The 72,089-nt window shown below is 40.2% G+C and overlaps 3 protein-coding genes across 5 annotated transcripts; all 3 read left to right on the top strand.

Annotated features, from left to right (window-relative positions):
* Positions 1 to 22,989: 22,989 nt before the first annotated feature.
* LOC129409836 (UDP-glucuronosyltransferase 2B17-like) lies at positions 22,990 to 32,381 on the top strand. Its single transcript, XM_055156634.1, has 2 exons — positions 22,990 to 23,882; positions 30,872 to 32,381. The coding sequence occupies exons 1-2, from the start codon at positions 22,996 to 22,998 to the stop codon at positions 32,358 to 32,360; spliced, it is 2,376 nt and encodes a 791-aa protein (XP_055012609.1). The 5' UTR covers positions 22,990 to 22,995; the 3' UTR covers positions 32,361 to 32,381.
* Positions 32,382 to 43,880: 11,499 nt separating this feature from the next.
* Positions 43,881 to 49,058, top strand: LOC110168330 (UDP-glucuronosyltransferase 1-2-like). Of its 2 annotated transcripts, none has more exons than XM_020933760.2 (2): positions 43,881 to 43,991; positions 47,471 to 49,058. In XM_020933760.2, the coding sequence occupies exon 2, from the start codon at positions 47,472 to 47,474 to the stop codon at positions 49,056 to 49,058; it is 1,587 nt and encodes a 528-aa protein (XP_020789419.2). In that variant the 5' UTR covers positions 43,881 to 43,991; position 47,471. The 2 variants fall into 2 exon arrangements, with proteins under 2 accessions (XP_020789419.2, XP_020789420.2); XM_020933761.2 differs by lacking the exon at positions 43,881 to 43,991 and adding an exon at positions 47,333 to 47,346.
* Positions 49,059 to 59,938: 10,880 nt separating this feature from the next.
* LOC129407166 (UDP-glucuronosyltransferase 1-2-like) lies at positions 59,939 to 63,724 on the top strand. 2 transcript variants are annotated; one of them, XM_020933766.2, is made up of 2 exons: positions 59,939 to 60,050; positions 62,066 to 63,724. In XM_020933766.2, the coding sequence occupies exon 2, from the start codon at positions 62,067 to 62,069 to the stop codon at positions 63,651 to 63,653; it is 1,587 nt and encodes a 528-aa protein (XP_020789425.2). In that variant the 5' UTR covers positions 59,939 to 60,050; position 62,066; the 3' UTR covers positions 63,654 to 63,724. The 2 variants fall into 2 exon arrangements, with proteins under 2 accessions (XP_020789425.2, XP_020789426.2); XM_020933767.2 differs by having other exon boundaries at positions 59,945 to 60,373.
* Positions 63,725 to 72,089: the final 8,365 nt, after the last annotated feature.

Below are 72,089 nucleotides of genomic sequence, written 5' to 3'. Positions count from 1 at the left end.
TCAGACCAGGACCAGAGCGGGACTGAGACCGAGACCAGAGCGGGACCAGACTGGGACCAGAGCGGGACTGAGACCGAGACCAGAGCGGGACCAGACTGGGACCAGAGCGGGACTGAGACCGAGACCAGAGCGGGACCAGACCAGGACCAGAGCGGGACTGAGACCGAGACCAGAGCGGACCAGACCAGACCAGAGCGGGACTGAGACCGAGACCAGAGCGGGACCAGACCAGGACCAGAGCGGGACTGAGACCGAGACCAGAGCGGGACCAGACCAGAACCAGAGAGGGACTGAGACCGAGACCAGTGCGGGACCAGACCAGGACCAGAGTGGGACTGAGACCGAGACCAGAGCGGGACCAGGGGTTTGAGCCTCAGCTTCGAGCTCTGGCCCTACCATGGGCTCTGAGCCTCTGGTCTGGTTCCGGTCTGGTTCCGGTCTGGTCCCAGCCTGGTCCTGGTCTGGTCCCGGTCTCAGTCTCGGTCTCAGTCCTGGTCTGGTCCAGGCCTGGTCCTGATCCAGTCTCAGTCTCAGTCCTGGTCTGGTCCCGGTCTGGTCTCAATCTCGGTCTGTTCCCGGTCTCAGTTCTGATCTCAGTCTCAGTCCCGCTCTGGTCCTGGTCTCAGTCCCGCTCTGGTTCTGGTCTGGTCCTGGACCTGGATCAGTCCTGGTTCAAGTCTGTATGCAGTGCAGAAGTCTGACATCGCAGTCACATAAATGGTCGTTATCCATTTTTTCCATTTTTTATTTAAACACAAAATCGAAAACTGAAAAAACTAATCATTATCTTTTTTCGTTTTGGTTTTGGAGACAAATAATGAATAACAAACAATCATTTTCTTATTTTTGGTTTTATATTGAAAAACGAATGAACGAATGATACATGGATTATCAGAGTATCAGTGTTTTCAGGCGTCCACACGGTGCCGGATCAGATCTGTACTCAGATGAATTCGTGGGAGCTGGAGGCACCAGATCGTTCCGTCTCTGGAGCCGTTTTCCATCGGATTAATGTGAACGAACACTGCACCCACAACTAAAACAACTCCAATATGTACAAGTGTTGTCGGGGCCTAAGACTTCTGCAATAAAATGCCTGTACTGAAGAATAACATCTCCATGGAAACAAGCAGAGGGCCAGAAACTTACCTCTGTGCATCTTTAAATGTAAAATGTACCAAAAATATCCTTTCCACTCAAAATTCAAGCAAATCTTTCTATTTCTCTGTATTTTATGATATTCCTCAGTGCTGTTGTAAAGTCTTGTGTGATTGTAATAAACCTAAATAACCACTAGGCGGCAGCAACACCAAAGCCTTATCATAGACTGTTTAGAGAGACCGTATAAAGGCTTCAGTTGTTTTTTGTATTGTAAAGTATAATGTGTACTTTTGTTGTAGACTTTTTATGGTTTGTGATATTTGTCGTTCTGTAATAAAGAGCAAAAAGAAAATGAAAATGCAGTTTAAGTGCACTGATTTAGTTTTTGTATTGTGAATGTGTCAGAATGTTCATCTCCCTGCGTCTTTTATTTAGTCTCAGTTTTAGTCCAATTTATTGAAAGAACAGTGAGTAACTTTATGGAGGAGGCTTGTCACCTGCATGATTCCATAAAAATACAAAGTTAAAACTACACTTCTCCATGGAGATAAATATGTCTGTAGAAAATTACAGCCAAAGGTTGTATAAATATTTACACGGAAAGCAGCAGGAGGAGGCAACACAACAACCAAACCATAAAGTTACATTAGTGAGTTTAAGATATGGTACAAAATGGGATTAAAAAAAGAAAGAAAGGAGAAGAAAGAAAAAGTATTGGGGTTAAAATTATATTTTGTTTGTATAATACATAATTTATTTTGCTAGATGTAAATATTTGTTAAGTTCCATGATCAATATACAGAAGCAACCACTTCAATTTTGAAACTATGTCATGAATAGGGGTGGGTTCATATCAGTTTTTCTTCTCCCCACTCCTTTTCAAGAAATGTGCTTTTCTGTTGTTTACAATGTTTATCATCATCATCATCATCTTTATTCTGGACTCATGGTCCATTTAAAAAACAGACAAGGACAGTGACAATACAAAACAATAAACATTCATGTTTTTAAAAGACAACCACACCAGCGTCTCCACATGATGGACTGATATCTTATTTGTGAGTGACGTTATTATTTCATTGTCTGATTTGTTCAGTAAATCCTTAGTGCAGTTTGCAAAGTGTTCACTCAAGCAGTAACAAACATTTGAGTCGCACTCGTCCATCGTGGCTCCTCAAAAGCACCGTAAAGCATCATTGTAGACACCTGCACTCTTTGCAAACTGGCTTTTTTATAATTAGTCCAGAGGTGAGCTGTGTACAACGGTGAACAATATGAGTTAAACAATAACAACTTTACATCATTTGTACAAGAACCAAACTTACACATAAGAACATTTGCCTGAGCATAGATCGTCCTACACTGTCTGTACATCTCACCATCATCTGTCATGTCTGCAGTGATGATCTGCCCCACATATTTAATTTTTGTTGTAACAGACAACACAACATTTGACAGGCAAAAGTCAGGAAATCTCATATACTTATCTTCTTTGGTCCTACAGATCATGACCAGACTCTTGGTTGCATCATACTTTAGCTCATGCTCCACACCATGAGATGAACAGATGTTGAGTAGCTGCTGGAGACCAGAGGTGCTCAGACTGAAAATAACCAAATCATCTGCAAACATTAAATGATTCACAACAAGATTTCCAGCCACACAACCTGTTTTACATGTTCTAAGATTTGTTGACAATTCATCTAGATACAAATTAAATAAAACTGGGGACAGAATCGTCCTCTGTCTGACCCCATTGCTGACCCTAAATGGGGCAGACACACTCTTTCCCCATTTAATCTGCATTGTCTGCTCTGCATACCAGTACATCAAAAAACACACAATGTATTTGGGTATACCCTTTTGAATCATCTTCATAAATAGGTTCCGGTGATTCACCCTATCAAATGCTTTGGAGTATACTATATGTATACTATATGTAGTATACAGGATTATTGTTTCTCTGTTGGCACAAACTCGAAATAAAAATTAATCAATCAATCAAAAAGAAGGCCAAACAGTAATGCCAGGGGGGCACACTGTGTGATATTTTCAGTCGTGTCTCAGCCCCAGCTTAAACTGTACGACCAAATCACAGGGTTTAAAAGTTCACAGCTCACGAATCATGTTCTCACACTGTACAAACCGATGCTCGGATGTGACCTGCCTGTGCACACTTTACGTTGGAGTTGTTATTCCGGAAGAAGAAAACCACGAAAAAGAAAACCACGGAATCAGAAAACCACAGACGCGCGGAGACACAGTGCTGCAGTGGTTTATGTTTGTAGGCATCTAACTGTACCCAAAGGTTCGCCCTCTTTCTTATAATCGTCTCAATTTTTTGTGACCACTAAAATGAGGAGCTCTCTGGTACTTTTGTTTAGTAAAAGAGCTCACCGGAGGGAAAAGGTTCAAGACCCCTGGCATATGTGGATGTGTCTCCCCCTGCTGGTTCCCTTTGAAGTTTTCCTCTATGACCACATCATGGCCTAGGCATCTTTTTAATACTAACTACTACTACTACTACAACTACTACTACTACTACTACTACAACTACTACTACTACTACTACCACCATCACCACCACCACCACCACTACTACTACTACTACTACTACTACCACCACCACCACCACTATCACTACTACTACTACTACTACTACTACTACTACTACTACTACTACTACTACTACTACTACCACCTACTACTACTACTACTACTACTACTACTACTACTACTACTACTACTACTACTAACTACTACTACTACTACCACCACCACACACACCACCACCACTACTACTACTACTACTACTACCACACTACTACTACTACTACTACTACTACTACTACTACTACTACTACTACTACTACTACTACTACTACTACTACTACTACTACTACTACTACTACTACTACTACTACTACTACTACTACTACTACTACTACTACTACCACTACTACTACCACCACCACCACCACCACTACTACTACTATTACTACTACTACTACTACTACCACCACCACCACTATCACCACTACTACTACTACTACTACTACTACTACTACTACCACCATCATCACCACCACCACCACCACTACTACTACTATTACTACTACTACTACCACCACCACTATCACTACTACTACTACTACTACTACTACTACTACTACTACTACTACTACTACTACTACAGATTTTGAGATTGGCCTAAAATTCTATTGAGGTTCTTGGCCTGTTGATTATCAGCTAGTCATGAAATCATCACAGGTCCATTGATTTTGGTTGGATTTTTATAATTTTTTTCTGTTGAATGACGATACTGTTTGGAGAAAAGAATGGCATATTGGCTGATGTTATAACTTGGGGGAATAGTTGATTGCCAATGAGGTAAAAATGAAAATATTGGAAAAAAAGTGAGAAAAAAAAAGGCTTTTTTTTGCGTTAAATTGAGCCAAAATCATGTAGAAATGTATTTTAAGAATTATTTTTTCACTGAATGTTGTCACCACATGTGTTCTTTATATCTGGAATGCATTTATTGACAGTTCACCCAGCCCACTGAGGATTTCAGGAAATTTTTCATTTTTCAAAATTTTCTATCAAAAAATGAAGGTTACATACACTAAAATGGCCACAATTTTATTTTATTTATTTATTTTATTTTTATTTTTTTCCCGCAATATTTCTGGAAGAGCAGATCCGCCTTAGGGTAAAAAAAAAAAAAAAAAAAAAAAAAAAAAATATATATATATATATATATATATATATATAATAAAAAAATTAAAATAAATAAATAAAAAGTATGGCCATGTCAACTCATTTTATTGAGCTTTTGAGATTTTGGCCCTCCGACTCATATGTCACCAAGAGTATTTTTTTGGTATATGTGACTAAATTACTAAATTTACTACACTCAATGTGACACATTTGACATTTTCACTTTATGTTTTTATTGAACCATATCAAATCGATTTGAAATATATCATATTGTATCGAAAGTGCACTATATCGAGATATGTATCATGTATCGTGGCCTATGTATCAAGGTATATATCGTATCGGTAAGTTCTTAATGATACCCAGCTCTATAAATTAGCTCTGTCATCATTAAAGGTACAGTATGTCACTTTTTGGTGGCGCACATCCATGGAGATAGTCAGTTAAACCCATACTTCGGAATATTCTCCATGGAGATAGATAAGTTTTATGCCATATTGTGGACTATGACTCACCTGATTCATCAGCCGGTTTCACGTGGTGGAAACTGTCTGACCTCGCAGCATTAGCATTTGTTCACTCGACAGACGTACGTTTTTTTATTTAACCAATCGCTGCTATTTGATCGTGACATATGTAATGCGCTAAATCCCATAAGAAGAAGGACAATAACATCTTTCCCCTTGATAAAATTCACCAAACATTCTCTTTGTTCCAGCTTTAAATCCACGATCTTGGGAATTGTTGCCAACACAGAATGTCTGTCAGCCCTATTTGCATGGGATAAGTACAACCTAGGGACGTGTGGTAATTTGTAAATTATCGCCCCACGTCTGTGTTACTTGCTGCACATTCACACGGGATAAACAAAGTCTGTAAATTACTCTGTTTTACTGATATTATGACCAGATATGTTGTAACAGCAGCTCTAAAAATAGGAAGGGCAGTTGGTATAAAGGCGACTGGACCAGGACTAGACCAGGACTGAACCAGGTCTAAACCAGGACTGGACCAGGACTAGACCAGTACTGAACCAGAACTAAACCAGGTCTACACAAGGACTGGACCAGGACTAGACCAGGACTGGTATAGAACTGATTCGAGACTAAACCAGGACTTAACCAGGACTAAACCACTGTAGCGGCCGAGTTGCGCGGCTCACCTTTCCCTGTTCTCAGTGTGGATCTAACGGGCACTAGATCGTCCCCGCCCCCCGATATGGAGGATATAGTCTAGTTAGTTATTCGCTAGTTATATTATTTCAAATGTCTTAGCACTTGCTGCTACACGTGTCATCCAAACCATCATCCTGCGAGAATTGTCTCTCTTCTTGGACCCCTTCCCGTTTCTGCAGATTGGTTTACATATAGTGCGACACAGGGCCGTATTAGAAAAAAGATCAAAACTGTTCATCAAAATTTCTACCGCAGCCTCCATATTCAAGGTGGAAAGATAGAAAAGACACAATTACCACAACAAACACTGAGATGCAGATTCGCACAGGACTAGTATTATCACCGGACATCTGTGTTTGTAGGTCATTTTTTACTTTACAAATTACAGACATGGTGCATTCATACTGGATTAAGATCTCAGGAATCCTCCGCAGTTATTACAGTTCACCAAAGGTCCACAGGTAAAACTAATCCCGTGCAAATAGGACTTTCGTTTACATCCATCTTGACGCTTTGTTTACTGTTGTGTTGTTCCACAAAAGGGACCCAGACAGAAGCAACAAGGTTGACGTCATGACTTCACAGCTCACAGCTGATTGGCTGGTGCGCGGTCTACAACTTCCGGGATTCTTGTAAATCGCCTAGTGTATTTTGACCTAGTCACTGTAGAGAAATTAAATTGAGCGGAGGCACTAGTTGGCGCCACCGTGGCTAGAATATTACAGCCAAAAGAACAACATTTTCAAGCAGGAGCAGCCCCTTCTTCTAAAAGGAGCTGTTCACTTGAAAACTACCACTTTATGACATCACAAGGTGGAGCAGAGCATTTTGAGCTTGGGGGATCTTGAGGAGGAAATAACATTGTAACGTAAATTAAAGGTGCATTGTGTAACTTTTCTGGTGGAAGGTCCATCAACTGCTTTTGTTCCATGGAAATGTTATTGCTTTGTCTGGAATGTTTCACAGTATGGCATTAACTCTTCCCCCGTGAAAACGACATTTGACGACCCCCCCTTATTTCCTTAATGACGTGTTTTGACTCCTCCGCTGTTTTACTAAAGACATGATTTGACGACCATTAGAAACGGTTCTGGTTTTTCACATGTAAACAGAGACTGTGATAGGGGGGGCCACTACAACCCACACTAGACTGACCAATAGGATTCCAGGATATGTTTTCACAGATTTTTTCCTAAGTTAATTGAAGTAGTGATGATTGTAGCTTCCGGAAAAAACACAACACAAAACACGTGCAATGGAAAGATTGCGGTGCACAGTTTTAGAAATAATGAGGAGCAGACGTATTTTATGGATAAGTTTAGAGAAAGTGACTTTTAGAGATTTCAAAACTGATGATGAAGTTGATTATAAAGTGGAAAACAGCGATAGCGACGGACTTTCAGAGAGTGAAACTTATGAAGGTGAGAATGCCACTGATGTGTCTGTATGAAGTCCTGTGATATTTAAAACAAATTATCTGTGACTTTATACTTGATTATGAACCAAAATTGCCCTGAAATCTGGATGTTGCTCAGGCTTGTCCTTTGAAATAGTTCAGTCTTTTCTTTCCAAAATGCGATGTATGACAGAATTTTTACAGAAATAAACGCTTTTGCAGAGCTCTGCACATGAGAAAGTAACCACCCACTGACGGAGAAGAGTTTTATTATTATATTATTATATTATAATAAGCTAAATGAGTTGAATAAGTTAAATGGGGAAAAAAATGAATCATGTGCACACAGGTGTACAACAGGTAAAGGACAGGTGTACACTTTGGTGAAATCTGTTTAAATACTTTGACAACGTGTGTGTGTGTATATGTATATATATATATTTTTTTTTTATTATTATTTTTTTTTATGAATATAGTACTCAGAACATGCAGATATCAGATGCTGAATGTAGTTTTTTGTGTTTGATTTTGCACCTGACCAGGTAAACTCTCATTTTCAGTGAGCTGTTATAAACCTGTAAATGAGCTGAATCATATTTAAACATCCATAAATGAAGAGTTCAGAGTCTACGGTTTCCAGAGATACAAATATGTCTGTGTTTCAATTAAGTTCATAAGTGTGAAAATCATTTATAATCACTTGTGGAAGTCTGTTTTCTTTTATGCAGTTATGTTCTATGGGCAGAACTAGTCATTTATGTATGGCTTGTTCCTAGTCGGCGTCCAAGGGGGAAAGAGTTAAACCTTTTGATCTCTTTGAAGTTCCAGGTCAGATCTGTGGAGAGGCGACCCCGCTCACAGTCAGAAAGTTTGTTTTTCTAGGTATTTTTGAGCTATAAAACCACCTGTAATGGAATAAATGTAAACTAGAGCTGTTTAATGTCACACTGTGGAACATTCGGGCAGAGGAATGACACATCCATAGAAACAAGCACAAATTGGAGTGCCCCAGCAAAGCCCCTTCCTGTTTTGGACGACTTGTTTTGGCGGTACCATTAGGATTCTCTCCATGCTCGATTTATTTACAAAATAAAAATCCATCTGAAGTTGTCAAACAGGAACAATGGCCCGAGGAGGAACTACTCAATGACACGACATGTTTTAGGAAAGCTCCTCTGATGCTCTCACGCGTTTTTACAAGCTCCAGCGCCGTGTGAACTACCAGCCACCGCTCTTCTGATTCATGGTAAACATCCAACATGCCAAGATTCTGAGTAATACTTGTAAACGGTGTCGGGGGGGACTTAAAGGCACCGTATCACGACCCAGACAATGGCAGGAAGGAAGGTCTGAGCGGCCGGGGGCTCTCGTCAGGTACGCGCTCGTCAAACACGCTGCGCTCGATGGAGAAAATGTGCCATGGGAGCTGTGTTCACAATAACAGTTGTTTTGAATGTTTTGAACTCCCTGGTAACCAACAAGAAGTGCAGAGCAAATGAGGTCGAGCAGCAGGGGCCGAGCGAAATAAAGGTGCCGTGGTTTATTTTTCTTAGTCAAGTCACTCTTAAAGTTCTGATTCTTGTGTGTTTTATGGTCGCTAGGTAACAGTGGAGTTACCTCTATGGATCTGTTTCAAAGGAAGTTTAATTAACTCTGGGTTTAAGAGTTAACTCAGGGTTAATCTCCACTCAGAGTTTTCAGTTTCACTAAACGGGTTTGGAGCGATCAGGGCAGGAGGTCATGTGACTGTGGGTCAGTCGGCTTTCAGAAAAAAAGGAAAGTGGAGCAGCCCATTGTTCACTCAGGCCATTCTATTTTGGATTCAGATATTACTCAAAAGGACAACATCACTGTGCTGTAGAGTACTTAGGCTGCGTTCAGACTGCAGCCTGAAGTGACCTAAATCCAATTTTGTGACCTGTATCTGATCTTTTAATGACAGTCTGAACGACACAGATCCGATTTTTTCAAATGAGACCCAGGACACTTCAATATCCATCCATCCATTTTCGTACGCTTATCCGGGGCCAGGTCGCTTCAATATGCGCTCCTGAAACCGATACATACCTGATCTTTTGACATGTGACTTCAGTCTGAATGGCCAAAGCGCATTCATCCACCTACACGTTATCAACAAGCCACAAACGTCACTATTCTGCGCTCAAGTAGGCGAAAATTGTTAATGAACTCTGTGTCACTGAAGCGAAGCACATCACCACTCACCACTCTTGGCTCCGTCTGAGCATCACTCATTCTTTTCAACAGACGTCTCTGCCGCTGTCCCACAAAACACCACGACCAAAAACCTCGTCCTTCTCCTTCACAATCTCCTCCTTAAAACAATTAAGTTGTTCATGTTCTGGCTCCGGTACGAGAGGAACTTTAAAATCTCCATGTTTGGACAACTTCAGTAAACACAGAGCACGCTCGCTGCGGTTGACGTCGTCGTGTCTCCAGTGCTCATGCGGGACACTTTCGGGCTGTTTAATGTTCACACTGGAGATCACATACAAGCAGTGTTGGGGAGTAACGGATTATTTGTACCGGAGTTACGTAATCAGAGTACAAAGTACAGTACTGTATTCAGTTACAGTTACTGTTTCAACGAGTGGTAATTGGATTGCAGTTACTTTGTTGAAATAAATGGATTACATGGCGGTATTTTCCTGTTTTCACATTTTGGGCTAAACTAGGTCTCAACCAGGTCAAAACCAGGTCTAAAACAGGATTTAAAAGAACTAAACCATGTCTCCTCCTCTTCATATCAATAATATCTTTAATTTGGTTGAGTAAAGTCTGGGTTTTTTATTGTCTTTTATCAGACAAAACATCTTATGTGAAGATATCCGAGTCTTTGCTGCTCTACAGTAAACCAAGTAATCCAAAGTATTCAGATTACGTTACTCACTTTAAGTAATTTAATGGATTACGTTACAAAGTACATTCTGGGATATGTAATCTGTAATCTGTAGTGGAATACATTTTAAAAGTAACCTTCCCAACACTGCGTACAAGCCACATTTAATTGGAAATGTGAACGACCTCGCAAAAACACGGATTTCACAAAAAAATCGGAATTGAGCGTTAAGCCCTGCAGTCTGAACGGAGCCTTAGATAAAACTCTTCAACTGAGATTTTAAATTCAGCTGTTGTGTTAATACTGAGATCAGTGTCCCTCATTGAGTTGTATTAAAAATAATAATAAAGAGACTGTATAAAGGCTTCAGTTGTTTGGAGAATATTGTTTTTTATTGTAATGTATAATGTGTACTTTTTTTGTAGATTTGTTATGGTTTGTGATATTTGTCGTGCTGTAATAAAGAGCAAAAAGAAAATGAAAATACAGTTTAAGTGCACTGATTTTGTTTTTGTATTATGAATGTGTCAGAATGTTCATCTCCCTGTATCTTTTATTTAGTCCAGTTTTAGTCCAATTTATTAAAGGAAGGAAAATCATAGCCAAAGGTTGTATACATATTTGCACGGAAAGCAGCAGGAGGAGGCAACACAACAACCAAATCATAAAGTTACATTAGTGGGTTTAAGAAGGCAACACAGTCATGTCGGGTGTACACTGTGTGATATTTTTGGTCGTGTCACTCAGCCCCAGCTTAAACTGTACGACCAGATCTCAGGGTTTAAAAATTCAGCTGTGTAAAGAAGAGGACTAAGGGTATGAGAGGTGATGTACTACCGTGTTCAGCTCCAGTCAAATGAAGCTTACTGAGGGTGGCAGTTATAGGAGTGAATTATGAGCCAGTTCCATATGAGGAATAGGACTTTATGTATGCACAAACTTCAGGATCATAGAGCAGGTTAAAGGTTGTATGGAGGATTTTTTTTTAGTTTCAAACTGTCAGTGAAAGATTAAAATACCATTACAGAGACGCAGCAGCTTTGTAATTATGATGACCAAAAACAAAAAGAACGAAAATCTATCAACTGTGGACGTAGTGAGGCCAGATAAACATCAGCCAATAGAAAACGAGGCTCCTTCGTTTTCTATTGGCTGTTAGGTTGTCAATCAAACTCCCTAGTATAACTGACTCATTGAAGCGTGGGGATTATGTGGTTTACGCAGTGGTTCTTAGAGGCATTTTCGAACTGTCGCTTCCTCGCATTTCGCACAAAGTTTGTCGCGACGGCGGACGAGAATCCACGACCGGTTCGCCGCAAAAGAAAGTCCGTTTTTGAGGTCGCTGAAAGAAGAAGAGAAGTGGAAAAGTAGCAAAGCCAAACTGAGGTGATTCTTGGAGATCTCGTCCAGCGATGGCACGACCGAAGCAGACGAAGGGTCTAAAAACTGACGCGTCGGTCGCTGAATTACTTCTAGAGAGGTCACTTCAACAGTAATTCTGAATGCACACAAGGACTGTCACTGTATTTCTCTTCCCTTAAAAAAATCCTCTATACAACCTTTAATACAAATACTTTAAAATTAAAATGACGAGGCTCACAGCAGACAGGGGTGACAGTTTTTCAGTGCAAAGAGAAGTGGAAAAAGAGTTGATGGAGCCTGAATTGGTGACTAACAGGTTATCTGTGTCATTCATAGTGTATATCCACAGTCTATGTTCTCAACTCACTCTGCAGAAGGTCAGGACAGATCAGGCTTTGAACTCATCTGAGTCAAATAAGTGTCAAGTAGAAATAAACACAAGTCACATTAAACTCTTTTAAGCCTAATCAAGTGCACAATGTCCATCTGTGACTGACCAATCACAGCTCTGCTTCAGTAGCAGACTTGGATTAAACTCAGGTTAGAGGAATAAAAGGTGCTGTGGACCAGGTTAGGTTCACAGAGTGTGTTACCATGGCAACTGACTCTGGGTTTAGGTTAACTCTGTGTGAAACAGAATACTCTGAGTTGATCTCTTTTCAGGCTTAACAAAGTCTGAGTTTGGACTAAACCTGCTTCTTGAATCAGGACCTTTGTTTTTAATCTTTTTATAGACTGAATAATCTGATCACATTTTTGATGATTCTGTTCATAGACCTCGGGTGTCTGCTTCAGTCTGTGTTTGCCTGCTTCCTCCTCAAGGCTTTTTATATTATTATTATTGTTTGGTTTTTTGTTTGTTTGTTTGTTTGTTTGTTTTTAAGTGCTCTAAAAAATGATAAAGATTGACTGATTATTATTTGTTGATCTATGTCAACCAAAAAAAGAAATGATACACAAATATTACACTGCACTGTTCTAACCGTGTGAAAATATGATATAATGACATAGATTTAAATGTAGGAGAAATAAGTTGTAGATACTTTTCTCTGTGATCTGGAATGTCCATGTTCTGTTTGTATTGTATTACTGCACTGTATTGTACTGTACTGTACTGTACTGTACTGTACTGTACTGTACTGTACTGTACTGTACTGTACTGTACTGTACTGTGTACTGTACTGTACTGTACTGTACTGTACTGTACTGTACTGTACTGTACTGTATACTGTACTGTACTGTACTGTGTACTGTACTGTACTGTACTGTACTGTACTGTACTGTACTGTACTTGTACTGTACTGTACTGTACTGTACTGTACTGTACTGTACTGTACTGTACTGTACTGTACTGTACTGTACTGTACTGTACTGTACTGTACTGTACTGTACTGTACTGTACTGTACTGTACTGTACTGTACTGTACTGTACTGTACTGTACTGTACTGTACTGTACTGTACTGTACTGTACTGTACTGTACTGTACTGTACTGTACTGTACTGTACTGTACTGTACTGTACTGTACTGTACTGTACTGTACTGTACTGTACTGTACTGTACTGTATTGTACTGTACTGTACTGTACTGTACTGTACTGTACTGTACTGTACTGTACTGTACTGTACTGTACTGTATTGTATTGTACTGTACTGTTAGTACTGTACTGTACTGTACTGTACTGTACTTACCTGTATTTCTGTACTGTACTGTACTTTGTATCTTCTCCACATTTTCCACAGACCACCTCTTAACTGATGTAAAACTATGATAAATACTGACCACAGGTACCAAACCAAGTACTTCATTAAAAATACTTGAAAATACCTCTTAAGCACCTCAAGAGCACCAGGAAGTCGACTATGAGGAGTTAAGTCCAGACTGGTGCTGTCCAAGCAGTGTGTGTACTAGTATGTCAGATGGAGAAAGTGGTAAACAGAAAGAAAAAACTTGTGGAAGAAGGCGGCGTGTCCAGGCTTGTGACTGGTTTTGTAGTGCAGACAGAGAAGGGAAGGCTGCAGCGCTCAGATACAGACCTGCTCCATTGTACTCGCAGCACAGGCTCCTCTCCCTCCTCCTCTCCCTCCTCTTCTCTCTGACCTTGGGGTTTCCTCCTTCACTCTCTCCGTCGTCCGGACACGCCCGTCTGCTACGCCCGAACCGCCGACTTCACTCACTGTCCAGTTTATTTTGTTTATTTTCTTTTGCAGGGAGCGATAATCAAAGAAACACTGACAAGATGCTTTGTACTAGTGATGTGACGTCTGTGAAAGAGTCGGATCTTCTGAACAACTCCTTTACGTGAACAGTTGGTTGAAAGAATCTTTTTTTTTCTTTTACATTTTTATGCATTTTAACAATGATTAATGCCAATTTTTTCCGCCAACGATGAAATTATGAAAAAAAAAAAAAAAAAAAAACAAGTGTAAAACTCTGGCATGATCAAGCATTATTTATTTACTTATTTTTTTAATGAAGATTCAAAAGTTAAAAAGTGCATGAAAAAGTGAGTTTTATGATCATTCACAATTCCTTCTATTGTGAATTAAAAAATGAGATTTTTAATCAATTTAATGTATAAAAAACAATACTCTCGAATTTGACTTTAATCACTGAGATAGTACATGTTTAATTTTAATGACATTTCATTATTTTAAAAAAGTATTGTTTTCAGTTCATCAGATTTAGCTCTTCATATACAAATGAGGAAGATGCTGTTTTCACAGAAGAGGTATAATTAGTATTTCTGAGAGAACCAAACTGTTTCAACTAAAGGACCTTGGATGTTCCTCAGACTTGTCCCAAAAGACCTTAGATGTTCTCCAGATTTCTCTCTATAGGTTCTGGAGGACTTTGGATGTTCCTCACACTTGTCTCTCATGAAACTACTACAAGATCTTGGATGTTCTTCAGACGTGTCCCTAAAGCAGCGAGGTCACCTTCACTTTTCAATAACTGAGGGGAATGGAGAGGGGGTGGAGCTAGTGGGGACATTATCAGTGTCCTCACTTCCTCCACCAGGTCAGTGTGGTGGACTGAACAACCTGATGAACATCTCCCCCTCACTGTCTATATCAGGCCAATCAATAATGACGAAGAACCCAAGTTCTAATTTTTAGGAACAATTTCTTAGTTCCAGGCCTGACGAGGCCATCACCTTCATGCAACATATTATAAATTTCCTTTAGATTCATAAACCTGAAATAGACCTAACACATTTATTATATATAAAGAAATGAATGTGTTCCTCCATACACGGCCCTATAGTAATAGTCATTGTAAATGCATGTATCAGAACTAGAGACGCTGAAGATGATGTGTGCCAAAATAAATCATAGTCCTGGGTTAAATTGAAATCACTTGACTACCTTTTTATTTGAGAGAATTCTGGGCGTCATCTTCCCCTCAATGTGTAACATGTACTTTTTATCACAACCCTTTATTCTTTCAGAAAATACTGAAAATACATTGAAATACACAGTAAGAAATTTTGAGTTTCAAATGTAGCAAAATTAGTTAATTAGTAGTAGAATATCATGAAAATTTTTTCATAATCTTCTAATAATTGGAGATAGACTGCATATAAAATGTAGAAAGTAGTTAAAAAAAAAAAAAAAAAAACCTGAAGGAGGGTGTGTCCAAACTCTTGACTGGTGGTGCACATTACTCCATTACACTATTATCTAGAGTTTAGAAAAGAGGCCTCACCACCCACACGGAGAGATGGCTGCAAACTGCCCCAGTGCTGCAGGTCCTGGTTTGATGAAGCCAACAGGACAACATCATCTGCAAACAGGAAATTCTGTCCAGAAATACAACAAACAGAAGCAGTCCTGGTGGAGTCCAACATGCACCGGGAACACTGCAAGGGCCTGGTGCAGTCCAGTCTTTCATACTTGAGACTCTTTCCTGAATGTCTGCCTCTGTGACGGCCTCTGTGTTCAGGGAGGTTGCTGTGGTCTTCTTTTAGATCCACCAGTCACTGTGCATATATATATATATATATATATATATATATATATATATATATATATATATATATATATATATATATATATATATGGTCACGTCTTGTGATTCATGTGTTTGTTTGTATCTAATCCGGTGCTTCTGCCCATTACTTTACATTCCAGCCCTGACGTATATTTTGGGGCGTAGGTCGGGTAGGTAGGGCATATTTATTTATTTATTTATTTATTTTATTTATTCAATATTTTACCAGGTAAGTCATTTAAGAACACCTTCTCATTTGCAATGACAACCTGGCCAAGAGGCAGAATAAAACAGTACAAACAGAACACACTCACACATCAACTATAACATGAAACAGTGAACAGAAATATAAGACAGTGAAACATTTGCAGATTAAAAAAGTATTAAAAGCATGTGCAATGAGCCTGTAAAATACTCTAGTTTTTTAAAAGTCGACAGAGGTAAAACTGAACTAAGTTTTAAAGTCTGTTGAAGGTGGATCCAGTCCCTGCTGCAGAAGCGACCCAAAGCTGTGCAGTTTTAGAACGACCAGGGTCATGTGTCTGTTGGAGCGCTGTGCGTGTCTGGAGCTGACCTCAGGTAGGACAGAGTTAAACCAGTTAAACATTTATAAATGAACAATACCCAGTGGGTTTGTGTGGGGGTGTGGAGAGAGGGACACTTCACCAGGGACTAAAGTGCACAGTGATGGTGGTAAATGATAAACACCAGTGACAAAGCAGAGGCTGTTTGATAAATCACATGGAGCTTATGGAACAGTGTTTTTGATGCAAACTAAGTCTCCACAGTCATTGATCGTGAGGACTGTAGTTTTAACCAAAAGCTCTTTTGTAGGGTGTGTGAAACTGATTTTATGTTGATATAGGAAACTTATTCTTAGTTTGGCTTTAGTGAGTAGACTGTTAATGTGTCTTTCAAAATTAAATGATGAATCGATCCATATGCGTAGGTACTTGTAATGATCAACAATTTGGATCTCTGAGCCGTCCAAGGCCAAAATATAGTGTAAGCTCTTGGTCTGTGGGAGGTTTCTGTTAAAGATCATACATGCATTCTGTCTTTTTTGTGTTCAGTGTTAAGTGGAGGTCAGAAAAGGCCTCCTGGAGCAGCGTGAAACTGTTTTGGAGCAGAGAGAATTCAGTTTTAAGAATGCCATGTGTATAAATACATATGAGATTGCCTGTATGCATTTATACACAGATAACACCACACTGATCACACTCCTGACCTATTGTGATTCACTCTCTCCCGCCCAGCCCCAACTCTACAATACTTTACAATAACAACAGAGCTTTGTGCTATAGGAGTTATGGCAAGTTCAACTTCAAGTCAAAGTGCATCTGAGGAACAGTTTTTAGGGAGAATTATGTGTCTTCTGTTCCGCGGGATTCTTCTGCCAAGCAAAAAAGAAGCATTAAGCTTGACTTACTGCATCTGCCTGTAGTCCATAGAGTGGCATCTAGTCATTTTCACCTAAACCTACACATGGGAGAGCGTGAAGAAGAGACAGTACAGCCCTGTTCACCAGAGCAGCGAGCACACAGACACAACCCCAGGGGACTTGCCAGGAAAGCGTGAGTCTGCTGTTGTCTGCTTGTTTCTGGGCGTAAAAGTTTGACCTGGCCGTAGCGCGCAGTGGTCTTAAGTCCACCTGGTGCCCTAGTCGTAATATGAAGTGGATGTAACTTTCAGATTCAGAACCAAATGTAAGAAAACGAAAAAACAACTATTTTCTTCATTATTTGTCTCCAAAACCAAAATGAAAAAACAGATAATGATTCATTTTTTTCAGTTTTCGATTATGTGTTTAAATGAAAAATGGAAAAAACGGATAACGACCATTTCCCGTTTACGGGACTTCCGTGACTGCGATGCCGGACTTTTCCACTGCATATGGACTGAACCAGGATTGATCCAGGTCCGGGACCAGACTGGAACCAGACCGGGACTGAGACCGAGACCAGATCGGGACCAGACCGAGACTGAGATCAGAACTGAAACCGGGACCAGACCGGGACTGAGACCAAAACCAGACCAGGACTGAGACCAAAACCAGACCGACAGAAAAAACAAATCGTTATCTGTTTTTTTCATTTTGGTTTAGGAGACAAATAATGAAGAAAACAGTTGTTTTTTTGTTTTCTTATTTTTGGTTTTATATTGATGATGAATGAACGAATGACACACGGATTCACTCGGCTCCCTGACCTCGCATCACGGACCTGACTGGACTTGGACCAGTTTGATCTCTTCATATTGGAGACAGAACCAACAGGACAGTGGATAGAAGATACACTCTGCATCAGTCCCCTGGAGAATTACGGTAAGAGGCTTGTTTTCTTTACTTTTGGGCAAATCTGAGGACAAAGCGTCACAGGTAAATAGTGTTATAGTTAAACAGTGTGTAAATGAGCTGCTCTGGTGTTCATTTCATATGCTGTTTGTACTGGTATTGTTATTGTAATAAGTTAATAAGTTTGTTGATGTTGTTGGTAGTGGATGTGAGCAGTGGGTCAGGCTGTTCTGTGTAAACATTGGCTGTGCTTTGTGTTCTGATTGTGAAAACCAAACACAGTGAAGCGCAGGACAGGTGACAGATGAATATAAGATCTTATTTATATTAATTCAAGATATAGTTCTGACCAAAATAACTCGTCTGTCTCTGTCTCTGATCATTTCAGCCCTGGAATTGTCCATTATTATTACTGAACAAATGGTAAAAAGTAGCTGTCAACTTGAACTCTGCCACTTCATGACATCATTTTGAGCTTTGGAGTTGTAGACAGACTAATAAACGATTACTCAAACATGTGTGAATAAAACAAAACACAACTCCAGGTCTGTTTTTGAGGAGGTAACAGTATTATAACATTATAAGAGTCCATTTTGGGTACTGTAGTGGGTAATAAGTTGTGAATATCAGGTTTCCTGACTTTATTGTGAACTGAGCTGGAGTGTTGCCAGAGTGGAGTTTGCTCATAGAGTAAAGACCATCTGAAAATAGTAACAACCTCATTCACAGAAAAAGGTTTGGGACGTGGAGTTTACAGCGCTGGATCTGAGAAAAAAATCACCAGGTACGAAACAAAAATTTGAATGTAGTCCAGTCTATGGAGAGACAGTTTTGTATCAAAGGTGGTAAGAAACTATTTACATTTACTTGAATTATGTGTACTTATATCAATGCTGTACTGAAGGGCAATTTCAGATTTATACATGTTTATACATTTGTACATATTGCTCTATTTTTCTGATCTATGTTATAATGTTGTTTATAAATATATAGGACCGGAAGCCCTGAGCAGCAAGAGAAAAAATAAAAAAATTAAAATAAAAAAAGAAGAGGTACATCATTCGGGCTCTATTTTCTAAGTGTTTTTTTTTTTTTTAATAATAGTTTTTTTGTTTAATAAGGTTAATTCATCTATAATTAATGGTTCATGTAACATGCATTACAAGTGTGAGTAAAACCTTATGTATGTACAGGTCATAAGGCCAATATATATTTTGATACAGAGTCCTGCACCGATGGATACGGGCAAATAGTTGCTGAAACGGGTGAGTTTTAACATTCTGGAATTTTACAGGTGGGTCAGGACTAAACCAGGACTAATCTTAGAGAGAGGGAGAGTGGGAGGGAGAGAGAGAGAGAGAGAGAGAGAGAGAGAACTGAACCCCGAGCCCGTGGAGCAGGTGTCTGAAAAGCACAATCGGGTGACGGCTGCACATACCTCCTTGGGGCGCTGAGATCGGCACTGGTTCTTTCGCCCACAGTCATTCAAATGTCTACATGGGCGTGTAGACAGTCCGAGCCTATTCTGACAGTAAGTCCTGGTTCTGGTTTAATCCTGGTTTAGTCCTGAGTCCTTGAATAATTGAATTGTCTGACATTGTAAATTATGTTATATTTCTCCACGTTGAGGATTAACTTTTCTTTTTGTCGTCCATCATTAACCTTTCCAGTGCACGTTGTTTACGTTGTTGTCTCAACTTTGGTTAACTTATTTTGAAAGGGCATTGGAAGTTTATTTTGGCACTGTGTGTTTATTTCCTGTCTTTCCCCTGTTAAAACCTTGGAGACGCACCGTTGACGCTGCAAAATTAGAACTCCAACCTATCTTGAGCAGCGCGTCAGCGTCAGACGCTCGTTGGACACGTGTATGACACTGTCATTTGTGGACTATAAGCCAGAGTGCAGAAACTGCTGCTGTTTGTGTGATTAACATGAAGTTGCAACATTAGCTTGTGCTGTTGTCAGCCCTAAAACAGTTTATCAGTGTGTGATAAAATAATTTATGATTCTAAATCAGGGTGGGCAAACTGTTTGACTCGGGGGCTGCAAAGGGTTCTAAAATTTGACTGAAGGGCCGGACCTGGAACAGACAGAATTTTTTGGTAATCCACCTCCTAAGAGAAAATAATAATAATAATATGTAGAAAACATATGTTGTTATTGAAATATCCCATAATTGAAAATCATTACAAAGCATTACAACAAAATATACAGTATTTTTCAGGCTATGAGTCGTTCTGGAGTATAAGTCACACCAGCCAAAAGATGCGTAATGAAGAAGAAAAAAAAAAAACATATATAAGTCGCACCGGACTGTAAGTTGCGCTTTTTGGGGGAAATTTATTTCATAAAATCAGAGACCAGGAACCGACATTTTATCTTGAAAGGCAAGTTCTTGTAATAACAACAGAACAGAGAACAACAGACTAAAGACGCGTCTGGTATGTTAACGTCACATATGAACAGTTCTTCAGATAACTATAGCATAAACAACAAAACATAAGTTTAATAAACTCTCATCTCACTCCAAATCACTAAATCCATTCAATTCTTCATCCTCGGTGTCACTTCTGAGCAACTTCGCGTCCCTCTGGAGGTAAACACAGCGCCGCTTCCTCTTCTGTGTCGCTGTCCTCAGACTCAGCATCAGTTCCAGTTAGAATTATTCTGGCCTTTCTGAATCCCGACAGGATGGTTTCAGTGTCACTGAAGTCCAGGCTTTGTCCATCCATCCAGTGACTTCAGGAAAGTTTCATGGTGCATCCTCCCGGTTCCTGTGAAGCTGTGTTCTTCATCCCCGCTTTCTGCCAGTCCTTCACACATTTCTCTCTCACTCCAAACTTTGTTTCTGTTTCTCGATTCACATTTTTGGCTGAATATTTCAAAACAGCGGCTTCTTCTGCAAGTGATACGTGCGGTACAGTGAAGTAACAGTGGTATAGGAGTACCAGGAGCAGCAGATACTCACACACAAGGCTAGAGCACACTCTTGCGGCTGTCAGTGTGAAAATTTCAATATGTAAGTAGCAGTGGAGTATAAATCGCAGGAAACAACCAAACCATGAAAAAAGTGAGATTTATAATCCAAAAACTATGGTAACATGTAAATGCATTTTTTTACGTAACAGCAGAGAAACTTACTTTTGATGATCAGTGGGAAGAGTGTTGTTGGTGCCCCATTTTAGCCAGTGCATCAAAGTCTGGAGTTAGGTTGGTTGTAGCGATTCTCAGGATGGATCTGAGGTGTTGGTCAGTCAACTTGGATCTGTGACTGGACTTGTTGATCTTCATGACACTGAACGTCTGTTTACACACACAGGTTGAGCCGAACAACGCCAGCATCTTCTGTGCCCTCCTCCAGAGGTTTGGAAACACTGCTTCATTAAGTGAAGCATAAAAGTCATTCAGTTTAAGAGCGTTGAACTTCAATTTTAAGAATAGGTCAGACTGAAGGTTGATCAGTTCCAGTTGCAGCTCCTCTGGTGCTTTTTCAGGGTCTTGTGACAGGGGACAGGCCACCAACTTAAGTAACTTGTCAATTTTTTCAAAATCAGAAAAGCGACGGCAGAATTCTCCGTGCAGCGCATCCACTGAACTTGCTGTATTTCTCCACATTTGATCTCCACATTTCATCTATCAGTTCCACACAGCGAGTCACTGTCTTGCGTGATAAACTGATTTTTTCAAATTTGTCTTTGGTCTCTGGACACAAAACACCTGCTGTCTCCACCAAACATTCTTTTAAAAACTCGCCTTCTGACAGAGGTTTGCTGGCCTTTCCTGTTTTGAATGACAACATAAAACTCACCTTGGTACTTGACTCCTGAATGGCAGTTTGACCATGAAACAAATTTTGTTGAGCCTGTAAATTAGCTACCAACCTCTGAGCAGTAGCTTCCTGTTCTTTCTCTGTCTGCTTGCCAGCATAGTTAGCATGTTTTGTGGTAAAGTGACGGTTGATATTATTTTCTTTAAAAACGCTATACTCTCTTTGCAGAGCAGGCATACAGCAGTTGATCGGTGTTCGGTAAAAAAATATTTAGCTGTCCACTCCTTATTAAACACTCGACATTCTCTGTCCACTTTTCTTTTTTTTTTAGCTCCAGAGACTCTTTCTGCAGGAGACATGCGCAGTAAAATGCAGGGAGAGACGAGGGCGATAGGCTGAGGAAGATGCTAATTTTGAACAGTTATTTTGCACTTCATACACACACTCTCCTCATGGAAAATACACAAAGAAATGCAGATGGTGCAGCTTTTAAGTTAAAGGCAAATGATGTAGCTGTTAAAGAAGGAAACAGAGCTGCTGCACGTGAGCTCGACATCAGTGATTCGATGGTGAGACAGCAGCGTGACGAACTGACTCAATGAAAAAAGACGACAAAAGCTTTCAGAGGCACTAAAAGCAAACAGTATGACCTTGAAAACATTCTTGAAGATGTGGACACCTGTGGCTTATATTCAGGTGCGGCCTACATATGTACAAGTTTAAAATTTTGTTCAAATTTAGTTAGTTTGCAGGACCTTTAAATCCAAAATAAATCCAAGTAGAAGCATCTAATGCCTTACTTTTTTATTTTCTTCTTAGAATGTGGACCCCCCTCTCCCTCACCTTGTGCGTCCTCTCTGCTGTGCTGCTCAGATGCCCCGGTGGTGACAGCAGCAGGATTCTGGTGACCCCAGTGGACGGCAGCCCTTGGCTCAACATGGAGCTCATCCTGAGACAGCTACACGCCAGAGGTCATGAAATCACTGTGCTCCGCTCTGCAAAGAGCTGGTACATCCCTGAAAACTCCACTGTGTACACCTCCATTAACATACGTATGCTGGAGGACGAGGATAACTTGGATGTTTACAACAGAATGATTTCAGATGTCATAGAATGTCGTAAGAAGTCACATTTCATGAGTTCCTTCTGTCAAAAGTACATAATCACCCAGCAGCTGAGTACAGTTCATAAGATTATTGCCAATTCCACCGCATTTCTTCTGGATGATCCTCTTTTTATGAAGAAGATGTATGACGCTAAATTTGACCTGATGTTAACAAACCCTGGCTTCCCCCTGGGCACAATCCTCGGAAGCTACCTCAAGTTACCGATGGTTTTCAATGTTCGCTGGATAAACACCGGAGACAGCCATTTCACGATGGCACCTTCACCTTCTTCTTACGTTCCGTTGATGGGAACGGAACTTACAGACAAGATGGACTTCATGGACAGAGTGAAAAATGTCTTGTTCCAGATATTCACCGAAATAGAGCTGCAGTTTTTCATCTACCCGATGTATTCCAATGTCATGGCGCGACACTTCCCTCCTGGTTCTGACTTGTTGTCTTTGCAGCTCTCTGCGGACATCTGGTTGGTAGTAGCAGATTTTGTCATTGAGTTCCCACGTCCGACTATGCCCAACGTAGTCTACATCGGTGGGTTCCAGTGCCAGGAACCCTCTCCCCTCCCAGATGAGTTGGAAAAGTTTGTTGAAAGTTCCGGCGATCACGGAGTCATCGTAATGTCCACAGGAACTTCCGTGATCGCCTTACCTCGAAACACAACCGAGGCCATCGCGGCGGCGTTTGCAGAACTCCCACAAAAAATAATATGGAAGTACACTAGACAACCACCAACCACTTTGGGTAACAACACTTTACTGGTGAAATGGTTGCCTCAAAACGATCTCCTCGGACACCCCAAAACTCGTGTGTTCGTAACCCATGGAGGCACCAACAGTATATACGAAGCCATCTACCACGGCGTTCCTGTAGTAGGTTTGCCGTTGCTTTTTGACCAGTTTGATAACGTGATCCGGCTGCAGGCGCGTGGAGCTGCCAGGATAGTTGAAGCAAAATCCATCACCAAGGAGTCCTTCCTGGAGGCGGTTAAGGACGTCGTAGAGAATCCGTCGTACCGTGAAAATATTCAGCATCTTTCAAAATTGCATCGTGACAAGCCAATGACGCCAATGGACACAGCCTTGTTTTGGATTGAGTACGTGATTAGAAATAAAGGCGTGCCCATCTTCAGGCGGTGGGCTACAGCTTGCCGTGGTATTCCTACTTTTGTTTAGACGTAGTTGCATTTTTGTTAGCCATCGTAGTTGCCGTGGTTTGGTTTTCTATGTTTTGTTGTAGATTAGTCTGCTGCAGGAGATCCAAGAGGAAGTTAAAAGGAGAATGAACAAAACTAGAATATCAGAATATGAATATGTTTATCAAATATAAAAGTGAGTGGATCTATTGTTTATTGATCTATCATAATGTTAAGGTCCTCTGAGAAATATAAATGCACTGTTATCATGCTAGTTACTCCACTGTAGCCTTGTTGTGAAAAGTGCTTATGAATTCATTGTGATCAAGAATTAGGATGCTACAAATGCAATAAAAATAAGAGGAACATATTTGGACCACTGCAAAGGGTCTATTTACACCAGGGGTCTCAAACTCAATTTACCTGGGGGCCACATTAGATAAAGTCTGAGTGAGGCTGGGCCGCATTGAGTATTCGATAAATAGCGGCTGCACGGGGAAAAAAGAGAGAGAAAGAACAACATGCAACACACTTTCTTAATCTTTAATAACAGTTCAGAACATGAAAATGTATTTAGAACGCAAGTTTAAACTAATACGTCTACTCTTCTTCTTTTACCTTCTCCTTGCTGGTTGAAACCTGGCTACGCTTCATCTTGTACAGCTGAGAGATATTTGGCTTGCAGGAGGAAGCAGATCCTCAGGATAGATTGAAGATGCTCATCAGTGAGCCTTGACCTGTATTAGGTGCTTTCACACCGACAGTATTTGACCAACTTTGGTGCGGTTCCTCTGGTGTGAACGTGAACCCGGGTCCAAACCACAGACAGCAGGTCCAAACGAACTATTCTAGATGCATCATGGGAGAAACGCGTCTCCTTTGCCTGTAATGACGCGCTGTACGACTCCAGCGCAGTAACAGATTGTTGTCCAGACGCAGCCGCGATTCATTTTCTAATTATTTTACCAACAATGGCCAATAAAGAGAATGTAACATACAAACATCAGAGCAAGAACCAATGTGCGAACGTGTGGCTCCAGAGTGAGTCAAAAATGGGGGTGTGTACTTCTGTTCAGGACCTGCACGTACAGAGAGGTCCTGGTGTTCCCCGTGATCATGTAGGAACCAGCATTTGTTATTTTAGGCTTTAATTAACCAAATAATTTTATGGCAATAGGTAATCGCCCATTCAATTGATTCACCTTTAAAAAATTTCCTGCTTTTAGCCTAGTGTGAGAAATACAGTCGGACTAGATCCAAACCAGAGTCCCGAACCAGCAGGAGCAGCTCCGGTTCTGTCCGGGCTCAGATGACGTGGAGCGGGGAGTGAAAAGCGCTTTTCCCGGGAAGAACCAAATGGACACCAACTAAACTGGATTCACGCTTCTGTCCGGATGCTTTGCACCACCTCGGAACCAGCCGCGGTTCTTGAGCGCGGAGGACAGGAGCAGCACAGACCTGTAGGTGTAGTCCACAGCGCATTCTCACTTTCCCCACAAGGAACAGGGAACCAGCGCGCAGACGGCGGAACGTACCCGCTCAGACCCAGTCATTGCGCACTGGTCTTGCTCGCCACCGTCTGGAACCAGCACATGGAGGATGGAGCCTCCGGACCATCTGACCAACGCGCTTGTAGGACGACAGAAGACCAAGAACCAGACCCCAGCGCTATCGTAAGGAGCCGCGCGCTACGGTGAGCACTGTTGGCTGCTGCTGTTTCCTGAACTCTGGGCTGATGCGGTGAGTTTGTACAAAGTTCTACATGTTGCTGTTTTATGAGTTCATGGTGATAAGATGAGGACGGCCCGCGGTATTAACAGGGAACATCAGTATTGGTTACTGGAGATATCACTGTTCTACCGGGATACAGAGGCTCGTTAATAGGACCAGTTTTGGTTCGTTTGCCGGTGTGAAAGCGCCACACTGGAGTGTATCTGTTTCTCGTATGTCAAACATGGATGGAAGACGCTTGTTTTTGCCTCATACTTTTTGCTAACATGTTGCCAAGCCTCTGGAATAGATCAGTGCAGTTTTGTGGTGCTTGCATATTGATGGGACAGCTGTGTTTGCCGCTGAGTGCACGTGGATTTCGGCGACACATATGTGGAGCTTGGTCATCGTGTTGCCAGCAAGTTACGCACGGAGTGTTGAGCAGGTAAACAGACTGTCAAAGTCTTTTTATTTCTTATTAGCCCCTCCAATAAAGGTCCCATACTTATGAACAGGGAATTGTGTCAGCGCCTCCTCTGCGCTCTGATACTGTGGCTGTGGGAGCGTAAAGTGAAGTGCGCACACGTGTACCACCATGTGTGGTTTGTTTTGGTTCTTCGGTGACGCCGTATGTGCACGTGTACTTGTATTAACAGATCCACTTAGACTCATTGTTTCACAACTGCTGTAAGTTGAGTTTTGGGATGTAAACTGCGTTAATAATCTGTTGTTGTGAATCTGCATGGGCACCGATTCCAGCTTCATCTGTCAGTGCGGATGGGATTGTGTGTACATCTACCGCGGGCCGCACTGACATTATTCTTTGGAATCAAGTGGAGGGCCGCAAAAAATCCTTCCGCGGGCCGCAGTTGGCCCCCGGGCCGCGAGTCTGAGACCCCTGATTTACACTATTGAGTTGTGTTTTGTTTCATTTACACAAACCCTGCATATTTAGGCTGAGTTATTCTCTAAACAGAAAAAAAAAAAACTTGTGATGTTATGTGGTAATACAGGAAGTGCTTCACTGTGTTTTACAAAATCTCAACTGAAATAAAGGTAAAAGGCAGTTGTCAACTTAGACAACATAGACAGACTAATAGTAAAGTATTACTCAAACGTGTGAATGAAACAAAAAACACCCCTGTGCCTGTGAACTATGTACAAGGCACCCATATCAGCCAGATGCAAAGTACTGGTATTAGTGGAAGTGGTAGTTGAAATAATCATTCAGTTTGTGGTACAAGCATCAAATTTGGAGTGGAGATAGATGGGTCCGGTCAAGTGGTAACGGAGGGAAACGGGCAGATTTTTTACATTCAAATAGCTCTTATTCAGAAACTAGAGGGACTATTGAAAGAAGTAAATTATCAGAATGTAGGAAAGAGTTACACTCCAACAGGGTCAAGTTAAACCTGTGATATTCTTTCAAGTTGTTGTCATGAGATTTTTTATTAAGAAAGGTCATGGTAACGGAGGGAAAATTGTTCAAACAAGTAGAAAGTGCATGATTTTATATAATTTGTCGCTTTTTTCTTCTGAATACTTTAATATTACTTCAAAATGAAAGGAAACTATTTCTATAAAATATGTCAGTCCTTCCAAGCAAATTTTTATCATTTTAAATAAATTTTTTTGAAAAATCATGGACCTTCATCAACAGTTCAAAGATGGAATAACACAAGATATGATGAAATACATCCATTTATTTACATGATTTGCAGGTCTTTGAAATTTGGGAAATAATTTTTGTTCCATGTTTCATACATGGTCTGTTTAAAACATATGGAACTTTCGAACCAAAAATGGTACAGAACAAAGGGCAACAGTTTCATAAACTAGAGTACATATGTATCTGTTGAATATATTTTTATATCAGATGCATTAACTTGAATTTTTGGCCTTGATGTTTACTTCTGCTTGACTGGGCCCAGATAATAACATGGTCTTTATGAAAAACCTGTTAGTCACCAAAAATATCCAAGATGGTGGCAATTTTTCAATACGGATAACTATATATAACTATATATGTATAAATGTCGAAGCATAGGTTTGTTATTTAATTAATTATTTCTATTTTGTGTGAAATTATTCATCAAATCATTTTTGGTGGTTATTTATTACCTTCCATTATATTTATAATATCTACAAATAAATGTCATTAAATAATAACACACAGTAGAAAGAAATCTCATGGACAAATCTTATTGAAACCTGCCTGAAGAAACATTAAATATATGTAGTACCAATGTGCTAAAATATGTTTTTGTTAGAATATATATGTGTTTATTCTAGAAATGGGTGGGACCGTAGCACAACCAGGGCATAATGTGAAACTCAGCATGGGGTTCAGTGTGGGCTGTCTAGTGTTACTAACATTCTAATATTTAATGTAGTTAATGTAGCATGATGTAGTGTCCCAAATGCTATCGAATTAGGTCTGTAAATACACCAGCTAGTAGTTTTAGTATTAGTTATACTAATATTAGTTGTAGTATTAAAGTTCGATAGTCGTACCTGAATTGACAGGATGTACCAGACTGAATGACGGTCGTGGCATTGAAGAAATGCTAATAAAAAATTAAATCACCAAAGCTGCAGATTATTGTTCAGTAACAGTAAACCTGAAAGGACAAACTAAAGAGCAGCTCATGGACTCAGATGAAGGACATTCACAAATGAGAAGAACTGTGCAGAAGCAGTTGTTTTTTTTATTTTTTTTTATGTGATAACATAGAACCAGCTTCTGAACTAAGACAAGCATCAACAGTGCAGTTAAATGATCGGCTGAATGAATGTGCTAAAAATCTTAATGATGGCAAACTTTAGTTGATAGTTCTTAAGCACATCCAGCACTATGAATGGTTCTATTTTAATGGCTCTATTTCTGAAATTAACCTATGTCAGTATATTGCATTTTATTTTAATTTTGCTCATGTTTTTATTTCTACTTCCCAAATGGTTATTGGGATACTTTTGGTTTCAAACTGCAAGAAAATTTAATGAATTTTTGTGCAAAATTAAATATATTTTGGTGTAAAATGTGTTGAATACCTGACATTGCATTACTGTAAATGTATATATTTGCAAATTTGTGATTTATTGAATTAATTTTGATTAAGAACATGATGACTTTTTGTCTTTTAGCTCATACTTATGTGAAATCAGTTGTTTGGTCGGCCATCTTGAAAAATGGCCGCCATGTTGAATATTTCAGGTGGCTAATGGGTTTTTCTAAAAGAGCATGATGTAAGCTAAATATATGAGAAATGTGGTGCTTGTATCACTAACTGAACGATTCTTGTGGTTTGGAGACCTAATCTGCTCCACTAATGGGTTGTTCCTAGTAGACGTCCAAGGGGGAAAGAGTTAAGACTCGGCTCCCTGACCTCACATCACGGACCTGACTGGACTTGGACCAGTTTGATCTGTTCATATTGGAGACAGAACCAACAGGACAGTGGATAGAAGATACACTCTGCATCAGTCCCCTGGAGAATTACGGTAAGAGGCTTGTTTTCTTTACTTTTGGGAAAATCTGAGGACAAAGCGTCACAGGTAAATAGTGTTATAGTTAAACAGTGTGTAAATGAGCTGCTCTGGTGTTCTGTGTGTTCATGTTGGGACCGTTTTGTTATTGTAATAAGTTAATAAGTTTGTTGATGTTGTTGGTAGTGGATGTGAGCAGTGGGTCAGGCTGTTCTGTGTAAACATTGGCTGTGCTTTGTGTTCTGATTGTGAAAACCAAACACAGTGAAGCGCAGGACAGGTGACAGATGAATATAAGATCTTATTTATATTAATTCAAGATATAGTTCTGACCAAAATAACTCGTCTGTTTCTGTCTCTGATCATTTCAGCCCTGGAATTGTCCATTATTATTACTGAACAAATGATAAAAAGTAGCTGTCAACTTGAACTCTGCCACTTCATGACATCATTTTGAGCTTTGGAGTTGTAGACAGACTAATAAACGATTACTCAAACATGTGTGAATAAAACAAAACACAACTCCAGGTCTGTTTTTGAGGAAGTAATAGTATTATAACCAGTGTTGGGAGTAACGCCGTTATAAAAGTAACGAATTCCTGTAATGCATTGCTTTTTGCTGTAATGCAGTAAAGTAAGGCATTACAGGGAAAAAAAAAGTAATATTTTACTCGGTACAAATGTCAGTAACACGCGTTACAATGCATTTTTAACCTGGATCGAAGTGGTGGGTTTTTCTTCATAGAAATTTGCTAAAATCACCGCGATATCAGTAGCGGTGAAACAACGGAGACGCGGCCGCCTAGACCTTCAGTTAACACAGTTAGCGAAAGAACCAACACAGAACTCCACACTGTTTAGACCTGGTTTAGACTGGGTCAGTTCTGGTTTAGACTGGGTCAGTTCTGGTTTAGACCTGGGTCAGTTCTGGTTTAGACCTGGGTCAGTTCTGGTTTAGACCTGTTTAACAGTCGTCCCTCGTTCTATTGCGCTTTCACCTTTTGTGGTCTTGCTGTTTCGCAGATATTTTTTTGTGCAATTTTGCATGCCTTTTGTTTTTACAGTGTATGAACACGTATTGCGTTCCTCCCGCTGCGTCCTGATTGGCTAAGGGACTCCTACTCCTGTACAGTACAGCACAGAATGTGTTCAGCTGCCAAATTTAAATACATGTTCGATCTCTAGCAGTGAGATTCCAAAGTGCTGTATGTTTGTAAGTTTTCTCCCTGACAAAATTCACAAGGTCGATGAAACTTTCTGCACTGACAAAAGCTCCTGCGGTCACACTCAAAAGGCAGAGGAAGATGTAACCATCGCACAAAAAGTTGGGTTTCTGGACACGCTGAAGAAGGTAGAAGTTATGTGCTGTAGCAGAGTTTTATCGGGTCGGGTACCTGCAAATAGTTGCTGAAATCAGGACCGCGAGCCCCCGCAGCAGGGTGTCCATAAAGAGCGATCGGGCGACAGCCGCTCTTACCTCCGTGAGGTGCAGAGCAGAGCCGGTCCTTTCTCCTGCGGTCTCCTTCAAGCCCGTCCCGATAGTGAGTCTTCTTTTAGTCCTAGTTCAGTCCTGATTTAGTCCTCCTCTTCAGTCCTGGAATCAGTCAGAGGTTAGTCCTGTTATAGTCCTGGTTCAGTCCTGGTTTAGTTCTGGTTCAGTCCATATATGGCGCAAAAGTTCAGCATCTTCGCAGTTATTTTGGTGAGAGTAACTTAAAGTAATGTAATGCCTTACATTTTAATTTTCTTCTTAGAATGTGGACCCCCCTCTCCCTCACCTTGTGTGTCCTCTCTGCTGTGCTGCTCAGATGCCCCGGTGGTGACAGCAGCAGGATTCTGGTGGCCCCAGTGGATGGCAGCCACTGGCTCAACATGGAGCTCATCCTGAGACAGCTACACGCCAGAGGTCATGAAATCACTGTGCTTCACTCTGCAAAGAGCTGGTACATCCCTGAGAACTCCACTGTGTACACCTCCATTAACATACGTATCCTGAAGGATAAGGAGGACATGGAGGTCTACAACAGAATACTTATAGATGTCATAGAATGTCGTAAGAAGTCACAGTTCATGAGTTCCTTTTGTCAAAAGTACATTCTCACCCTGATGTTAACAGACCCTGGCTTTCCCCTGGGCACAATCCTCGGACGATACCTCAAGTTACCGATGGTTTTCAATGTTCGCTGGATAAACACCGGAGACAGCCATTTCACGATGGCGCCTTCACCTTCTTCTTATGTTCCGCTGACGGGAACGGAACTTACCGACAAGATGGACTTCATGGACAGAGTGAAAAATGTCTTATTCCAGATATATAGCGAAGTAGAGCTGCAGTTTCTCATCTACCCAGCATATTCCAATCTCATGGCGCGACACTTCCCTCCTGGTTCTGACTTGTTGTCTTTGCAGCTCTCTGCGGACATCTGGTTGGTAAGAGCGGACTTCGTCTTTGAGTTTCCACGTCCGACTATGCCCAACGTGGTCTACATCGGTGGGTTCCAGTGCCAGGAACCCTCTCCCCTCCCAGATGAGTTGGAAAAGTTTGTTGAAAGTTCCGGCGATCACGGAGTCATTGTAATGTCCATAGGAACTTTCGTGTTCGCTTTACCTCAAAAAACAACCGAGGCCATCGTGGCGGCATTTGCAGAACTCCCACAAAAAGTTATATGGAGGTACAGTGGACAACCACCGACCGCTTTGGGTAACAACACTTTACTGGTGAAATGGTTGCCTCAAAAAGATCTCCTCGGACACCCCAAAACTCGCGCGTTCGTAACCCATGGAGGCACCAATGGTATATACGAAGCCATCTACCACGGTGTTCCTGTAGTAGGTTTGCCGTTGCTTTTTGACCAGTTTGATAACGTGATCCGGCTGCAGGCGCGTGGGGCTGCCAGGATAGTTGAAGCAAAATCCATCACCAAGGAGTCTTTCATGGAGGCGGTTAAGGACGTCGTAGAGAATCCATCGTACCTTGAAAATATTCAGCGCCTTTCAAGATTGCATCATGACAAGCCAATGACTCCAATGGACACAGCCTTGTTTTGGATTGAGTACGTGATTAGAAATAAAGGCGTGCCCCATCTTCAGGCGGTGGGCTACAGCTTGCCGTGGTATTCCTACTTTTGTTTAGACGTAGTTGCATTTTTGTTAGCCATCGTAGTTGCCGTGGTTTGGTTTTCTATGTTTTGTTGTAGATTACTCTGCTGCAGGAGATCCAAGAGGAAGTTAAAAGGAGAATGAACACTGCAATTACACTGCATATTTAGGCTGAGTTCTTCTCTAAACAGAAAACACTCTTTTCCACCTTGTGATGTCATGTGGTAATACACGAAGTGCTCCACTGTGTTTTCAAAAATCTCAGCTGAACTAAAGGTAAAAGGTATTTCTTAACTTGAAAACTTACTACTTCATAAGGTGGAAGCGAGCATATTGAGCTTTGGAGATGTAGACAGACTAATAGTAGGGAAGCTGAGAGGGGTCACAACAAACGCAAACGCCACAACAAATACAAATGCGACAACACAACAAAAAGTCACAACACACCAAAAAAGCCACAATGGCTTTTAACGACCACGGGACTCTATTTTCTGACGGACCGATCAAGCGGCAAGTGAAGAAGAAGAACTACAACGTGAAACAAATAATAATAATAAATTACTTTTACTTACTTTTCCAACTTCTCCGTTTTTTTACTTTTCACGTTGTAGTTCTTCTTCTTCACTTGCTGTTTGATCGTTCCATCGGAAAATAGAGTCCCGCGGTCACTTCTGTTGTGGCTTTTTAATGTGTTGTGGCTTTTTGATGTGTTGTGGCGTTTGAATTTGTTGCAGCGTTTGTATTAAAATTTAGTCAATTTCCGTTATGGCTTTTTTTGGTGTGTGGTGGATTTTTGTTGTGTTGTCGCACTTGTATTTGTTGCAGCATTTGCGTTTGTTGTGACCCCTCTCGGCTTCTGTATAATAGTAAAGGATTACTCAAACATGTGTGAATGAAACAAAACACCCATGTGCCTGTGAACTTTGTGTCTGGCTGATATGGTGCCTTGTACAAAGTACTGGTGTTGCCAAAATGGCCTATGCTAGATTTCCTAACACAGCCTAGACTGTTTAACACGTCTCTAGACCAAACTGGGGAAGTATAGGTGTGATGAATTAGATAGAACCCGCAGGACCCAACGCAAGACAGTGTGCCAAGGGACACATTTTAACAGGTCACTGTACGCGGGTGGGATGATAAACTGCAGTCCTGCAAACTAAATGTGAGTGTAAAGTAAAATATACAAATGATTAATGTGTACCTATCATAAAGAATATGTGCTGGATATTTTATTTAGCATTAATAAAAACATTTTAAGCAGCCTAAACTTGTGGACGTGGTCTAATTGTCATGACTGGTGCCCCCCCCCCCTTTCCCCCGTGTGTGTGTGTGTGTGTGTGTGTGTGTGTGTGTGTCTGGGACCTCTAATTCTCCTCACCTGTGAGCAATCAAGATCCTGACTACTTTAGACCTGCTCACCTGCGGGACTCTGCCAGATACAACTTACACACGGTGAACCTCTTGGCTCCTCCATACCAAGTTTTTGCCTCGACATTTTTACTTAGCTGTGTTCTCTGCTCTCCAGTGATCCCTGCCGTCTCCAACCTGAAACCCCAAGTCCAGTCCTGCTCCAGTCCTGCTCCAGTCTGCATCCTACCTCTTGTAAAATAAATTCTCCTTTTAATTTTTTGAATTTGGTCTGCTGTCTAGTTTTTGGGTCCCTCCCATTCCACTCCTGTTTGAGAGAGCTTCGAAGACATGGCAGAAAAAAAAGAGCACCTCTAGTGAATCTCACAGTGCTTAAGAAGCAAGTAAGGAAAAACCTAGCTGAGGCCTTAGGCTTTAGAACCTGCAAGCCTGTTTACTTTGGGAGAGCAAACAAATTAACAGCACCAAATAGACTGCATATGACCCAAGGTACTGGCAATTGATATTGGCCCTGATATTTATTGGAACTGAAGAGCATCATTTTGCTCTCTGTGGCAGTGTTGTGCAGAACATGAGTGGGAATATCAGTGAAAAGCTTAGTAACTACCTCAACCAGCACATCAGTGAGTATATGACTTCAAGTGCTATGTGTGATGTTTGAACAACAGATTCTGAACTCATGGGCACAGCATCACTGCTTGGCACTAACATCATTGTTTACTCCAAAGAAGGTGAAAGTATGCAGTGGCTCACTTGCCCAGCTTCCTTCAATCTACAGAATACTACAGAAACTGGCGTATACCTAGAGTAAAATCAGACAACGTCAGTGTTGTTATTGGAGCTGAGTAAAGGTACAAATGAAAGTAGACACTGATAATGCTATACTGGGACTGGAAGCATGGACTACTAGAAATATGGAATCATCCACATGTCCACATAGTTGCTGACAATAATAACAGTCTACATATAACGTTATGTTTTGTAGAAGCTTCACTGGTAAAATGACATTGAGTGACTTGCGGCACACAGAGTTACTAGCTGATTCTTGAGCCTGTTCGCTTGTAAACATAGCGGCACCACTTTGTTCTTACCTGGGGTGCAGGTACAGCAGTGCTCTTCAAAATAGATTTCTTTCTCTGTCCTGGGCATGAAGGAACATAATCTTTGTCGAATTCCGCATGGCACACATTTAGTTTTTTATCTTTGGCAATTTGGTTTCCACATTGAAGCCTAAGGCAAGAAGCCAAAGTTGCCTCTGAGCAATGTCCTTGACAGGAAAACGGTGAAATGTGTGCGGAGAGTCAGACATTTTTTTTAGATATATTCTTATATAGTTTAAGCAAGTTTATATGCTCCAACTCTCACGTTAGCGCTCTCATGTCACGGCAGTCACCGGCCTGAGCATGTAAACACCAAACACCTGAAGAAAGTGATGGATCCATGCGCGGCTGTCACCTGGCAGCAGCGTGCAGAGATACGAACGGAGAGAAAATGGTGCCAAGCGATTATGAGGCCTGACTTTTTTTGTTGACAAAGGTTTTGTCTTTTGTCTTTTAAACACATACTGTTGACCCCAGCCAACTTTCTGGACTACTTTTGTCAGCACCAAATGTTGCCTCTCCCGTGCTCGAGAGGGTGTGAAGGTAAACCCTGGAAAAGGAATACAAGGGACAGGTGATTTGTCTTTCGCATCTCAGGACTGCAGGGTTTATTCTGCTATAACAAATAATTTCTAATAAACATTTCCATTGCATCTTACTTACAGAACTTACTGATACATGTTTAAAGTTTTACATTTATACATTAATTAATAAGCAAACAAAACTGTACCATTTAAATCTAATTAATTATGTAACTAACTTAGCTGCAACAACTTAACATGGCGACCAGCCCGCAGTGTTGGGGAGTAACAGATTACATGTACTGGGGTTACGTAATCGGAGTACAAATTATGAGTAACTGTATTCAGTTAGTTACTTTGTTGAAATAAATTGATTACACAGCGGTATTTTACTGTTTTCACAATTTGGACTAAACCAGGTCTAAAACAGGACTAAAACAGGATTTAACAGGACTAAACCATGCCGCGTGCACCGTGTCTCCTCCTCCTCTTCTATCAATAATATTTTTAATTTGGTTAAGTAAAGTCTGAGGTTTTTCATTATTTTTTAGCAGACAAAACATCTTATTTTAACATTTCCTCGTCTTTGTTTCTCTACAGCAAATCAAGTAATCCAAAGTATTCAGATTACGTTACTCACGTTAAGTAATTTAATGGAATATGTTACAAACTACATTTTGGGGTATGTAATCTGTAGGGGAATACGTTTTAAAAGTGACCTTCCCAACACTGCCTGCCCGTGACATCAACTGTTACACTGGCACTGCACTTGCACATGAACTGCAACTTTAACATGTACATTCTGTGCTGAAGCTTTACAAAAATGTACAAAGTAAAAGCTTAGGAAAAGGAATACAAGGGACAGATGATTTGTCTTTCGCATCTCAGGACTGCAGGGTTTATTCTGCAGCGCTGTCCCTTGAATTCCTAACTCCTCCTACCAGTGCGCCCCCTAGCGGCACTCCACAAACGATATCATATTTCCAAAAAAAAATAGTGGGTGTCTGTTTTTTTTATTACTGACATTAACATATAAAACTCATAACTTCATTTAAGCTGTTTTAGCCCTTTTAACTCATTACTATGAGCCTTATCCAAACCCGGCCAGGATCTCGGCTCACTGGACGCTGTCGGCGGTAAGTCAGTGTGGATGCGCGACACTGGTGACAGGGATGCCATACAGATTCATGTCAAACAACCCGAACTATCCCTTTAAAAAACAAACCTAAATATTGTAATTCTCTGTCTCTGTCTCTTAAGATTCTGTGTGTATAAATGTTCAGCTGTATACACTGAATGGATATTTGGCACATCTTAAGATGGGGTAAGTCAACTTCTAGGTAAATTTGTGTGAAAATTAAAAAAAAAAACTCCAGATTTTTTATATGTTGAAGTAGATGTATAGGGCTACATTTTTTCTGTTGGTGTCATTGAGGTTGGGCATGTCCCTTACTGTCAATTTCAAGGTCAAAATATAGGTCAAAAGGTAATTCATCTCAAAAGTACTCAAGTGCAAATGATTGGATTCCTTATTATGTCCCCTTTCCAGAGATACCTTGATTTTTTGAGCACTAGTTGCTGAGTAAATGCAATTTGAAATTTGGCGACCATGTAAAAAAGTGAAAAAATGAAATTGCGATATCTCGGAAACCATTGTGGAAGCTTTACTGGCTGTTTCCTGTTTCAATCTGTTGCCTGGTGTTTGTCATGTTCTTCTATCTCAGGTCCACTGTCATCTAAATCCTTCTCTAAATTAGTATCAGGTTCATTTCCTGACCCTAAAGCAAAAAGAAAATAAAATGCTGCTGAATGTTAACAGTAAACCACAGTAAATGAACAGGTTCACTGCAAAACCTCAATCTTATCAAGAATACTTCTCTTATTTCAAATCAAAATGTCTTATTTTCAATCAAAACAAATCTCTTTACACTTCATCATACCTTGTCGCAGAAATGGGATTAAAAGTTTAAACACAGAGTGAACTCACAGAGTACTTTGATTGAAAGTACATTTACTGTCTACAAAGTTAAAGAAATATGAACTATCCTACCAAAAGACTCAAAGAGAAGAGCTAATGCTTCATTTGTGATCAGCTGAGGCCTCTTTTTCATGTGGTCCATCATCTTTGTATGTAGAGGCAAAAATGCGTAAGTCAAAGAGATGACTTTAGACAGACAGTGATTTTAGACTCTTACAAGCGTTCTGAGAGACTGAGGACGAAGGCAGTAAGACAGGGTGATGCAGCAGGTAGGAGAGTAAAGTTACACAGATATCTCAATTTGGCCAAACAATGACTTAGGCAATTATGCTATAAGGCTAACAATATAGCACTTGTTAAGATGAAGAAGAACAGCAGTTTTTATTTCTGTAAATGAACTAAAATGTATATACTGTACCTGAAAAATGTCTGACCGTGTCTTCCATATGCTACCATAGATTAGTGCTGCCACAGACCTCTTCATGTGTCATGCCATACAATTCCCTCTTTTCCCTGTCTTTCTTCTGTTCTCAACTACCCCAGCTACTACCAACAGGTTCTTTGGAGACTACATACTACTACTAATCCGTCACCACTTTCCCCACTCTTCAGATTTTGAATCTGGAAAGGTTGTGTAAGAAACACTGTAGCCAATATGAGGTGTGTGTGTTTGCGTGTTTGTGAGAAATTCTGCTACAGGTAATGGGGAACTCCAGGGCCATGACCAGGTAATACTAGAGCATAGTATAGCACCTGCCTTTTTTGCTCTGGGATTTTGGAAACGAGGCTCCGGTGCCATCTAGATAGAGGCTCAGGGGCACACCTTCCCGTAGGTGTGCCACTAACATGCCTAAGCTGGTGTCTGTACAAGTGTACAACAAATGGGTCCACCTGAAAAATCTGGATATGACCTGGGACATGTAAGTAATTGGTGTCACATTCTTTAATAATGTTCTGTGTCAAAAGAACTTCCAAGGCAAATTTTGACCTGTAGTATGTAGCTATTTCTTTGGCAACTACTACACCCAATAAAAGTCAAGAAAGTGCTTTGGCTGAGTTTTAATGAATTTTATGGGTAAATTATTTACTCACCCTGCTTCACTAATCTAAAAGTGACTACTTCCAGTAATGTGGTGACCATTTGGAGATGGTCCCTGTCTCTGTAGCCACAGAACAAAGGTTAAAGCTTCAAGACACAACGGATTCCGGCACTCCAAAACAGTAGAAAAAGTTAACACATCGCACGAGGAAAAATATAATTAAAAGGCCTTTATTTGAATGGCCAAAGCCAACATGTTTCGACCTCAACTGGTCTTCATCAGGGCTTAATTAAGAACAAAGATGGACTGGCCATCCCTTCATCCTCCCATCAACCCTCGCATAAACGCAGAACACGGCGAGGCAGACGAAGAAAGACGACCAGTGACACGAAGGAGAACCGGCCTGAGACACAGGACTCAGAGACATTATCCGCGGTAATTAACCTTTCTGATTTCAATTTATCTAAGGGCCTTACTTTTGTCCCTACCAATGGTGTTAATGAATTTCAGACTAAGGTTGATTTATTCTGCTTTTATAGGAACTTACATCTTAAGGCTTGGTATTATAATACTAATAACAACCAGGCTATGTCTAACGGGTCTGTTACCTCTATGGGGAATGGTATTATGTCAACAAAGTTTAAACCTAAATCGAGATTTTCACCGACTGTATCTAATCCGACACTACTTACTTTTACGAGGAAAATTGATTATGAGGTAAACAAATTAATACAGAGTAATCCATTCCTTCCTAGGAATAATCTATCTCACAAGGAGCGCAAATCCCTAAATGAACTTTCTGATAACACAGATATAATAATTCGTCCAGCAGATAAGGGTGGTGCTGTAGTAGTCTTATCTAAAGCTAAATATGTGCAGGAGGCTCATCGACAGCTCAACACGAGATATTATGAAAGACTCTTTACCAATCCTTTGTTAGTTATGAAAAAACTATTTGATATATACTCTTAAAGGAAGCATGGGACATGAGAATTATTAATGACAACGAATTTGTTTTTTTAACAGTTGAACACCCGGTTCTGGCAGCCTTCTATCTGTTACCTAAGGTCCACAAGGGGCCCAAGGACAATCCCCCTGGACGTCCAATTATATCTGGTAATGGCACTCACTGAGCCAGATACCAAATATATTGACTACTACATAAAACCTTTGGTAAGAACACTTCCATCTTTCATTGAGGACACTACAGATGTACTGAACAGGATTGGTTCTTTGCTGAACATTAAAGACCAGTTTCTTGTGACAATGGATGTTGAAAGTTTGTACACTAATATTGAACATCAAGAGGGGTTATCTGCTCTAAAATATTTTCTTATTGAGAGTGACATCCCCAAATCTTCTTGTGATTTTTTGTTAAAGCTTACAGAATGGGTTATTCATAATAATATTTTTATTTTTATGGATGAGCTTTATATTCAAAAGATTGGGGTTCCAATGGGTTCTTGTTTTTCACCAAACTATGCTTGTTTATATTTGGGTCTTTGGGAGAAGAACTTTGTTAATCCATTTTTCCATTGTATCACTTGGTATGGTCGCTATATTGACGATATTTTGTTGTTATTTAATGGTACTTTACAAGAACTATTGGATTTGTACAAATATTTAAACTCTATAAACCCCAATATTAAATTATTAATGGAATATTCACAAAACAGTATAAACTTTTTAGATCTTACCATATTTAAGGGGGAAGGGGACCGTTTGCACACTACATTACATAGGAAAGAAACCTCACGTAATACTATCCTTAGAGCAGATTCATTTCATCCTCAACACCTTAAGCGCAACATCCCTTTTGGGCAATTCCAACGTCTACGTCGCATTTGTAATCGGGAAGAGGATTTTGTAGAGCAGGCAGAGGCTATGTCTAATCGGTTCTTAGATAGGGCCTATCAGCCTACAGTGGTCAGAAAGGCTTGTGACAGGGCTCGATCTCTTGATCGGGGCACTTTACTCACTAAAAACAATACGGCTAGATCTAAAGAGCTATCTCGGCCTATGTTTGTTACCACTTACAGTACTAGTGCTGAACAAATCAAAAAGATTGTTAAAGACAATTGGTCTATACTTTTAAGTGACCCTGTATTAAGCAAAGTGTTTCCTGAACCTCCTTTATTTTCTTTTAAACATGCTCCAAATCTTCGAGACAGATTAATGAATTCTTCTCTTCCTCCAGAAAACAAAAGTACATGGCTACAAAAACCCATGGGCACATTTAAGTGTTTGAATTGTCCTCATTGTCCAAATGTCTTTCAAACAAAAACGTTCATGGATGTACACAATAGTAGATCATTCACACAAAATTATTTCATTAATTGCAATACTACTCATGTGGTATATCGTCTGTCTTGCCCTTGTCCAGAAGGCTTTTTCTATGTTGGCCGCACTAAAAGGCGTATGCGAGATCGTTTAGCTGAGCACAAATACGCAATCAGGGTTAAAAATCAAGATTACCCAATGGCTCGCCATTTTTTGTGAGAATCATAATAGCAATGACACTCTGCTTCGTATTGAGGGTATTGAACATGTGAAACCACTGGCAAGAGGTGGAGACAGACTTCAAAAATTAAATCAAAGAGAAGCTTTCTGGATTCATAAACTGAGAGCATGTGAACATCCAGGTTTAAATGAGGACTTTGATTTGTCCTGTTTTTATAATTGTTCTTTTATAATTGTTTTTATAATATGTGTGTGTGTATATATATATATATATATATATATATATATATATATATATATATATATATTTTTTTTTTTTTTTGCCTGTACCATGTCCTGTCTTTGTGCACCTGTTTTGTCTGCCTCTGATTTACTCCAGCCTTGTTATTGGTTGATGTGTTCTATTTGAAGGCCACACCCAGGCTTTGTTCTTAATTAAGCCCTGATGAAGACCAGTTGAGGTCAAAACATGTTGGTTTTGGCCATTCAAATAAAGGCCTTTTATTTATATTTTTCCTCGTGCGATGTGTTAACTTTTTCTACTGTTTTGGAGTGCCTGGAATCCGTTGTGTCTTGAGTCTTGATCCTTTTTTCCAAGAGCACCCTCTACTTGCTCCTACTGATTGGAACACCTGCAGCAAACAGCCACATTTTTGTTCTTTCTGCAAAGGTTAAAGCTTACTGAGTAGAGTTTTTGAATGTAAATGGAGTTACTATTGTTGTTATCATTTTATTAGATGGACATTAACAAGTTGCACTTTCGTTAACCTAGGTCAAGTTATTTAGGCAAAATGCTTGTTTGGGTTTTAATGTGAGAAAGTTAAATCCCGAATTTCAAGCAAACGTCAAATGTTGAGCCAACTTTATTAGGCTATGTACAGTGACTTTTGTGGGTACAGCAGACTTGGGGAGGACATTAATATTTAGCTGATAACAATTAAATAACACCACTTTGTATGCAAACTACACTGCAACTGAGTATTTATTTTATTGACATATTAAATGCATATACACAGAGTCTTTAAACGTTGTACAGAGTCAAATCAGAGAGACCTAGACCCACGTAGTTTATTCATATTTGTAGTGTTACTGTATTTGACTAGCCTGATTCATCAGCTGGTTTCACTTCGTAGAAACCATCTGACCTTGCAGTGTTAGAATTCATTCACTCGACGTAGGCGGGTACTTTTTATCATTTAACCAATCGCTGCTATTTGGTAGTCAGGTATGTAACTGGTATATTAAGCTTTTCCCAAATCCCGTCGGAAGAAGAACAATAACGTCTCTCCCCTTTATAAAATTCACCAAACATTCTCTTTATTCCAGCTTTAAATCCTCGATCTCGAGAATCGTTGACAAAACAGGATTAATTGGATATAATTCAAAACTACTTAATTACACTTTTGACACATGATGATTTTAGATTTTATTGGTTAACCACTGCTTGCCTTGATTGCTCTGACAACACACCACTGATACACTATTATCTAACTGCTAACACACCAATATAATATGCAATATGATGTAGTTCATACAAGAGGAAGGACACTCTTTGGAGATAGAAGCATAGCTTTCCCCCAAAACACTAAACACACTTCTCATGCCCGTCCTCTACAGACAGTTGCACTCCACAACCCCCACAGTTGTGCTCCATAGTGCAAAGTCTCGTGAGAGTGTGAACATGGAAGTGCTGTGCCACTCAGACAATGTGTGATGTTGTGATTAGACTGGTGCAGAGTAGCGCTTGTACAGAGCCTAACACACTGCTGCCCTGCTCAGGGATACAAGGCTTTGGGTTTGGTCAGCCCCAAGTCTCTATGGTGTGTGAGCTCTACAAGAGCAATACTCCAGAAACAACTGAGCACACATGTGCCAACCGGCAAAGGGCGGTGGCTTCACCTGCACCAGGTTTCACTGCTGCCTCCCTGAGCCTGTGTCATACAAGCTACATAGCTATATATATATATATATATATATATATATATATATCAGGAAAACCAGATTAATTTGTTTACTTACACCACAGGTGTGTCATCAGTCACCTCACTGGTGGAGAGTCTTAAATAATTATCCACATCACCTGACCTCCAGTGGGTCAGTTTGTGTACATGTGGAATATATAACTGGGTGAAGAGAGAGTCTTGATACAGTAGAGAATACAACTTTGTGTTTGTGTTGTTTTTGAGGTTGCAACAGCATTATAACATAAAGCTCACAGTGTCAGTTTTGAGTGATACAGAACTTTTAATACCTATCAGAAATAAACCAATACGGGTGTTGTAATAATATGACACTGATATGACACAAACTCCAATTCTTGATGTTACTTGACCCACAGCCCCACAAATCCCTGCTATTCTGCAAAACAAAGCAGTTGTCAAGCTCCAGGAGTGTATTAAAACCCAGAACCATTGAAACAGACTGGCATTGTTTTCTCTGATGTCTGACTTTTTTTTTTTTTTTCCATAAATCAGCCCGTGACATTTAAAGGGAAGTGGGGAGAGTGATAAGACCTCCTCCCTCTGGAACCAAGTGCAAAAATACAGCCCCGCACCCATTGTCTCCAAGTCATTCTTCCACCAAACAATTTTGATTGTGCCAGATGCCTTTCCTCCCTGATGCCTGCTCTAGGTTCAGCCTGGGTAAACAGCAAAGGCTTTAAAAGGCCCATATGACGCTGTTCTGATTTATGTTCTAATGCAGTTTCCTCATCACAAACAGACCTGGAGCTGTGCTTTGTTTTATTCACACATGTTTAACACATACACACTGCAGATTTAGGCAGAGTTCTTCTCTCAGACGGAAAACACTCTGTTCTAAGTTGTGATGTCATGAGGTAATACAGGAAATGCTCCACTGTTTTTAAACTCCATACAAATTCATTAGAATCCTTTGGATCATTTCAGCTCTGGAATTATCATTATTATTACTGAACAAATAGCAAAAAGTAGCTGTCAACTTGAAATCTACCACTTCATGACATCATTTTGAGCTTTGAAGCTGCAGACAGACTAATAAATTATTACTCACACGTGTGAATGAAACAAAACACAACTCCAGGTCTGATTTTGAGGAGGGAACAACATTCTAACATGACTTAAAGTTCACAAGAGTCCATTTTGTGTCATGTAGGACCTTTAAGTTGTGAATACCATGTTCTCTGACTTCACTGTGAACTTAGCCCGAGTGTTACCACAGTGGACTTTACTCATAGATTATAGACCATGTGAAAATAGTGACAACTTCATTCACAGAAAAAGGTTGAGACGTGGAGACTACAGCGGTGGATCGGAGGAAAAAATCACCAGGTAAGAAACTAAAATTTGAATGTGGTCCAGTCTATGGAGAGACAGTTTTGTATCAAAGGTGGTAAGAAACTATTTACATTTACTTTAATTTTGCGTACTTATAACAATTCTGTATTTAAGGGCAATTTCAGAAAATACTTTTACATAGTACACTATTTTCTGATCTATGTTATAATGTTTCCTCAAAAAAAAAAAAAAAAAAAAATCTCTACTAAAGAAAGGTACAAGGTAGGGTAGGTTAAGAATATAAAAGGTTCTGTTTGGTGAAAGGCTGGGTTGTGTTTCAATATTTAGCTTTATTATACTTTTTTATTTAATTTTTTTATGTATTTAATTTTGAAAATTCCAGATACATTGCATATATTCCATTACATAATTACTCAAATAGTATGGTAAAAATTTGATGGTCTATTTCTTACTTTTCAACTTGAGTGATTTTATGTTTAGGTAATTTTAGCCTGGAGTTACATTTTCATTTTTAAGTTTTTTTTTTTTTTTTTTTTTTATCTTTTTTTTTTTTTATTATTATTATTTTTTAGAAATCTGCAGGGTTTGTGTGTTAAACATGTGGAACAAAACACATCTCCAGATCTGTTTGTGACGAGGAAACAACATTGTAACACAGATCAAACAGAAAATAGCATCACATGGGCCCTTTAAGATTCAATTTTATTTTTTTGCATCATGAATTGAACCAAGGAGCTAATTCATTGCATCCGTCACCATTTTTATGATTATCCCGCTGAATGCATTACAGTCTGTTGTGATCTTTTGTTATGTCACACTGCTGATGGTACTCTTGGCCTACTCCATGGGCCGTCTTTGTGTAATCAGGGTAACGTGACATAGGATCACTGGATAATGAGTAATTAGAGGAGTAGTAGAACTTGCCTGACCCCAATCTCCATGAACTCAACCATGGACAGAGGTCAGGGCCTAGTTAATCAATGCTCTGGGGTTATCGAAATGTTGCCAAAAAACCCCCCTAATCAAGCCAGCAAAGGAATTTTTTCAAGTGCTAAATAAGAGAAAAGTTATCTGTTACGTAAGGGCTTGTTTAGAGTAAGTAACTGTAGTGTTGTCACGATACTAAAATTTAGACTGTAGACTCTGATTGATTCTGATACCACAACAATGATGAAAAGCAGTAAGAAAAAAGTTACATACTGTGATTTTAATGGTCCTATATTACACAAAATTGATTCTTGTGAGCTTTAAGTCATGTTATAATGCTGTTACCTCCTCGAAAACAGACCTGGAGTCATGTTTTGTTTCATTCACACATTTGAGAAACTCTTTATTATTAGTCTGTGTACATTTCCACAGCTAAAAATGCTCTGTTCCAACTTGTGATGTTATCTGAAAGGTTATCTGTTACATAAAAGTTGTTGTTACGATATTAAAATTTCAAACTGGATTTCGATTCTAAGAGTAGTCAAGAATACTCAAAACTGATGCTACAATGACGGTAAAAATGCTAGACAATAGAAATTCAGTATTAAATCGTAGCCCCATATCACCACGTGACCTTATCTTGTGCTCTTATACTCGTTCTGATGCAGCTCAACATTATACTAAGTAATTTAATCTAGTCACAGCAATAACAAGAACAGTTACATACTGTGACTTTAATGGTCCTGTGATGTAAAATGGACTCTTGTGAGCTTTAAGTCATGTTATAATGTTGTTACCACCTCAAAAACAGACCTGAAGTTGTGTTTTGTTTCATTCACATGTCTGAGTAACACTTTATTATTAGTCTGTCTACATCTCCACAGCTCAAAATGCTCTGTTCCACCTTGTGATGTCATCTGAAAGGTTATTTCGATACTAGGAATACACGTAAACTTAAAGCAAGCATGTCCAAACTATGCGGCCCTCAGACAAATTTTTCTTGGCCCCCAGGCTTCCAGGTGAATTGGCCCAAATTACCTTGCATCAATAAAAAAAATAGCTTTTTACTGTAAGTTTTTTTTTTTTAAATCTACGTTGATAAAGTGAGTATTTAATATTTTGTGTGTGGTTTTAAGGATCTCGCGTGAAAAAAGACTGATGGCTCATTCTAACTTGTTAAACATGCACTTATTTCAATAATTCACTGTGATGAGCATCAGTCTTTGGCCCTCGATCAGCCCTCTGCTTCGTCTGTGTGGCCCTTAATGAAAAAACACCCCTGACTTAAAAGTTGAACAGAGTGGTAGCATTGTTATTTTTCAAACTCCATTTTGATACTAGGAAAAGACTCAATATTGATTGTGGTACCACAATGATCAAACAAAACAAAAAAAAACAAAAAAACTCTTTATTTACACAATAGAGTGTCATTATCAACATTAAATTGTACTTTTCTGAATATTACCACATGCTGTTACAGCTGTGTAATGGTCAGTGGTGCAGTAGGTTCATGTTGGTCCATGTGTGTTTACTAGTCTATGTGCTCTTCTACTTGTTCTGATACAACTCAACATCATTTTAAAGACATTCAGGAAAGACTCATTTATGTGCAGTCAGTGTGACTTTATAGTATTGATACTTAGTCAAATAAGTGACCAGTTTCAGTGTTAGTCAATTAGTATCAGATGTTTGATACTTTTCACAAATACACAATACTCTATAGGAATGGTCAAAAGTCAAAATGGCTTCTATAACAGGATGCCCATGAATGTAATTTGATAAAATATCAAACAAATTGGACAATTTAGTTTCAAATGTGTTAAATTATTAAAAAAAAAAAATAATAATAATAATAATCTGTATTGTTCAGAAAAGTGATGCTGAAAATAAAATTGAATTGAAAATCATAATAGACCAATACATGAATGTGTAATCCCTGAGTCTTCCAGGTTGAATCTATAGCAAAGGAACATTCAGTTAAGTCACAAATTTGCTATCAATATGTGGGAAAAGTGGATTCTTTTTGTTTGTTTTTTTGTAGGACGATCAGAACGGTTGGCTGTGGTACACACAAGCCTGAAATGATTTGACTGACCAACCAGACAACAGAAGGTCAATACTAAAACTATTATTGATCGGTGTCAGTTTTTTGATACTTTTGAGTACGGTATAAATGCAGTCCTGTATCTTTCACTGTGGGAGCATCTAATAATACAACATCTGCTCTTCTTAGAATGTGGACCCTCCTCTTCTTCACCTCGGTCGTACTTTGAGCTGTATTCTGTTTCACTTAAAAAAATAAACACACAAACCCTGCATATTTGAGTTCTTAGTTCTTAGGTTGAGTTCTTCTCTCAAACTAAAAACACTCTTTTTCACCTTGTGATGTCATGTGGTGATACAGGAAGTGCTCCACATAATAAAGGATTACGTGTGTGAATGAAACAAAAAACAAGTCCAGGTAAGTTTGTTGAGATGACTATGATACTTAAAGCTCACAAGTGTTTGTATAACATAGGACCTTTACGTCCAAAATAAATCCAAGTGGAAGCATCTAATACCTTATTATCTTATTCTCTTCCTAGAATGTGGACCCCCCTCTCCCTCACCTTGTGTGTCCTCTCTGCTGTGCTGCTCAGATGCCCCGGTGGTGACAGCAGCAGGATTCTGGTGACCCCAGTGGATGGCAGCCACTGGCTCAACATGGAGCTCATCCTGAGACAGCTACACGCCAGAGGTCATGAAATCACTGTGCTTCGCTCTGCAAAGAGCTGGTACATCCCCGAAAACTCCACTGTGTACACCTCCATTAACATACGTATGCTGGAGGACGAGGAGGACATGGAGGTCTACAACAGAATGCTTATAGATGTCATGGAATGTCGTAAGAAGTCACAGTTCATGAGTTCCTTTTGTCAAAAGTACATTCTCACCCAACTGTTGAGTAAAGGTCACAGGATTATTGCCGAATCCACTGCAATTCTTCTGGATGATCCTGTGTTTATGAAAAAGATGTATGATGCTCAGTTTGACCTGATGTTAACAGACCCTGGCTTCCCCCTGGGCACAATCCTCGGACGATACCTCAAGTTACCGATGGTTTTCAATGTTCGTTGGATAAACACCGGAGACAGCCATTTCACAATGGCGCCTTCACCTTCTTCTTATGTTCCGCTGACGGGAACGGAACTTACCGACAAGATGGACTTCATGGACAGAGTGAAAAATGTCTTATTCCAGATATATAGCGAAGTAGAGCTGCAGTTTCTCATCTACCCAGCATATTCCAATCTCATGGCGCGACACTTCCCTCCTGGTTCTGACTTGTTGTCTTTGCAGCTCTCTGCGGACATCTGGTTGGTAAGAGCGGACTTCGTCTTTGAGTTCCCACGTCCGACTATGCCCAACGTAGTCTACATCGGTGGGTTCCAGTGCCAGGAACCCTCTCCCCTCCCAGATGAGTTGGAAAAGTTTGTTGAAAGTTCCGGCGATCACGGAGTCATTGTAATGTCCATAGGAACTTTTGTGTTCGCTTTACCTCGAAAAACAACCGAGGCCATCGCGGCGGCGTTTGCGGAACTCCCACAAAAAGTTATATGGCGGTACAGTGGACAACCACCGACCGCTTTGGGTAACAACACTTTACTGGTGAAATGGCTGCCTCAAAAAGATCTCCTCGGACACCCCAAAACTCGTGCGTTCGTAGCTCACGGAGGCACCAATGGTATGTACGAAGCCATCTACCACGGCGTTCCTGTAGTAGGTTTGCCGTTGCTTTTTGACCAGTTTGATAACGTGATCCGGCTGCAGGCACGTGGGGCTGCCAGGATAGTGGAGGCAAAATCCATCACCAAGGAGTCCTTCCTGGAGGCGGTTAAGGACGTCGTAGAGAATCCGTCGTACCGTGAAAATATTCAGCGTCTTTCAAGATTGCATCGTGACAAGCCAATGACGCCAATGGACACAGCCTTGTTTTGGATTGAGTACGTGATTAGAAACAAAGGGGCACCCCATCTTCAGGCGGTGGGCTACAGCTTGCCGTGGTATTCCTACTTTTGTTTAGACGTAGCTGCGTTTTTGTTAGCCATTGTAGTTGCCGTGGTTTGGTTTTCTATGTTTTGTTGTAGATTACTCTGCTGCAGGAGATCCAAGAGGAAGTTAAAAGGAGAATGAACAAAACAAGAATTGGTATTCTATGTTCTGTTGTAGTTTCAAATTCAAATGGTGAAATTTTACAACATTGTGTTAGGTGGTGAATAAAGCACTATCTCTTTATCTGTCTGACACTGGTTTATATTTACCTTGAAGGTTCTTTTTGACAGACCAGTGTGTTTTTTACTCATGCCTTTACTTGGATATAGATTTGGAATTCCACATGAATATCTGATGTATATTTACCTAGATATCTATCTATTAGGGATGCACCAATACAATACTGGTATTGGATAACGGATAATCGGATAACCAATAGAAAAAAGTATCAACATCAGTATCGGAACAGAAAAACTGGATTAGTGCAGTCTATTTGTTTATCTAGCTATATCATTGGCTACTCGTCTATTTGTGAGCTAGTCTGGAGGGTATGTTTATCAAATATAAAAGTGGGTGGATCTATTTTTTATTGATCATAATGTTAAGGTCCTCTGAGAAACAGAAAATGCACTGTTATCATGCTAGTTACTCCACTCGAGCCTCTGAAAGTTGTGAAAAGTACTTATGAACTCATTGTGATGAAGAATTAGGATGCTACAAATGCAATATGAATAAGAGGAATATCTTTGAACCACTGCAAACAATTTAAAATGAACCAGTTCTGTTTTTACGACAGAAAAAATTAAAGGGCCTATATTACACTACTGAGTTGTGTTTTGTTTCATTCAAGCAAGTGCTGCATATTTAGCCTGGAGTTCTTCTCTAAACAGAAAACACTGTTCCACCTTGTGATGCCATGTGGTAATACAGGAAGTGCTCCACTGTGTTTTCAAAAATCTCAACTGAAAATAAGGTAAAAGGTAGTTGTCAACTTTAAAACTACCACTTCATGACATCACAAAGTGGAAGTAAGCATATTACAGTATGTGACCATTGTTCTCTGAGTGAAGAGACTATCTCTTCATCCAGTTACATATTCCATATGTACAGGAACTGACCCACAAGAGGTCAGATGACTTGAATAATTATTTAAGACACACCATCAGTGAGGTGGCTGATGACACTATAAAGGCACCTGTGTGCCTCACTCACTGATTCAATTTTGAGGCAACGGATCCCCAAGTGGAATCAAGCTGGAGAGTCTCGTTCACTCAGAGAACAATGGTTACATACTGTAACCATGACATTCTCTATCGTATTGAGATTATCTCTCCACCCAGTTACATATTTCATATGTACAAACCTCTGCAAGACACACCACAAGGGGTTTGAACCGGATGTAATTCAAATGAGATGTTACCACCATAAAGTGCTCAAACAAAAAACGCCCATGTCCCTGTAAACTATGTACAAGGCACACGTATCAGCCAGATGCAAAGTACTGATGTGGCCAGCCCTGGTGCCAGACAGCCTAGAGGGAATAACTACCCATCACTGACATGCAACAAGCACACGTTCACCAAAGGATGTGCTTGTTGTCACATTAAGCTGGTAAAAGCGGCCAAACGTGGAAGAGGCTGACCAAGTGACAGCAGAGCAGACCTCGTCCAGTGATGCCACAAAGCCCATGAAGTCGCCATTCCACTGAAGAATGACATTCATCAGAAAATGGAGGCTCATGCACACGTGCTTGGTGGATTGCAACAAAAAACCAATGTGACAACCTAGCTTAACCCTCTGAGACCCAGGCATTCATTCCCTGAATGAAAAATGTTTTAACCCTCTTTAACATGTTGTCATTAAGCCTCTAATGCAGAAAATCACTTGTTTTATGTTTTTTGTTTTCTTGAGGAATCTGTGGAATGCTGCAAAATTACAACAGTGGTCTTTAGTGGTTACTGATATTACAACTTCACATTTAATAAAAGCCAACTTTGTATTAGTTATTACTCACTCAATAAAATCAAAACATATTTTAAAATTAATGAACTTAATTGAATAATAAAAAATAAAAAAAACTTTTTTTATACAGAACAACCCTAAGTGAACATGAGAATGTTTTTGAACTAAATGTTTTGTTTTGAACTCAAAACTTTTAATACAACAATCCAGTATATAAACAAGAACATTAAATAATGTGTTGCAGGACTCTTCTCTTTATCATGTCACTCACCAAATATGAAACTGAAGAAAGCAGTTCACAAGTCTTCCGTGAAGCAGAAATGGACATCGCACTTCATGCAAAAGGTGGATGTGTATTCGCTCTTACAGTACCTGCACCTGCATCTTTATGAACAAAGTGTTCAGTGCGGTCCATTCGGACATCAGGAGGGAGTGTTGTACACCATCTTTTAAACATTTTGTGGTGATCTTTCCTCACCCATTGAAGGTCTACTGCTCTTTATAGTGTTAGTTCCTTCACAGGGCTCTGCAAGGTCCTGCAGTCACACTTGTATTGCAGCCAAGCATTTACCAAGGCAATGATGATGGTGTGCCAAAAGATGCACATGTACCACCATTTGGACTTCATGTGGAACTTGTACTTGGCTGTGAAGGAATCCAGCAATTTCATGCCACCCATCAATTTATTGTATGTCTTCACAATCATGGTCTTCTTACTTCAGTGAAGGACTTGGTGGATTTGTTCCACAGTGCAGTCTTGTTAACTGGGGTGGGACCATCAAAAGTGGAGAGAAGTGATCGACCGGTTGTCGAGCAGTTTAACAAGCAGAGGCACAGAGGTAAAAAAGTTGTCTGCATACACTTTGTAGTTTTGCCCTGTAGGTAGTGTTGATGCGAGCTTCATGACCATATCTCCTGATATGCCAAGCTCAGACCTAGCAGGCTTAGCCCACACACCCCGCAGAGTATGCTGGAGATTCCTGTTCTTGTCCAGATCTTGAAGTGCTAGGAAAGGGGTTTCCCACGCATATACTGCCTGATGCCACTGAACCTTCCCTTGAAAGGAATCATCATTTCATCAATGGATTTATGCTCCTCTGGCACTGTCTTTGTAGGCACTTCTCCCTGACTCTCCTTGACTCTAACCATGGCTTAATCTTCCAAAGTTTGCCTTGCTTCTGCTCATCTGTAACACTGAGGTTGTCCACAAAGTGGATGGACGAAAGCAAAGTACTGGAAATGGTTACGAGGCATCACATCAGCTATAGGGCCATAAAGTTTGTCAGTTTCCCAGTTAACCCTGACGCCAGGCATTTGTGCTATACCCGTGTGCAAGTACATGCCTATCATTTGTTCTAAATCATTCTCCCCTCTTTCTGTAGACTGTATTCTTTGCTCTTGACCATCACATTGTAAAGCATCTCTTGGGAGACAAATCTCTGGAAGTACTGCAGTGGGGTTTGTAGTTCACAGTTGGAGGAGGATGCAAAATCAACAGCTGTGAAAGTTGTTTCATGGTTTATAAACTCCTTTTTTAAGCCAGCGAAGCTCTCTGCCCTCTGAATTCTTCCTGTAGTGCTGTACAAGGCACATCCTCTCTGTCACTGCTGAGACTTTCTCTTTGTCTGTTTTAAGAGAGAAGACAGCAGTAAACTGATCATGAAAAAGAGACAGACAGGATACCAAAGAGCTGGTCTGTGGTCCTATGCCCCCTTGTCCAAGTCAGGTAGATATCCAGCTGGACTGACCACAAAAGCGACCACCTACATTCATCACCTTGCACAGAGAAGAGGCATCTGAGCTCCAAAACCATATCCATGCACCAGCTAGCAACAACTCTACAGAGAAATACTGGATTTGGGTGCAAAACAACACCAGACCCCTAAGACAGAAACCTACAATGTTCTGTCGCACTAAGAGCATGGAACTCACCACCCACTAGCAGAAACCTTCCTCATTGGGCATTCATCTGTGGGAACCTGTGTGTGCTCTGAATCAGCTACAAGTCTCTTAATAGTACCATAATCATGCTTAAGTTTTCATGAAATAACAAAGGTTTTCATACCTTTTCCAAGGTATTCAACTATTTCAAGCTTTTCAGCACTAGAGAGACCCTTTTTCTTTCCCACATTGCTTAAAAATGGTGGTTTACTTAATAATGTGGAATGTCCTTCTTAAGTACTTTTTCCTTCAATTTGATTTACCTGGCAAACTCATTGGCACACGTGTGATTTCACTAACCCAAAGAGCCAGAGACACAATACCATCCATGAGTTTCACTGGAAAACATTTTACCTTTATGACACTGAAACACAGTTTGCATAATAATTTGGAATGTGATGTACAGACAGTTGCACTCCACAACCTTCACGGTTTGCTCCATAGTGAAAAGTCTCACAAGAGTGCGAATGCGGAAGCGCCGCTCCACTCGGCCATTATGTGATGTTGTGATTAGACTGTCATGGAGTAGCACTTATATGGAGCGTAACACTGCGGCTGTCCTGCTCAGAGATAGAAGGCTTTGGGTTTGGTCAGCCCCAAGTCTCTATGAGTGAGCTCTGCAACTGAGCACACATGTGCCGACAGGCAAAGGGCAGCTTCCCCTGCACCAGGTTTCACTGCTTCCTCTCTGTGACTGTGACGCATGGACCCCGAACATGGAGCTATAGGTCAAGAAAACCAGTACATTTAAAACCGGTAAGTTAAGTTTACTTAAACCACAGCCGTACAGAAGACAGATGCCTCGAGAGGAATATCCTTCTAAGTGGCAAGTAACACTGTCTTCTCAACTTCCAATCTTCTGTCTCACTCGTCAACCTGCTCACTGTGGAATCAAAATTGAATCAATGAGTATGAGACCTGCAGGTACCTTTATAGCATCATCAGCCACCTCACTGATGGAGAATAAATATCCATGTCACCTGACCTCCCGTGGGTCATTTTCTGTACATGTGGAATATGTGACTGGGTTTAGAGATAGTCTCGATACGGTAGAGAATACAACTTTGTGTTGTTTTTGACGAAGTAACAGCATTATAAAATAAAGCTCACACAGAGTCAATTTTGAGTGATATAAATCCTTTAATACCTATCAGAAATCAACCAATACAGAGTAAAACATGTTGTAATAATATGACACTTGTAACCAAACTCCAATACTTGACCCACAGCCCCACAAAGTCCTGTAATTATGCAAGACAAAGCAGTTGTCAAGCTCCAGGAGTGTATTAAAACCCAGAACTATTGAAACAGACTGGCATTGTTTTCTCTGATGTCTGACTTTTTTTTTTTTTTTCATAAATCAGCCCGTGACATTTAAAGGGAAGTGGGGAGAGTGATAAGACCTCCTCCCTCTGGAACCAAGTGCAAAAATACAGCCCCGCACCCATTGTCTCCAAGTCTTTCTTTCACCAAACAATTTTGATTGTGCCAGATGCCTTTCCTCCCTGATGCCTGCTCTAGGTTCAGCCTGGGTAAACAGCAAAAAACGCTGTTTTCAGATTTATGTTCTAATGTAGTTTCCTCATCACAAATAGACCTGGGGCCTCATTTATAAAGCTATATATATACACACACACACACACACACACACATATACATATATATATATATGTATATATATGTATATATATATATATATATATATATATATATATATATATCGCAGAACTCTCAAGCTCCCAGGCCTCTGGTAGAGGACCCGAGCTCAATGAGGGTGAGAGAGACCTACCACCGTGGAAGGTGAGAAACACATTTATTTTATTTTTTATATATATATATATATATATATATATAAGTTACATAAATCCTTATGAATCTATCCTTATGAAGTGCAGAGCTTTGCTTAACTCTACGCCAACTCAGGACCTCCCGTAAGCACTATGCAAAGTCTGGAGACAGACAGAAAAAGTGACACTCGTGGAGAGGAGCAGAAGTGAACAAAATCTGAGGAAGAGTTTGTTCAGGAACTTAACAGAAAATCTACATATATAAAAGAATTATCTTCAGATTTGTGCATTTAAGTGTTTGGTTCTCCAAAACACAGAGAAGGGCTGTTTATTCCACTCGTTATTCTCCACAATATTATACAGTTGAAACACGTACAAGAGCATGGTGCAGCGCAGGGTCTCCCACAGTCCGCGACCACAGACTTCTGTAGGTCACAGTCTGTGGCTATGACCCAACACAGGGGACGAAATAATGGCCGAACCTGAGAGAAAACTCTTCCCTTGGACGCAGTAGGAGCCAGGCTTTGGTTTAATGAGGCACTGGGATAAAACACAATTTTACCACTTTTAATTTAGTCTTTACTCACTGATGCCAGAGCGGCCCTAGTCTCCCACTGATTATCAGCTCATGTTTAGGGAAATCTCATTCACCAGTCACGTTGCTCCTTTTATGGTGAGGTGGAGGTGTGGAGAGGGCATGGTCTGTTCTTTTATGGTGAGGTGGAGGTGTGGAGAGGGCGTGGTCTGTTCTTTTATGGTGAGGTGGAGGTGTGGAGGGGGCGTGGTCTGTTCTTTTATGGTGAGGTGGAGGTGTGGAGAGGGCATGGTCTGTTCTTTTATGGTGAGGTGGAGGTGTGGAGGGGCGTGGTCTGTTCTTTTATGGTGAGGTGGAGGGTTAGGGTTATTTATGTATTTTTTTAAATAAATGAGGCCCTGGAGTTGTGCTTTGTTTCATTCACACATGTTTAACTAAGAAACACTGCAAATTTAGGCTGAGTTATTCTCAAACAGAAACACTCTGTTCCAACTTGTGATGTCAAGTGGTGATACAGGAAGTGCTCGGTTGTGTTTTTAAACTCCATACTTCTTCACTACAATCATTTGGATGATTTCAGTCATTGAGTTTCCAATCTCTACTGAACTAAAGGTAAAATATAGCTGTGACCTTGGATACTATCACTTCATGACATCACAAGGTGGAACAGAGCATGGCGAGCTTTGAAGCTGTACACAGACTAATAATAAAGAGTTACTCAAATGTGTGAATGAAACAAAGCACAACTCCAAGTCTGATTTTGAGGAGGGAACAACATTCTAACATGACTTAAAGTTCACAAGAGTCATTCTGTGTAATGTAGGATCTTAAGTTGTAAATACCAGGTTCCTCGACTTCATTGTGAACTTAGCCCTAGTGTGGACTTTACTCATAGATTATAGACCATGTGAAAATAGTTATAACCTCATTCACAGAAAAAGGTTCAGGACTTGGAGATTACAGCGCTGGATCTGAGGAAAAAATCACCAGGTAAGAAACTAAAATTTGAATGTAGACCAGTCTATGGAGAGACAGTTTTCAGTTATAATAGTTGGTAAGAAACTATCTACATTTACTTTAATTATGTGTACTTATAACAATTCTGTATTTAAGGGCAATTTCAGAAAATACTTATATATTAAATACATACTACACTATTTTCTGATCTATGGTATGTTTCCTCAAAAATAAATAAATAAATAAATAAAGTAAAATTACATTAAAAGTAGCTGTTAACAAGTTTGCATAATATAGGACGTTTAAGACATACATGAGGTAGGTTATGTCTGTCATTATTTTACTTTATTATACTTGAAAAGCGCATCGTGTAACTTTTCCGGTGCAGAGTCCATCACAGGCACGTGCACACATAGGGCCCTAAGGTGCTTGAGCCCTTTTTGCCTCCTGTTAAAAAGTGCCCTCTGTGTTTGTTTGTTTAATGTTTATTGAAGTAGGCTATTCCGTTTAACCATGTTAAGCTCCACCCATTTCCATAACGTGGCGGCTTCGAAAATCTAAGGCTGAACGTTCATATCATTCTGTTTAGATGATACTATGTTATAGTAACTTATGTTAGTAGATCTAGTTCCTAAAACAGAGCAGGCAAACCTTTTCTACAAGTTCTTTAACTGTTGAATCCAATATCACATGTTGTTTTCTGTTTACCTACATGACACACGACATTTCACTCTGACCACACGCACATCATGTGAATCTGCACAACAACAACGGGACAGGAAATCATGCACTAAATACAAAATAAAACACCAGGTTAATTTTCAAAATAAATGCACCGTGTTTATGGCAGATCATATTTCCCTCACTACAAGTCTGAAGTACAGCTCCCAGGTTTAGAGATAAAGTTTATTGTGGTTTATTGTGACTCTGCAACTACTGTCTATGTCAAAAAAAAAAAAAAAAAAATAATATATAATAATAATAATAAAATAAATAAATATAATATAATATATATATATATATATATATATATATATATATATATATATATATATATATATATATATATAATTAGCCACAGTATCAACATTGGTATCAGAACAGAAAGACTGGACATCTATCTATTTATCTAGTTATGTATCATTGGTTACTAGTGTATTACTAGTGTGTAGTGTACTAGTCAGTGTACTGTCATACTAGTGTATTTGTGAGCCAGTCTGGGGTGTATGTTTATCAAATATAAAAGTGGGTGGATCTTTTATTTATTGATCAATCATAATGTTTCGTTCCTCTGAGAGTTAGAAAGTGCATTGTTATGCTCATTGCTCCACACTGAAAGTTGTGAAAAGTGCTTATGAACTCACTGCGATCAAGAAAAAAGCAACTCCTGCAGATGCAGAAAGTTGGTCACCAAAGGACGTGCTTACTGCCATGGTAAAAGTGGCCAAATGTAGAAGGGGCTGACCAAGTGGCAGCAGAGCAGACCTCGTCCAGTGACGCCCCATGCAATAAAGCCCATGAAGCTGCTATCCCGCGAGTAGAATGGGCCTTGACATTCATCGGGAACTGGGACCATGCGCACATATACTTGATGAATCACATCAACAAGCCAATGTGACAGCCACTCTTTAGACGGGGGCTGTCCCAGCACCTCTCTCTCAAAACACAGAGCTGGTCTGTGGTCCTATGCCCAGTTGACCGAGTCAGGTAGACCTCCAAGGCCCTGACTGGACACACAAGCGACCACCTACGCTCAACACCCTCTTGGATAGAGAAGAGGCATCTGAGCTCCAAAACCAGCCAGCACCAACTTTAGGGAGAAATACTGGATTCAGACACAAAACAACACCAGACTCCTCAGGCAGGAACTTACAATGGTCCTGATGCACTGAGAGCATGGGACTCATTCACCATTTTGGCTGAAGCTAACACTGGCAAAAGCACAAAAGTCTTTGAAGACAACCACTTCAGGTCTGTTACCTCCTGGGGTTTGAAGCGAGCATTCTGCATGCCCCACAAAACCAGCTCCAGATCCCAGGAATGGAGGGGTGCCCTGACCTGCCTGCTGCGACACATCCTCACCCCTTTGAGAAACCCGGAGACCAGGTTGGACACATCCTTGAGCATCGTAATAGCAGCCACCATCCCCCTTAATGTGGATGGGGATCTGCCAGCCTCCAAGAATCTTTGCAAAACCTGCAGAATCTCTGGTGCTAAATATGTAAGAGGGTCGACTTGATGTTGCCCACACCACACCAGTATCCCTTGGTTGCTTGGTGGAACCTCCCTAACGGCTTCCTTCTCCAACAGAGCAATGAATCCTGACTGGAGCACCGCTGTGTTGTGAGTGCTCCTGAGTGATCATTATAGGAGTCACTGAGGTTGGAAGCCTTTGGGAAAACTGGATATGAACTCCCTGGGTCATGGTAGAGACAACCCAAGGGGATGCACCCAGTGCCCTCCAGAGAGACCAACACGCTTTGGTAGTTTGGAGGCAGACTGGAACTTTGCTGGCATCAGAACTGAGATGCTGGTTTGAGTTTGGGTTGACCCTCACTTTGGGCCCCTGACCCCTTGCTCCGTTCGTGGTGCAGGGCCTCGATGGTTGCCCGCAAATCTCCTGAGCCCCAGCTCTGTTGTTGCCCTGCCAGTGCATTAGGTCTGGGTGTAGGACCTGCATCCTGCCACCTGCGGTGCTTCACATGTACTCAGACACTTCACATGCACAGCGCCGAGTCTCCTGGGCATGTTGCAGAATCACTGTAACACCAGGGCCAAACATAGTCTGAGGATCCACTGGTAGTTTTAACAAGTCACTGAGCGATGGCTGGGAGAGTCATAGCTGCTGTCTTGACACCCAGAGACACTATGCTCCTTTCTGCCACTGCTTCTTGTTCCTTCATAATGTGGACCAGAACATTTTCACAGATATTTAACTAGTTGCTTTTCCAGTGAATACTGTTAGGTGTCGTTGCTGGATGTCACTAGATTATGACTCCTACCATTAGCTACTGCCTCATAGCCATACTTGTGTTTTGTTAACTCTGTTATTGACAGTATTGACAATGGACATGTCATTGATTATTGGTCCTGTCCCATACAGGGCAGGTTCCTCCTCCATCCTTCCTTCATTTCATCCATCCATTTGTCCATCTATCGCCTATACTCAACTGTCGGCCCGTCCACTCCATGGTCCGGCTGAACCCGATGGCCCGCTGCCCAAGGCCCTGAGCCTAAGCAATCATAATAACAACAATTAGCCTGCAGCCAACAGTAGCCTGCTCCCCACACGACACTTACACAGCAATAGCCATAAAGGACTCAGTCAACCCCCCCATTCATTACTCGCTCAGATTATAAACTCTCCTACTTCAAACATTTCCAAAATTTAACTGAACTTTGAGTCAAAATGTACAGTTGGTCATCCTATTTTTTACATTTTGTTCATAATGTAAATGTTGTGTATACTGTAAATATCCCGTCTGTCCTTTCAATACAGCTCACACCCTGCACCATATTACTGTCTCCTGGTTTTATGTTTTAAACTCTCTCATTTCCCTCCCTGAGCCGAACTAGATCTTCTGTCACTAGAATATACCTCATCTCCTATGTTATATCCACCAATCCTACATGCCACACTAGCACACCAATATAATATACAATATGATGCAGTTCATATAAGAGGAAGGATACTTTTTTGGAGAAAGAAGCATAACTTTCCACCAAAACACTAAACACACTTCTCATGCCCGTCCTCTACAGCCAGTTGCACTCCACAACCCCCCCTGTTGTGCTCCATAGTGCAAAGTCTCACGAGAGTGCAAACGCGGAAGTGCTGTGCCACTCAGACAGTGCGTGTTGTTGTGATTAGACCAGTGCAGAGTAGCACTTATATGGAGCGTAACACACAGCCGTCCTGCTCAGAGACAGAAGGCTGCCTCCCCCGCACAGGTTTGGGACAGCGCATTTTAAGATGTAGACAGATTAATGATAAAGAGTTCCTCAAACATGTGAATGAAACAAAACACAACTCCAGGTCTGTTTTTGAGGAGGGAACAACATAACAGCGTGACTTAAAGTTCACAAGAGTATGTTTTGTGTAATGTAGGACCTTTAAATTGTAAAGACCAGGTTTCTTGACTTCATTGTGAACATAGCCAGAGTGGACTTTGCTCATAGATTATAGACCTTATGAATACAGTGACAACTTTATTCATAGAAAAAGGTTTGGGGCGTGGGAACTACAGTGCTGGATCTGAGAAAAAAATCACCAGGTAAGAAAATGTAGTCCAGTCTATGGTGTGACAGTTTTGTATCAAAGGTGGTAAGAAACTATTTATATTTACTTTAATTATGCGTACTTATATCAATTCTGTATTGAAGGGCAATTTCAGAAAATACTTATTACACTATTTACACTATTTCGTGGTCTATGTTATGTTTTTTCATAAAAAAAATAATAAAAAAAAACTCTCCCAAACTCTCTTGGCCTATCTGAACATGCAATATTATTCATCTTAGAGCTAGAGAATAAACTGTTTAAGGTTGTTTAATGTTCATATCATTCTGTTTAGATGATACTATGTTATAGTAGCTTATGTTAGTAGATCTAGTTCCTAAAACAGAGCAGGCAAACCTTTTCTACAAGTTGTTTAACTGTTGAATCCAATATCACACGTTGTTTTCTGTTTACCTACATGACACACGTCATTTCACTCTGACCACACGCACATCACGTGAAACTGCACAACAGCGGGACAGGAAATCATGCACTAAATACAAAATAAAACACCAGGTTAATTTTCAAAATAAGTGCACCGTGTTTATGGCAGATCATATTTCCCTCACTACAAGTCTGAAGTACAGCTCCCAGGTTTAGAGATAAAGTTTATTGTGACTCTTCAACTACTGTCCATGCCAACAAAATAATAATAATAATAATAATAATAATAATAATAATAATTTGGTAAGTTCCACTTTCTGGGGATATAACCATCTGTATTATTATAAATAGCCTAATAATAAACCAGTGTTTTATTACTTTGCGTGTCTGCCAAGCCTATGATAATGTGAATGAACTCACATTGACAGTAATTTGTTGACACAAAACAAATTGCAATTGCATATCACTTTGATCAAACATCGTGACAGACAATACATGCATGTCTGTGTAATCAATCAGTTGTCCAGGTAGGATCCATAGCAAAAGAAAAATGTAATTCTGTCAACTGAACAAATTTGCTATCGATCTGTAGAAAAAAAAAAAAAACAACATTTTCTTTTTTTTTTTTTTTTTTTGTAGGACTCTCAAAACTCTTTTTTACTAACAGTTGGCTGTAGTAGCCCCAAGCCTGAAATGATACTAAAACTAATCTTGATTGGTATCTGGTTTTTGATACTTTTGAAAACCCTGGGGTAGGACTGCTCGATTATGGAAAAAAATCATTATCAGGATAATTTTGGTCAATATTGAAATCATGATTATTCAAACGATTATTTTTTTGTTACACGATGACAATAATCACATGGCACTATTTGTTTACATGTCACGCAACAGAGCCAACGCTTTAGCAAAGAAAATAAGTCCAGCGGAAGAAATGTGTATTAAATAGTGAGGCAGATATGAGTTCTGCTACGGTGCGCTCCTCTGAGAGTTTATGGATATAATCAGTACTGTAGATCCACATTACACACTATGTGAAGGGCAACAAGTGCTTGCTCAGGCACAACATGAATCCTTACAAAATCATCGTGTCCCGGTCCTCACTTTCACTGGCCTCTCGCCGGCACGTAAATCATTTCAACTTAACTATATGAGTTTGGAAATGTTTTGACACACAAATCAAAATTGCAATCAAAATTCAATTCATTCCACAGCCTTACCTTAGGGTACAGTATAAATGTCGTACTGTATTTTTCACTGTGGGAGCATCTAATACCTTATTTTTTTCTGATTTTCTTCTTAGAATGTGGACCCCCCTCTCCCTCACCTTGTGCGTCCTGTCTGCTGTGCTGCTTGGATGCCCTGGTGGCGACAGCAGCAGGATTCTGGTGGTCCCGGTAGATGGCAGTCATTGGCTCAACATGGAGCTCATCCTAAGACAGCTACACGCCAGAGGCCATGAAATTACCGTGCTCCACTCTGCAAAGAGCTGGTACATCCCCCAAAACTCCACTATGTACACCTCCATCACCATACGTATGCTGGAGGACGAGGATGACTTGGATGTTTACAACAGAATGATTTTAGATATCATGGAATGTCGTAAGAAGTCACAGTTAATTAGTTCCTTCTGTCACAAGTACGTTCTCACCAAACGGTTTTGGGAGGGTTACAAGATTATTGCCGATTCCACCGCATTTCTTTTGGATGATCCAGTCTTTATGAAAAAGATGTACGACGGTAAATTTGACCTGATGTTAACAGACCCTTGTTTGCCCCATGGTGCAATCCTCGGAAGCTACCTCAAGTTACCGATGGTTTTCAATGTTCGCTGGATAAACACTGGTGAGACCCATTTCACGATGGCACCTTCACCTTCTTCTTACGTTCCGTTGACAGGAACGGAACTTACAGACAAGATGGACTTCATGGACAGAGTGAAAAATGTCTTATTCCAGATATTCACCGAAATAGAGATGCAGTTTCTCGTCTACCCGGCGTATTCCGATCTCATGGCGCGACACTTCCCTCCTGGTTCTGACTTGTTGTCTTTACTGCTCTCTGCGGACATCTGGTTGGTGAGAGCGGATTTTGTCTTTGAGTTCCCACGTCCGACTATGCCCAACGTGGTCTACATCGGTGGGTTCCAGTGCCAAGAACCCTCTCCCCTCCCGGATGAGTTGGAAAAGTTTGTTGAAAGTTCCGGCGAACATGGAGTCATTATAATGTCCATAGGAACTTTCTTGTCAGCCTTACCTCGAAAAACAACCGAGGCCATCGCAGCGGCATTTGCGGAACTCCCACAAAAAGTCATATGGAGGTACAGTGGACAACCACTAACCTCTTTGGGTAACAACACTTTACTGGTGAAATGGTTACCTCAAAACGATCTCCTCGGACACCCCAAAACTCGTGTGTTCGTAACCCATGGAGGCACCAATGGTATGTACGAAGCCATCTACCACGGCGTTCCTGTAGTAGGTTTGCCGTTGCTCTTTGACCAGTTTGATAACGTGGTCCGGATGCAGGCGCGTGGGGCTGCCAGGATAGTGGAGGCAAACTCCATCACCAAGGAGTCCTTCCTGGAAGCGGTTAAGGACGTTGTAGAGAATCCGTCGTACCGTGAAAATATTCAGCGTCTTTCAAAATTGCATCATGACAAGCCAATGACTCCAATGGACACAGCCTTGTTTTGGATTGAGTACGTGATTAGAAATAAAGGCGTGCCCCATCTTCAGGCGGTGGGCTACAGCTTGCCGTGGTATTCCTACTTTTGTTTAGACGTAGCTGCGTTTTTGTTAGCCATCGTAGTTGCCGTGGTTTGGTTTTCTATGTTTTGTTGTAGATTACTCTGCTGCAGGAGATCCAAGAGGAAGTTAAAAGGAGAATGAACAAAACTAGAATTGGTATTCTATGCTGTGATATACTTTCAAGTTTCCAAATAAAGATTCTTTTTGACAGACCAGTGCGTTTTTTACTCATATCTTTTCTTGGATATTATGTTGAAATTCTATATGAAACTCTCTGAAGTAGATTTACCTAGATATCTATTTATCAGGGATACACCAATACAATACTGGTATCGAATGATGGATAATCGGATAACCAATATTTGAACATGTATTTCGTCAGATATCGGTTCCAAGATATCACTTCAGTCGATATCTCATTTGAGCTATAAATTGTTGGCCCAGAACACCAAGTGGAAATGAGCATTTTGAGCTTTAGAGATGTAGACAGTCAATAATAAAGGATTACTCAAACGTGTGAATGAAACAAAACACAACTCTGTGTAGGTTTTTGAGGTGCTAACAGCACTCCAACATAGCTTAAAGTTCACACAGTCAGTTTTGTGTGATACAGTCGTCCCTGGCTATATCGCGGGTCACCTTTCGCAGTCCCACTGTTTTGCTGATTTATTTATTTATTTTATTTTTTTTTTACAGTGTATGAACGTGCATTGCCTGCATTCTGATTGGCTAAGGGACTGTAGACTATTGTCAATCAATCTCCTATGTGTCGAGTTTCCTGTACAGTACAGAATGTATTCAGCCAAATTTAAATAAATGTTTGATCTCTAGCAGTGTGATTCTGAAGTGTCGATGAAACGTTCTGCACCGACAAAGGCTCCTGCAGTTGCACCCAAAAGGCAGAGGAAGATGTAACCATCACACAAAAAGTTGGACTTCTGGACACACTGAAAGAAGGTAGAAGTTACGCACTGTAGCAGAGTCCTGCACCGGGTCGGGTACCCGCGGGCAAATAAGTTGCTGAAACGGGCGGGTTTTAACGTTCTGGAATTTTACGGATAGGTATGCAGACGGGTAATGATTACATACGGGCGGGTCAGGACTAAACCAGGACTAAACTAGGTCTAAAGCAGGACTAATCTTGGACTTAAGAGAGAGAACCCCGAGTCCGTGGAGCAACGGCTGCGCATACCTCTGTGAGGCAGGGAGCTCTGCGCCAGTCCTTTCTCCTACGGTCACCTCCGAGCCCGTCCTGACAGTGAGTCCTGTTTCAGTCCTGGTTTAGTCCTGGTTTACTCCTGTTTTAGACCTAGTTCACTCCTGGCTAAGTCCTCCTCTTCAGTCGTGGAATCAGTCCTAGGTTAGTCCTGGTTGCAAAAAGGATGCAAAAAGGGTTAACTGTCCTGTCAGAGAAAAGTGTATAAAGGTTGAGCTGAGGGGTTTTTCAGCCTTAAAACAAATATAACAATTGTAAAATATAAAGTTGACTACTTTGCGGATTTCACCTATCGCATGTTATTTTTAGAATATAACTCCTGCGATAAATGAGGGACCACTGTATAGGACCTTTAATACCTGTCAGTAATCAGCCAATCAACCAATACAGAGTAAAACATGTTGTAATAATATGACACTTGTAACCAAACTCCAGTACTTGATGTTACTTATCCACAGCCCCACAAATCCCTGTTATCCTGCAAAACAAAGCAGTTGTCAAGCTCCAGGAGTGTATTAAAACCCAGAACTATTGAAACAGACCGGCATTGTTTTCTCTGATGTCTGACTTTTTTTCCCATAAATCAGCCCGTGACATTTAAAGGGAAGTGGGGAGAGTGATAAGACCTCCTCCCTCTGGAACCAAGTGCAAAAATACAGCCCCGCACCCATTGTCTCCAAGTTATCCAGGAGTTGGAATCACACCAGCCAACCTGTGGGTCAGTCGATCTGACCACACAACCATTGATGTTTTATGTTAAGAGCAGGATTCGAACCGCCAACCTTTGGATCAATGGACAAACACTCTGAACTGCGATTGCCCGTTATATTAATTTACATAATGACAGTTTGAGAGAAACGTAAAGACAGACGGAGAGAAATCTTTCCACTATATAAATGTCCATCACACTCTTTATATCTTTATATCATGCCTTGTTTGGTATAAAAGTAGACTGTAAATTATAATCAATTCCTTTTACATTTTCATGGGTAAAAACTAATGCACAAGCTGCTCACATGTGACTTTTTTTTTCTTTTATGGCCAATTTAAGGTCACATATTACACAAAATGGATTCTTGTGAGTTTTAGAATGCTGTTACCTCCTCAAAAACAGACTTGGAATTATGTTTTGTTTCATTCTCACATGTTTAGTTATGTTATTAATCTGTCTACATCTCCAAAGCTTGAAATGCTCGGTTCACCTTGTGATGTCATGAAGTGGTAGCTTTCAAGTTAACAGTTAACACAGAACTCCAGGTATGACTTGTTTATAGACAATAGTATAATATGGGCAGTGATGCGAAGAATACTTTGAAAATGGATTTTAATTCCAAAATACTGATCTCCTGCATTAAAAAAGTATTTTGTAATGTACTATGAACACAGTGACAGGTCAGAGTACTGTATTCTGAATACTTAAAATACTTTTACACAGATTTGCATTTACATGATAGTGTAAAGATCAAACATAGTACTAAAAACAGCTTTATTTATGTCCCACTGTTTTTAACTCTTTCCCCCATGAAGACATTTGACGACCCCCCTGAACCCTTAATGACGACTTTTGACACCTCCGCCTTATCACTAAAGACGAGATTTGACGACCTTTAGAAATGGCTCGTTTTTTTTTTTCACATGTAAACAGAGACTGTGATAGGTGGGGGCCACTACAACCCACACTAGACTGACCAATAGGATTCAAGGATATGTTTTCGCCGATTTTTTCCGAAGTTAATCGAAATAGTGACGATGGTAGCTTCCGGAAAAAACACAACACGAAACACGTGCAATGGAAAGATCGCGGCGCTGCGGCGCACAGTTTTAGAAATAATGAGGAGCGGACGTATTTTATGGATAAGTTTAGAGAAAGTGACTTTTATAGATTTCAAAGTGATGATGTTGAAGTTGATTATAGAAAAGTGGAAAACAGCGATAGCGACGGACTTTTGGGGAGAAGATGAGAATGCCGCTGATGCGTCTGTGTGGAGTCCTGCGATATCCGAACAAACTATCTGAGCTTTATACTCGATTATGAACCAAAATTGCCCTGAAATCTGGATGTTGCCCAGGCCAGTGCTTTAAAATATTTCAGTCTTTTTTTCCAAGATGCGATGTATAACAGAATCGCTACAGAAAAAAAGCTTATGCGGAGCTCTGCGCACGAGAAAATAGCCAAGATGACAAATACTGGACACACACTGACGGGGAAGAGTTTTATTATTGTATTATTATATTATAATAAGCTAAATTAGTTGAATAAGCTAAATGAGTTGAATAAGTTAAATGGAATTGGGGTGCACACAGGTGTACAACAGGTAAAAACAGGTGCACACTTGGCTATACTGTATCTGGTGATATGAAATCTGTTTAAATACTTTGACAAAGTATATATTTTTTATTTTTTTATGAATATAGTACTCAGAACATGCAGATATCAGATGCTGAATGTAGTTTTTTGTTTTCGAGTTTGCACCTGACCAGGTAAACTCTCATTTTCAGTGAGCTGTTATGCACCTATAAATGAGTTGAATCACATTTAAACATCCATAAATGAAGAGTTCAGAGTCTAAGGTTTCCAGAGATACAAATATGTCTGTGTTAAAATCATTTATTATCACTCGTGGAAGTCTGTTTTCTTTTATGCAATTATGCTCTATGGGCAGAACTAGTAACATATGTATGGGTTGTTCCTAGTAGGCGTCCAGGGGGGAAAGAGTTAAAGCATTTCTATCACTGAATGGGGATGGAAAAATGTTCTCTTTTTCTCACTGATTCTGTGCAGTTTGAAGCTGAAATGAGCTCATCAGGTCATTTGTGTACACCTTTGATTTAAGAGAAGTAACTATTAGTAGCACTATATACTACTGAATACCACCAAATGAAAGAGGAACTATACCAGAGTACAGATACTCAGAAGGAGTTTTCAGAAGAACTATTCTCAGTACATGTGATCAGTGACGTGTGATGAGGTTTACAGCTGCCGAGCCAAAGTGCAGAAGGCTCTAAAATGTTTATGGACACAGAGCTGCTTCTATGATCTTTACCAACACACAAGAAACGGGCTTACGAATAAAACACTGAGCTTTAAATCATTATTGTGTTTAGAATGAAAAGGGAAGAAAAATAAATATGTAAATTACAGAGCAGGTCTTGAACCCAGATCCTCCACAAACAGGATGATATGACGCACTGTCTCACTTGACTCACATGTGACTGTGTATTCTGAAAATTCGCCATTTAAAGAGATAGTATGTCACTTTCTGGGAATGGAAATTCAACTGTATGGTTTCACAGAAAAAAAAAAAAACAAAAAAAAAACTTTGCACATCAGGTTTTTTTTAAACACTTGTAATGAAGGACATGGAGCAGCCCATAAAACATTCTACATTATGTCCTAACTAAATTCACAATTCTGTTCATGGAAACAAGCAGAACGAGATGCTCCTCCAGGCCAAGGAAGAGTCAGGTTTGTGGAAATACAAGTCCGCTCACAGAAAGGACACGTGTTTCACAACAATAAAATCCTCCATACTAAAATAACATAGTTTTATTTTTAGCAAAAAAGGTACATGTTAGCGCTTTAAGCAGAAGATCCTGGGAAACCAACGTCCTGACACTATTCCAGACACTAGTTGCTCTGTCACGGTGCACAATGCTCTGTCTGAGGCTCTGTCTGAGGCTCTGTCTGAGGCTCTGTCTGAGGCTCTGTCTGAGGCTCTGTCTGAGGCTCTGTCTGAGGCTGTGTTAGACTTTAATCTGAGTTTTGTTTTAACACAATCTGAAAAAGAACTGACTTGAACTACAACAGGTGATTTGATTCTTACAGTTATGCTGGACATACACTGTGTGATATTTTAGATCTTTTCCCTCAGAGATGACTGGATTTCAAACAGGTTTGATATTCTTGCGACCTACGATTCCCAGTCTGGAGCTGGTCGAGAAGTATTAAACCATTACTCCATGTTTACTACACAAAGCACGACACATGATAAAGCCAAAACTCGAGAGTTGGTCTCACGACTGAAAAATCTCTGTTGAGGAAAACAACCATTTCCTTTCATGTTCATTAGTTTCTGCTTAGATAAAATTTACACTTGAGATGGAAATAAAGTCAAGATAATTTACTTATTCCAATATTAGAAAGTCATACTTGCAGAGACTCCATGTTTTACATCTATACAATGACTTTTATACACAAACTATAGTGTGAAGGACACTGTGGTTTAGACTTAGTGCCTCTTCGTTTTTGCACAGGTCAGTCAGGCCTTTTGGCGCACTGCACAGTCCTGTCAGACTCCACCCGGGGGTTTATCTGCCTACCAAGTCTTGACATCATCCCTATCAGTAGTTCTTGTCCTATTTAATTAGTTTGCTATTGGAATATCGTGCATTTGTCTTGACATATATCTATGAGTCTCACCGCTGTGATCAGAGCCTTGATCTTCAAATGACCTCAGTACAATCATGAACTATAGAAGTGATTATACAAAATAGCTAAGCCTAGTTATTAATCCTAACCTCAGCTCAGAAAGGGCCAAAAATCTCACAGTGTTCGCCCGACTTTAAACAACAACAACCTCAACAGCATTTTGAGCAGTAGCCCACAGTTTAGAACATGCAGTGAGTCCATGTTATGTAATTATGTAATACGGGATCTTTAATAACAGATTTATTCCTGTTTAGACAAAGTGTACACATTACACCTGCACATTCTGTTTGTCCTGGGTCAGATCACAGCAAAGTATCTCTCTGATGTTTACATCCTGTTGTCATGACAGTGAGAGTCATGGCTTCCGATGTCAGGTTTGTTCGTGTCAACAGTTTATAGCTCTGTTCTGTTCTGTGCTTTCTTTCCACTGTTTGTCCTTGAATACTTTCTCTGTAGAGCAGGCATGTCCAAACTATGGCCCATGGGCCAAATGCGGCCCACAGACATATATTTCTTGGCCCTCAGGCTTCCAGATGAATTGGCCCAAATGACCTGGTCATACCAGTTTGTCAAAACCTGATCCCATCAGATCTCTGAAGCTCAGCAGGGCTGGGCCTGGTTAGTACTTGGATGGGAGACTCTGGGAAATTCAGGAGCCACAGGGGGGCGCCAGTTACAATAACTAACATTGTGTCCTTAGGCAAAGCACTTCACCCACATTGCCTACGTGTGTGTGTGTGTGTGTGTGTGTGTGTGTGTGTGTGTGTGTGTGTGTGATGTGTGGCCGTGGCCCTTGATGAAAAAAGTTTGGACACCCCTTCTGTAGATCAGAGGTCCTATATTACACAAAATGGAGTAGAAAAACAGACCTAGAGTTGTGTTTTATTTCATTCACGCATGTTTGAGTAAAGTTACATTATTAGTCTGTCTACATCACCAAAGCTCAAAATATTCAGGATTTGTCCAGATATGTTTGCAATGAAGAAACTACATAATTTCAAAAAGTAAATTTCGATGTTCAACTTTTAGCTTTTCTAAATGTTTGCTTCAGAGGCAAAGCAGTAAAGATGGTACTTTTTATAACTTCTATAAATAATTTTCATTTTGTGTCATTTTGTTGGAGTCACTCAACTTTAAAAAGATTCACTTTTGTCCAGCTAATTGTGCAACTGCAAATTTCCCAGGGTTAAAACTGGCACACCCACACAGTCCCAGGGTGTAAACAGGAACTTAAACAGTCATCACAGCACTATTTTTATATCAGATGCTCTTCCAGTCTCATGCATACTGTCAGTTTTAATGCATATAGAATATTTTTTTGAATTTCCTGTTAGTACTGCCCCCGGCTGCTAATTCAGATTCTGTGTACTAATGGAAACTTTTACATGGATAAATCTCCAGTTCAGGTCCCTTGATCTTAGTCGGCATAAATTCAAAATATCCATGTTCTTATCTGTGGTGGAAGGTAATGAAGTAAAAGTAAAGTACCGTATTTTTTCGGACTATAAAGCGCCTTTAACTCTTTCCCCCTTGGACGTCTACTAGGAACAACCCATACATATATGACTAGAGCTCCCCATAAAACATAACTGTATAAAAGAAAACAGACTTCCACAAGTGATTATAAATGATTTTCACACTTATGAACTTAATTGAAACACAGACGTATTTGTATCTCTGGAAACTTTAGACTCTGAACTCTTCATTTCTGGATGTTTAAATGTGATTCAGTTCATTTACAGGTTTATAACAGCTCACTGAAAATGAGAGTTTACCTGGTCAGGTGCAAAAATCGAAAACAAACAACTACATTCAGCATCTGATATCTGCATGTTCTGAGTACTATATTCATTCCTAAAAAAAAAATCAAATCAAATCAAATATATTTGTCAACTCATTTAGTTTATTATAATATAATAATACAATAATAAAACTCTTCCCCGTCAGTGGGTGTTCAGTATTTGTCATCTTGGATACTTTCTCGTGTGCAGAGCTTCACATAAACATTTGTTTCTGTAGCAGTTCTATCATACATCTCATCTTGGAAAAAAAGACTGAAATATTTCAAAGGACTCACCTGAGCAACGTCCAGGTTTCAGGGCAATTTTGGTTCATAATTGAGTATAAAGTCACCGATAGTTTGTTTGGATATCACAGGACTTCATACAGACACATCACCAGGATTCTCATCTTCTTAAGTTTCACTCTCTGAAAGTCCGTCGCTATCACTGTTTTCCACTTTATAATCAACTTTATCATCAGTTTTGAAATCTATAAAAGTCACTTTCTCTAAACTTATCCATAAAATACGCCCACTCCTCATTATTTCTAAAACTGTGCACCGCGATCTTTCCATTGCTTGTGCTTCATGTTGTGTTTTTTCCAGAAGCTACAATCGTCACTACTTCGATTAGTTTTGGAAAAATTTGGCGAAAACATATCCTTGAATCCTATTGGTCAGTCTAGTGTGGGTTGTAGTGGCCCCGCCTATCACAGTCTCTGTTTACATGTGAAAAACTGGAACCTTTTCTAATGGTCGTCAAATCACGTCTTTAGTGAAACAGCGGAGGAGTCAAAACACGTCATTAAGGAAACAAGGGGGTCGTCAAATGTCGTCTTCATGGGGGAAGAGTTAATTTTCTCAAAAATCAACAGTGTGCCTTATAATCCAGTGCACCTTATGTATTAATTCTGGTTGTCTTTACTCACCTCGAACTGATTTTATGTGGTACAAGGCGCTCAAAATCTGTCAAAATCTTTTAGTACAACTTTGGCAGTACACAAAGTAGAGCCCGAGGTCTGGTGAGCTACTAGGAAGGGGGTGGTGAAATACTGGTAGGTTGGAGACCCCTGCTCTATGCAAAATACTTTTACTTTTTATTCCCTAAGAATTAGAAGGTTCTATCTGACTCTATTGTTCTATTGTTGCTGG

This window comes from Boleophthalmus pectinirostris, unplaced genomic scaffold (assembly GCF_026225935.1).
Source record: "Boleophthalmus pectinirostris isolate CB_2022bp ecotype Guang Dong unplaced genomic scaffold, ASM2622593v1 HiC_scaffold_20, whole genome shotgun sequence".
In the NCBI taxonomy this organism is placed as follows: domain Eukaryota; kingdom Metazoa; phylum Chordata; class Actinopteri; order Gobiiformes; family Gobiidae; genus Boleophthalmus; species Boleophthalmus pectinirostris.
This window is presented reverse-complemented; position numbering and strand designations above follow the sequence as displayed.

Coding starts and splice junctions, on each gene's coding strand:
- LOC129409836 (XM_055156634.1), top strand. CDS start 22,996: ATGGTTTTCAATGTTCGCTGGATAAACACCGGAGACAGCCATTTCACG. Junction 23,883..30,871: donor ACAGCCTTGTTTTGGATTGA/GTACGTGATTAG, acceptor TTTTCTTCTTAG/AATGTGGACCCCCCTCTCCC.
- LOC110168330 (XM_020933760.2), top strand. CDS start 47,472: ATGTGGACCCCCCTCTCCCTCACCTTGTGTGTCCTCTCTGCTGTGCTG.
- LOC129407166 (XM_020933767.2), top strand. CDS start 60,291: ATGAATACAGTGACAACTTTATTCATAGAAAAAGGTTTGGGGCGTGGG. Junction 60,374..62,065: donor TCTGAGAAAAAAATCACCAG/GTAAGAAAATGT, acceptor TTTTCTTCTTAG/AATGTGGACCCCCCTCTCCC.